At 40.6% G+C, this 72,089-nt stretch overlaps 1 long non-coding RNA gene across 1 annotated transcript; it reads right to left on the reverse strand.

Moving 5' to 3' along the window:
* Window positions 1-15,113: 15,113 nt before the first annotated feature.
* Window positions 15,114-36,307, reverse strand: LOC118148497 (uncharacterized). Its single transcript, XR_004735321.3, has 4 exons — window positions 36,107-36,307; window positions 32,046-32,123; window positions 22,539-22,646; window positions 15,114-15,396 (listed from the first exon to the last, which is right to left on the reverse strand). It is a non-coding gene; the product is annotated as an uncharacterized LOC118148497 (long non-coding RNA).
* Between the last annotated feature and the right edge of the window lie 35,782 nt (window positions 36,308-72,089).

A 72,089-nucleotide genomic window follows, 5' to 3' on the forward strand; every position in this document is an offset into this window, starting at 1 on the left:
AGCCATCTACCCTTGAGAATGAACAAAGTGTGATTTAGCCCCACACTAGTTCGTGGAATTACAGATAATAAGTTGAGACATTAAGGATGGGAAGAAAATCTCTAAGGAGTATTACTTTGCAGGCCATTTTCTTTCCCTCTCCTCCTCAAGAGCCAGCGTGTTTGGTCCTCCTTCTCATCTCAAGCCAACAGAGAGAGGTTTCAATACACCATTGAAAAGCCTAAAATATGTGCCCTCTAGTTGTTGGGATGGGGTGAACTACTCTGTGACCCTTGCCTGGAAACTATTAAGGAAAAGAGCAGGCTGGCTGGCTATACCGATGAAGGTGCACAGGACAGCAGCTGCTGTACTGGGATTCAGTTTCACTCTAGGAATTTGCTCAGGCAAAGACACTGCAGGCCACCAAAGCAAGAGAAGCAACATGGGGGTTTCTTAGATGCCCCTACCCAATAAGGTTAAGAAGAAAGCTCAGCAGAGGAGGAGCCGGAGTTTAAGCCCAAGGTTTTTAGAGGTTGAAGAGGAGGTACTCAATCACTATCAAAATGGAATATATTTGTCCCAGATCAAATTGAGAGACCATCAGCTATGGGTTTAGTGAGAATAATTCCATAGAGCCCACAATGGCACATAATGAGAGAAGGAATCAGTGTTAAATAGCTGCCAGGCCTGGAGAAGGAAAACCAGCATATGATGGCACCATTTGAACAAGAAGTGTCCTGCTCTCCTTAGTCCCTTTCCCAAAGCTTCCCTTCCTTGCCTTTGTGCTAACTTAGGAAGAGGCATAAAAATGACAGGAGAAAGTGAGCAAGTGAGAAAGACAATTCCAGCTGGACCCACACATCCTAGAGACCTGGCAGCTTCTCTGACACAGGTCCTCACCAAGGGGGAGACCAAGACCCTGCTTGTGTAATTACCCAGCTACACTTGTAAAAACTTTTTTTTTGGGATTTAAAAACACTCAAAACGATCCCTGTTTCCTGAAACCAAATGGTTTTGACTAATGTATTTCCCATGCATGCCCTCCTAAAGCACTTATAACTTTACTAATAATGCTTGATTTTTTAAAAATATTATAATTTATAGGTAATTATAATACTTTTATAGGTAGTGACTTAGCCTAGATATTAGAATTCTTCAAAAATCTACTCACAGGATCAGTCTTAGAGCGAGTGGTGGGTAGAGCTGATGAAATATTCACATTATTTAGGAGACGAGGGGAGGTGGTCATTGTACCATAGGTGTTTTTAGGCTATGTATGTGAGGAGAGATTAAGGGATACTGTTTAATATTCATCTATGCTGATGATGTCTAACTCCCCCGAAATTCTTGCTACCTACCAGAAAAACGGTATGGTAAACACTTTACAAGATTTATCTACACACAGAAACAGCATAAAAGGTGGGTCCTAGTATTCTTATTTGCCATTCAAATGAGTAAGCCTAAGTAATTGACTTATATGGGTTAATAGGGCCTGGCACAGAGCAGGTGCTACACAATTTGTTTCTATTTCAGATATTATTTTTAATTAGTCTAAGTTGGCACCACTGGCAAGCAGGAAAAATTAATTCAAATCCAGGCATTTTGATTCTAGAACCCACTAAAAAATTCCTGATTCTCTACTGTCTACTTATATTATGTCAACAAATTTTCAAAACAACTCTGAAAAAAAAAAGCAGACATTTTATATTTTTTTGTATTTTTAGTAGAGACGGGGTTTTGCCATGTTGGGCAGGCTTGTCTGGAATACCTGGGTCTCAAGTGATCCCCCTACCTCAGCCTCTCAAAGTGCTAGAACTACAGGAGTAAGCCACCATACCTGGCCCTCACAGACAAGGTTGTAAACTTGTACTCCAAGTCACATTGTCAGGTAGAAGTTGGTGACCCAAGGATTCGTCCTCAGATATGACTGACTCCAAGGTCTACACTCTTTCCACTGTTCAATGGAAAGACACCTGCACCCAAGAGATGTTGGGTGCCAAAGAGAGGAGAGGAACTTGGAGACTAATTTGACCACTTCTTGTCTGTTCTTTAGATGATGCTAATAATGGATGAAACTAAAAGAGCAGAACTTTTATCTTTCTTTGCCTACAGCCAACCGCCAATCAATTACTTGATCAATTTTGCCTTCTTACATGAATAATCATTTAGCTTTGTCATTTTCTCTGGAGTAATTATTATGATTTCTCATCTCAAAAAAAAAGCTATTAATGTCAGCCCGTAGCAAAAAAAAAAAAAATAATTAAATAGAAACATTTCAAAAAATGTCACAACTGATTATAGTTCTAATTGTGCCTGTTTCCAAATTTAGTACGACACTGCACATTACTGGGTAGAAACAACCCATAAATTACTGTATTTACGACATGCATTGCAGTGCAGAATTGCATGCCAAATTCTTATGACAAGCATAAAAGAATTATTCAGAAACACTGCTCTGTTTGGTGCCAAATTTAGTGATAATTTATAGCTGTCTGAATTTCCACACCTGCTGCAAATTCCCCTAGGCCCTCAAATTTTACTGATTCCCCGTGGTGGAATTTCAAGAGCATCAGTTACCTGTGGGGAAGCTATGACTCCTTCACTGTGCCCTTCATTACAAGATTATAAAAATCTAGAAATTCAATCCTTGCCAAGATTTGACAATGGCATGTGAAAACACATCTCATTGTCCTATGTCCTGGAAGGCTGCTGAACTCTCCACTGTCATGGCCAGCTTCCCCATTTATTATGGTAAAAAGAAGTTTAAAGAAAACATTAAGAATTTGTGCAATGAACAAATGGGGACCCTATCAATGTCTGGGTTGCCTTATAACCCACTTTTTTTTGTGGCTATATATTGAGTTAAAAAGAAAAAGCCCTTCTTCCATGAGCACAGTTATTTGGATCTTTTTTCTCCAGTGATAATGTGGAAATAATTAGGATGACGATAGTGTATGTTTCTATAATTTACTCAATACCTACTTTGTTCCCAACTGTTGTTTTTTCCTCGCACATCTAATGTTCTACTTAAAATGTTGCAGAGCCGACAGCATTGACTACATTTGAAAGAGATGAGGGGAGAAAAGCTGAGGCTCACTAAGATTATGTATCTTTCTCAGGGTCCTATGGTTAATGAGAAAAACGAACACTAATTGAGTTCCTACAATGTGTAAGTCCTGCTCTATGCATTCATTTTTAAAGGATCCTATGCTAGCTCTCTATGGTGGCTACTATTTTTTGTTCATTTCATAAACAAGAAGCTAGAGCACAAGGAAGTAACAGGATTTATCACAAATCTCACAGCTGTGTGATTCTTTTTTTTTTTTTTGAGACGGAGTTTCGCTCTTGTTACCCAGGCTGGAGTGCAATGGCGCTATCTCGGCTCACCGCAACCTCCGTCTCCTGGGTTCAGGCAATTCTCCTGCCTCAGCCTCCTGAGTAGCTGGGATTACAGGCACGCGCTACCATGCCCAGCTAAATTTTTGTATCTTTAGTAGAGACGGGGTTTCACCATGTTGACCAGGATGGTCTCGATCTGTTGACCTCGTGATCCACCCGCCTCGGCCTCCCAAAGTGCTGGGATTACAGGCTTGAGCCACTGCACCCGGCCTGTGTGATTCTTTATCTTTGGGAGTGGCCATTTAAATATCGATCCACAATATGATTGTATGATTTATACGACAGAAAAAACATGGAGAGTAGCCCTTTGGGCTGCCCAGGCTTCAGGTCCACTGTGTTCCATGTTAGCAGTGTTCTGCTGAGGAGCTGCCTCTGTTGCCTTGACAAGTAGGACACTCAGTCAAGGTGCCCCATCTTACCATGACCAGGGGGTGGGATTACGAACAAAGCTGAGACAGCTGCTCTGTGCATCCCTGCAACAATGGGTGCATAGAGAAGGCCTCACACACAGCAGGCAATCAGTGTTAGCTTCTTTTTTTCATTAGCCGTGGGACTCTGGGAACATTTCATAATCTTACTGAGTCTCTGTTTTTAAAAATGTGGTGAGATAAAAAGAAGTTGATTCAACCTGTGCTATGCCAAGCCCAAGAGCTGCTGGGACATCAGTCCTTTATTTTATTCATTTCTATTCATTTGTCCATATGTCTATAATCCTTGCCAATTCTTTTTAAAAGTCTTATATATACCAATTCATTTCATTCTTACATTATATGTTCCTTTGTGAGACCTGCCTTCAACTTTTGAACTAACCCTTCTCCCTTCAATAATCTCCATGTAGAATTTTTCCTTTATATTTGTCAGAGCTGGTGTCGTCTACTGCTGGCAACTAAAGAATCCTGTTTAGGCCAGGTGCAGTGACACATGCTTGTAATCCCTGCACTTTGGGAGGCTGAGGCAGGTGGATCACAAGATCGGGAGTTCGAGAGCAGCCTGGCCAATATGGTGAAATCCTGTCTCTACTAAAAATACAAAAAAATTAGCAAGGCCTAGTGGCTCACCCCTGTAGCCCCAGCTGCTTGGGAGGCTGAGGCAAAAGAATCTCTTGAACCAAGGAGGCAGAAGTTGCAGTGAGCCAAGATTGCGCTACTGCACTCCAGCCTGGGTGATGGAGCAAGACTCTGTCTCTCTCTCTCTTTCACAGATCACACACACACAAGTCCTGATTAAAAGCTGGCATGTAGAAATTGATTAATAAATGTTACTTTCCCTTTCTTTACTTCTGCAATGTAAACAATCACCAAACTTAGCTACTAAGAATAGAAAATAAATGAGGTACCAGTACAGGAGAACTGTAGATTTGGAGAACTAGCTGAGAGCTTAAAGACCTGAGCAAACCCCATATTTTAAATTGGCGACCCAAGTAAGGAAATTGAGCTCACCTGGCACCATCCTGTTGTAGTGAGCACAGTGGGTCTGAAGAGGGTGTGGAGTGCAGAAGAAAATCATTCGTGCTCCATTAACTGTTGTAAATTTTAACTAGTTTGGTTAATTCTGGTCCAATAAAGTTGGGAGATGGAACACAGCTTAATGAAATAAATTAATAAAATAAAATTTTCCTTTGAAGCTCCCTGTTATAGTGGAAAGAGAATTGAACTAAAGCTGGGTTCTGGTTCTTTGCGTTGGTTTTAGGCAACTCACTTCATCTTCCTGCACTTCAATTCCTTCATCTGCAAAATGAAGGTATTTGATACTTTCATCCCTGAGGTCTCAACTTATAGTCACTAATATTATAATTTTATGACTTTCATGTTATAAAACAGCAAGTACATTTGAGAAGTAGGGATCAATGTGTTTACTATGGATCTGGCCATTTATATAGCATTTTGTGTTTTATAAATTCCTCCTACATGAACCTCATTATTAGATCTTTGTCAGTCTTGTGAGTATCATCCTTTCTGCCATAAAGGGACATAAAATGACTTTGATGAAGCCCATCGTGTGCTGAGATCCATGTATTCAATCAGCGAGAGTTTGCTCATACCTACTTAGGTTCCCTGCTCAGCCCTGCCGATTGACAGCTTTGCCATTACTTTCCCTTTGAGAGATGCAATAAACTGGGGCTAATCATATATACGTCAAGAGCTGGTGAGCAGATATGTAAGATGAATGAGTCCTTGCAGCACAGAACCTGGCTCACTTATTCACTCTATCAATAAATATTTATTATCCTAGTTTGTAAGCAATCGAACAAAGTGATTGTTGGCTATGGAATAATAGATTTCTGTGAGGGTTTGCTTGTTTATTTCTTTGTAACACAAAGCATCTAAGACAAAAGAGATAAAGCGGTCTGGGGAACAAAAGTGTAGAAGGGTGCTTTGGAATGGGCACAGAGCATGTTGGTTTTTGTGTTTTGCATTGATGCCAACCAGAATGCATGTGCCACAGACAAGGAACTGAAACACCTGTAGGACAGGTGCACGTCCCACTGAATGTTGACCCCCTTTGTCCTTGGCAACCCCTATTGTTACGTAGGGGCCTGTGAACAGAGTAGCCATGGTGTCAGGAATAGATGCTGTGCATGAGACTAGAAGCATGGGATTCCTCTTGTTATGGCTAATCTAGCTATGCCTGCTGCTAAATTCTTGATCTGCCAGCATGAGACACAGTGCTGATCTCAAGATATGGTGCAGTTATGAGGGGATGCCAATGAGCTACTCTCTTCCAATCTGATTATATTGGCCTTATAGGTAACTGTGAAGAGTTTTACAGTGAGTACGGTAGAAAGCCTTTGGAGAGTTTGAGTAGAGAAGTGTAATAATCTGACTTGCTTTGCAAGGATGAATCTTGCTGATTTGTTGAGTGTAGATTATAGACAATAAGTTTGAATAAAGGAAAACATAAAAGAGACTACTGAAATAATTTTGATAAAGATTTGGAGCTGGCTCACGCCTGTAATCCCAGCACTTTGGGAGGCCAAGGCGGGTGGATCACGAGGTCAAGAGATCGAGATCATCCTGGTCAACATGGTGAAACCCCGTGTCTACTAAAACTATAAAAAAATTAGCTGGGCATGGTGGTGCGCACCTGTAGTCCCAGCTACTCAGGAGGCTGAGGCAGGAGAATTGCCTGAACCCAGAAGGCGGAGGTTGCAGTGAGCCGAGATTATGCCATTGCACTCCAGTTTGGGTAACAAGAGCAAAACTCTGTCTTAAAAAAAAAAAAAATTTGGACCAACCAGGATATTAGTAGTGGAAATCATAAGACATGTTCATATTCTGGATGCATTTTGAAGATTGAATAGAGAGGATTTGTCAATGGATTAAATTAAGGGGTTGAGTGTAAGAGATAAATTCAGAATTGTCTGGGTTTTTCTTGTTGTTGTTGTTTAATCTAATAGAATAACGGAATTTCCACAAAATGAGATAGAAATCTAAAGAAGAGGTGTCTTCAGGGGATATTAAAAGTGTTCAGTGTTGAGCATATTATGTCTGTTAGACATGATTGGATGTGTTGAGTGGCCAATTGGATATATAGCCTGGAATCCAGGGCAGGGTCTGAGGATGTAATTTTAAAAGACATAAGCACATATAATGTATTCAAATCTATGATATTTGATGATATTACTAAAAGTGAAAATATACTTTTTAAATATAAAGGGACAGGATGAAGTACTGAGACTTCTGGTTTCCAGTACTTCAAATTATGAAATTAAGGAAAGCCAAGAATGCAAAAGTAGAAAGAGTGACCAAAGAGACTGAAGGTAAATCATGTGAGAATGATATTGGGGGAAGTGAAATAAAGTGTTTTAGAAGGTAAGGGTCAACCCTTTCAGAAGTTACATATAGGTCCAATAACATGAGGACTGAATCATTCACCATCGTGTTTAACAAAGTGGAAATGACAGATGATGCTGCCAATAGCAGTTTGATAAATAGGGAAGAAGAGCCTCATCAGAGTAGATCTGAGAAAGAATGAAAAGAAATAGTTCGATGTAAAGAGAAGAAGATAGAGTGTTAGTTGAAGGCTAATATAGAGTCAAAAGTTTTTACTTTAAGATAGAAGAGATTATTGCATGCTTTTAGGTGATGGAAATATTGCATTAGATGGGAAAATACTGATGATATCTTTAATTGCTGAGAACTTGCTTTGAGTAACAGGGTGAAAGATGAACAGTTTTCTGTTTCTTAATGTATAAAATAATAGAGCAGTGCCTCTATGGCATGTTATATATTCCAAAGTTGACCGCAATAATCTCTCTTATTCCACAAGCATTTCTGCAATGTGATTATGTAATGAAGCCCATCACTGTGGATTCTACACTTGCTTTGACCAACAACATGCAGCAGAAGTTACACTTCTGTTGTGTACATTGTAGGCATAGTCATTAATTGGACTGGCAGTGACCATTCTCTGTCTCTTAGAAAACTTGTTCTTGGGGAGTTCCAGCTCAGAACCAAGTCCCCATGTTTTGAGAAGCTCAGGGTTTAGACACATCATACAATAGTGTCAGCTCATCTGCAAGCCACCAGCTATCATCGACTCCCAGCATGTAATACATCAAGTTAAAGTTCAGCCACCTGAGCCTTCAGAAGGCTCTGGCCACTGTCTGAGGGAAATAGCATGACAGGCCTCAAGTGAACAAAATTCACCAGAGCCCAGACAAGCTTCATACTCATGGGAAAACAAAAGTAAATAATGATTTTAAGTCTCAGGTTTGGGGGTGTTCTGTTACACAATAAGTAATTAGAACGGAACTTAGTACCAGAAATGAAGACAAACCCTGCTTAAAACAGTTGGCACTGAATTTTAGGGGGCATTGAAGGTTCTAAATAAACGCCTGGTGGAATTTGGGAAAACAGTGATAAAACTATTATAGGAACTTTGAAAAACACAACATATGCTAATAAAATCTGAAAGACAATATTGCTAATAATAACATGAAACATACTGTATACAAATAATAAACTGATGTGTTTAGTTAAAAAGTTTAGCAAACAAAATGGTGGAAACCCCAAATTATCTCTTTGAGCCACATATAAGGTACAGACCGAGAAAGAGAAGATGAAAAAGTCACTCTTCAATTTTCAAGCAGAACTTAGACAAAATATAAAAGATCTAGGACATATGGGGTTCAAAACTAAAATTGGTTCTCATAACTAGTCTTTCCAGACAGCAAAACACTACAAAGAAAGAAATGGCCACGGGGTAGAGATCATCCCAAGTGTGTAGCCATAAAACTCTGGTTAAGATTTCAGATTTAAAAAGGATACTATTCATAGTTCACTTCAACCATACAACAGAGCCTTCTAAGAAAGGTGAGGGTACTTTTCTTTAGAAGCCTCATTCTAACACCAAGCCAGGGAAAGAACTATCTCAAAAAGAGTTTTTCCGTGTGTCTTCTTTCTAGTAGAATCAACTTCAATAAAATTTATTACAAACACATAATGTTTATAAGATATCTGTTTATTATTTTTACCATTCCATCATAAACACTGTCTCCTTAGACTAACATTGACAGAAATAGTCCAAAATGGAAAGAAGTTTCTGGACGTCAGGCATGATATGGACAGAGGAGCAGAATGAAGAAGACAGACACCCAGCTGCACATGCAGGCTGCTTCTCGTGGAAAGTGAGTGGATGACTCACAGGATGGAGTCAAAAGCCACTGAGAATGACATGGGAAGCAAGACTGGTCTCTAATCATAAGACTGGCAACAATTTTCCAACTAAATTTCAGAATTGCTATGGACCAGTAATTACAATGCACCTTCTGATTTTTTTTTTTTTTTTTTTTTTGAGACGGAGTTTCGCTCTTGTTACCCAGGCTGGAGTGCAATGGGCCATCTCGGCTCACCGCAACCTCTGCCTCCTGGGTTCAGGCAATTCTCCTGCCTCAGCCTCCTGAGTAGCTGGGATTACAGGCATGCACCACCATGTCCAGCTAATTTTTTGTATTTTTAGAGACGGGGTTTCACCATGTTGACCAGGATGGTCTCGATCTCTTGACCTCGTGATCCACCCGCCTCGGCCTCCCAAAGTGCTGGGATTACAGGCTTAAGCCACCGCGCCCGGCCTGCACCTTCTGATTTTTAGCCTCTTAATAGAAATGTCTATTAAAGGCATTCTCTCCCCAGTTGTAGGTTTGACATGTGTACAGTGAATGACTTGTATCCTTAGTTCACAGTCCCTCAAATTGTTAGAAATTCTACTTGGAATTCTCCCACTCCCCGGCCGGGATGATCAACCACATATGGATCTGGTCTGGCTAGTGAGACCCTTTGCTGTGAACTGATGTTGTAATGGGATGAGTTGAGACTGTTGAGAAAGTTAAGGGTATTTTTCCATAGAACCCTCATTCTAAAGCCAAGCCACAGAGAGGACTATCTCAAAAAGAGTTATTTGTGTGTCTTCTTTCTAACAGAATCAACTTCAATAAGATTTATAATGTTTATAAATATGCATTTATTATTTTTGCTATTTCATTATAAACACTCCTTGGGGAAATAGTCCAAGTGTGGGGTCCCCATAAGTCCATGTGGGATACATGTGAACTGTAGATTGTATTTTCTAAATAGAACTCCAGAAATAACTCCCATCCCATATACTCCTCTGCTACATGAGCTTACCTGTCCTCTGTCAAAAAATGAAGTTTATTCTCCATTCCATTGAATCTGCACTAGCTCTTTGACTACTTTGGCCAATATATTCAGTGAAAACCATCTTCCCAGTTCTAGCCATGTCCCTTAATTGGCCCAGGACCATCACCTTTCTTCCTCATGGAATGTTCACTCTTGAGACACTCTCTTTCTAAACCCAGACACCTTGCTGTAAGAAGTCCAAGCCACAAGGAAAGGCCATGCACAGGCACTCTGCTTGATGGCTCCCTCTGAGATCCATGGTAACCAACATCCAATGCCAGTCATGTGAATGAGCTGTCTTGGATATTAGCCCATTTTAAGCCTTCAGAGGACTCTTTGTGCAACCCCTGACTTGCTGCAACCATTAAAAAAAAATCCAAGTGAAGACTGTCCACCTGAGCCCAGTGAGATTATTAAATCATGAGGAAAATAGTTGTTGTTAAAGCCAGCATACTTGGGAATAATCCGTCAAAAAGCAATAGATAACCAAACACTCTTTTCCTTTGCATTGCAGTAGTGTTTATTGAGTTATTGGATGCAAAATGCCTCGCTCAATAGTGTACTTGATGCAGAGAAAACAATTAATAAATGTTCTTTCTTTTCTATTCAGTTCTAAGTTGAAATACAACAGTGTGGCATTGGAAGAACCCAAAATTATTTCAATTTCTCTTTTAGGACCTACCTTCTGCTTGTGGTCAAGTGGCAATAAAAACACTGGAATAGAGTTCTCTGACTTATTTTCAACATGTAATGACACATGATTCTGATTCAGCTGTGTGGTCAACATCACCTTTGATAGGTACCTTAATAAAGTTTTCTAATATGCTCTCCAAGGCACATTTAGGCTTATGGAAAATGTCATATTCAAGGACAAATAAACATTGAAACAAAAAAAAATTAACTTTATAAAACAAAATAAATTTATAGTTGTGTGATATATTGAAGATTGGGGTGTTTTTTTGTTTTTTGTTTTTTTTTTTTGAGACGGAGTTTCGCTCTTGTTACCCAGGCTGGAGTGCAATGGCGCGATCTCGGCTCACCGCAACCTCCGTCTCCTGGGTTCAGGCAATTCTCCTGCCTCAGCCTCCTGAGTAGCTGGGATTACAGGCACGCGCCACCAGGCCCAGCTAATTTTTTATATTTTTAGTAGAGATGGGGTTTCACCATGTTGACCAGGATGGTCTCAATCTCTTGACCTCGTGATCCACCAGCCTCGGCCTCCCAAAGTGCTGGGATTACAGGCGTGAGCCACCACGCCCAGCCCTGGGGTGTTTTTAATAGTGTTTATGTATGGTAAGAAATGTTTCACTGAATCCTGTATGACAATTCAGGACTGTTGTTCTTTTGTCTCTATGTGGACAGTTCCATCTGCTCATCATGCAGCAGCCCTACATTTTCAAGTGCTAATCACCGTAAGATCTGAACACTTCATTCCTAAGCAGTTTACTATCTATAAAATTTTTAGCATTGCAAAATTCAGGTTCTGAAAAACAGTAGAACAAAGGTTAAAGGAATCCTTTCAGTTGGTAGTTTTTCCTCGATCAAGCTCAGACAAAGTGACTCTCATTATGTGTACACATACAAGCTAAAGAACCTGTATGAGTTTGTTTGAATCAAGTTCTGTGTGTGAGGGGCTGCTATGCTGGAGCCCCATTGCCTTCAGTTGGGATAGCACCATGTTCCAGACACTGATGAAATCAGAGACCCAGAGCCAGTGAATGGGACACAGAATTTATTGAGACAACTTACATACTTCCCCTAAGAACCTCTACCTAGAAATCCTCATTTAACCAGATACAAAGAGCCCCCATCCCCTGCATGGCCCGAATTCCATGGGAAGGGCCAGGGGCTCAGATGTTCCTTATAGACACGGAATGAATCTACGAGTTGGCCACTCCAGATTCCTTAGCTCAGAACTCTGAGCACACATTCTTCCCAGACCATAGGGTCATTCTCAGGGCCAGTCTCTTAAGATATTAGTGTCAGGTGCATCTGCAATACAGAGGCTTTTCAACACTCCCCCAGGCTAAATTAGTGTCTCCTCATCTTACAAGCAATGGTGTCTGAAGTCTCTACTTACTACTTCCACCTGCGGGTGAAAAGACAGAGGGTTCTTATTTACCTTCAACAAGCACACCTGGGGATTGCACGATGTAGGACTCGGTGTCTGGACAACCTGAGCCACAGGGTGGCAGCAGCGCGCCATGCTCCTGAACCCAGCAGCCTGGCAGGGCAGGTCCTAGAATCTTCACCATCATGCTCAGCACTAGTCACTGAATCTTCATCCCCAACCATCTGAGGTCCTCTGGGCATCTGGACAGCATCAGGCTGAAGGAATTACTTGTTTGATCCCATCTGCAACTCCAGGATTCTTTGTTTCTACATCCTTTCAGTCCGTTCACCAAGGGGCTTATCCAGTTTTATTTGTTCATCGGCTCATTCATTCATTCATCATGCACTTTCTTGTAGGTTCTGTAACTGTTCAGTTCATTGGAACAAACAAAACATATTTGACTTTTTTTTTTTCTTGAGTTCTATGTGTCTAGTGGCAGAGGCAGGGTGACTTAGGGGAGAGGGCACATGCGGAGGCCCAAGACCCAGCTGTGACCAGCCTGCACTCTCACCTTTCACTTAGCTGCATGACCTTTAAATTATTGAAGCTCCTGCACAGCCCTGGCTCCTCACACCTCCTGCCATCTCTGCATTCACTCTGATCAAAGGCAATAACAATGTCTGCCATAAAGTTTCTGAAGGCTTCATGCCGTAAGGGTGTTGGGGGCCTTATCACATTCTTCAACTCAGGGTGGGAGCTCAGTGTCTGCCTTTAACCTGCAGCCATTTATTATGTTCTGGACACAGGCTATGATAATACAGCAGAGACAAAACCAGCCAGAGGCCCTTCCCAGAGGGTAATTGTGTTCTAGAGTGAAGGGAGGCCAGTAAGTGAGTGCAAGTAAGTGTGTAAATTGTTGCATGGTGATATGTGCTATGGACAGAGAGTAAAGCCAAGCCAGGCAGAAGATGGGGAAGATCACTATTGTTTTATCACTGCAATTAAAATTATAGAACATTATTCACATAATCAATTGTAATCAACAGAATGGGTATAGCAATACATGTGGACTTCCCTGTTACCCTAAAATCACAAAGTTGTTGTAGAATTGCTTCCAAACAGGAGAGTATGCAGGTAGATGAGTGATAAAGACAGAGAATTTGAGCTCAACCTTGAAACAAAGGGGAGGAATTAGCTGTCTAGAAAATGAAGTAGGGTTGGAGGTGAGGGGTCTGAGCGGGGAGCATCTCAGGTAGGTGTCAGGGTGCTGTGTGGAAGCTGTGTGTGTCTGTGGGTCTGTGAGCAGAGGCTGCAATCTGATGAGGAGTGGCTGGAACCCTGCTATGGCTCTGAGAGAACCAGCAGTTGGCCTTACAGTGACTGGGCTGACATGGCTTCAGGCCCCATGCTGGGTGCACTATGCACATTAGCTCATTGAAGGTGCTTCCAAACTTTATCAGGTGGGTACTGTTATCATTTTCAGGCAAGTTTGATCTTTAATCTAAACATACTAAACATAAAAGCATCAATAGAAAATTCATCCTTAATAGGAAAACATTTTTGTGCTTCAGCGTGTTTCCGGGTACACCCGGTCTGTCCCGTAATAACCCCCTAAGTGGCTGGACTGATATTCCCAGGCGTTTTGTTAAGGGCTCCTTGCTCTCCCACAATGTCTGCCTTAGATAGGCCAGGGCACATTTTTCATAATACCCTCAGGCCCCTTTGGTGCCACTTCAGACTTGCCTGTGATGTCCCCTGATTCACTTCCACCTTGCACCTGCTCTTCAAAGCAGCCTCTGATGCACTGACTGCAAAGAGAATTTTAAGCAGGAAGCACAGTTGGTCTGCTGTGCCGGGCATGGGGAGGACACGTTCTTGGGAGAAAGAAAAAGAAAGGTGAGTGGAGAAGGGCACCCTGCAGCTAGATTGAAAACAGGAGGTGGCACGAGAGAAATTGCATTGGTATATTGATTTCTTAATTCATGTATTTTCTTACTCATTTGAGTGTTCATGTGTTGAGTGTTCTTTGCTGTAGCCCCCATGGACACTGAGACGAAGGGATGCAGTGTCTTTAATAGTTCAAAGTCTACCAGAAAAACAGATGAGTAAATAGAAAATTATGAAGTCTGCTTGACATTTCTGCAAAATTTAACATTTATGCAAAATTTAATTAAGATTTGGAAATTTAGCATTTTCATGTGTCAGTTTGCTTAATGAAGAATTAGAAAAATAATAGTGGACATCTGTATAAGTTCATTTTCATGCTGCTGATAAAGACATACTCAAGACCTGGAAGAAAAAGAGGTTTAATTGGAGTTACAGTTCCACATGGCCGGGGAGTCCTCAGAATCGTGCTGGGAGGCAAAAGCACTTCTTACATGACGGTGGTAAGAGAAAACTGAGAAGAAGTGAAAGCTCAAACCCCGATAAACCCATCAGATCTCATGAGAGATCTCACTATTGTGAGAATAGCATGGGAAAGACTGGCCCCCATGACCCAATTACCCCCCACCCTGTGTGGGTCCCTCCCACAACATGGGGGAATTCTGTGAGATACAATTCAAGTTGACTTTTGGATGGGACACAGCCAAACCATGAAAGTATCTCAAAGATTTGTTATGAATAGTAATCAGGATAGAATCAATGAAGCATTGGTCTGACTTCGAAGGAGCAAGTGCTAGAGGAATATTAGTTACACTAATTGTTTTAACATTGCTTTATTGTTTTTTGACACACACATATAGAGCAGAATTATAGAAAAAATGAAACAGAGCAATTTTATAGTGACTATTTCCACTGAGGTTAAAGGAAGGGAAATAGGCCGGGCGCTGTGGCTCAAGCCTGTAATCCCAGCTACTCAGGAGGCTGAGGCAGGAGAATTGCCTGAACCCAGGAAGCGGAGGTTGTGGTGAGCCGAGATGGCGCCATTGCACTCCAGCCTGGGTAACAAGAGCGAAACTCCGTCTCAAAAAAAAAAAAAAAAAAAAAGGGAAATTGGTGTAAGAAGGGTACAAAAAAAAGGACACCTGTAATATTTATTTTTTAATAAAAATTTCTGAAGCACATGAGATAGCATTTTAATATTCATTCATCTGATATGAGGGCTGCAAGTGTACTGATTACAGTATAATATATTTACTCTCTTGTGTGTTTAACTGTTTCCCAAGATTAGTTTTCAGAAAAGAACTCAGCAAACAATGAAAATAGAACGTTGTAAGTGAAGTGATGCTTGAATCAAAGTAGGGTCTGAAGTTGTGGAACTGGGGTCAGGCGGAGAAGTGTCGCAGAAGTCCTCCTAGTTATGTCCGGGAATAGAAAATACTGGATCTGGAAGAGGAATGAAAAATAATTCACAGCTTTAATACCCACTCCGTAGCAAGTACTACACTAGATTCTTTTTTGTTTGAACTTACTTTAATGAGAAATACAGCAAACAGGCAGAAATGTGCATAGCATAAATGTATGCATCACCAATTCTGATTGTGTAAACTTTGTAGCTAACCAGTGGTTATCAACTCGCAGGGGAATTTGCACCCTAAGCAACATTTGGCAGTCTAGATACGTTTTTTTTGTCTTCATAACTGCAGGAGAGCGTATTTCTGGTATCCAGTTAGAGGCGTCCACGAAAGCTGTTCACCATCCTAGCCGCTTAAGACAGCTCTCACAACAAAGAATTATCCAGCCCAAAGAGTCAACAACAGTGCTAATGTGAGCACCAGCCATCAAGAAATAGGATTTTCTGAACTTTGTAACAGACCACGTTCCTCTTTCCAACCAAAACCTTTTCTTACCACCCTCCTCAACCCTGTCCTACCCTAACTTTTGTGATAATCACATTCCTACTTTAATATTTTTCAGCTTGAGGATGTACCCCTAGATGCCTGAATTTAACCCAGGCCCTTCCATTAACATGCTGTATCATCTTGGAAAAATCCCTTCATCTCTCTGTGCCTCATTGACTTCATCTGACAGTGCGGCGCCAGCAGTGCTCACTTTGCAGCATGCCAGATCTCATGAGTTGGCACGTGTAAAAAGCAGCTAGAACAGAGCCAGGCACATAGGAGGCGCCCCGTGCATTCAACATGAGGGTCATATCAGGACTATTTCTATCAACAACAGAGGACTTTGAATGCTCTCTGGGCAGCTGGTCAAGGTGTATAATTTCAGCACTGAGAGAACTGAATTTCTACACTTTCAGCAATCTGAGTTGGCAACTTCACACAGCATTAGGAGACCCTGTCTCTATAGTTCTCACTGCACAGTGCCGGCTACGGCTTTTATTCCCAGGCCTGGCACCTCTTTCCTGCTTGTCCTCCAATATGTAACTCAGCCTCTCTGATCAGCATTGTTTCTCTCTCCTATTGCATAACAAATAGGGGCATTTTGATTCATGAGGATTTGGGGCAGGTAGAGAGCAGATAGCAAGTTGCGTTCAACTGAAAAAGACTCCTCATTGCGCAAAAGATATTGACCCCTTGACACTTCCTCTGTTGCATTATCTAACTTCCTCTTGGCCTGCGGCAGCATGGATTTTTTAATTTATCTCTCTCAGTGGCTGCAAAGGTACTGGAGCATAGCAGGTCCTCAACACTAGGATTCCTTTTCCCTTTTCTGATGTTACTACTCCTGCCTTTTCCTGCCACTGGCAAGACTGAAAGGGATTTTTCTCAGCCCTTCTAGGCCATCAACTTCACACAGATGAGAAACTTTGTTAAAAGGGAATGAGGGTGACTGGTGTTATGTTATACGACATGATACCTCATAGCGAAGTACAATGTGAATCCATTGTGTGTCCAGCCTTTTCTCACCCTGGAGTGCAGTTATCCTCTGCCCCCACCTCCCACACCTCTCATCCAACTAATGCCCATTTGCTGTTCAGATATAGAATCTACTGTAACCTCTTGATGAGTAAAACACACAGATTGTAAGGTATACCACCACAGCACTCATTCTCCCAGCTTCAGAACGGGTCATATACCCACAGCACACAGTTGAGTCCTCTTGGCATAGGAGAACTGCCTCTACCAATATTCTATTCCTTTTCCAGAGGCAACACATGACTAAGGAGAGGTTGTGTGTGTGTACAAAAGCGCTTCGTCTTCAATTTCAAACAACTCTAAAGGATCACTCCCGCTCTGGAATGCCAACTGGCATCCCCCTTGGTTTTTGTAGCCACCACATCACGGGTCCATTTCTGCTCTTCTTCTTCCAAGTCTGTATTCTGGAGAACATTTCCAAGTACATTTTCCTCATGAAAACATAGCTACTCAGGGAATTTGCAGAAGTGGTCCAAGAAAGCAGACTAGAAAATGGAACTTTGGAGGGAGTTGAATCATCTTATGGGGTTAGCAATGCAGATCCCATCATGGGTCACAGAGGAAGTGTGGGATCCCCAGGGATTCGGTACTTCTGATGGCATCCATCCATAGTGAACTGAGGAAGGGAAATACAGTACTGAACAGGAATGTACTAGCAGGTGCAATACCTCAGACTTCGGAGAGATTTAGGAGATGTGGTGATTATAAGAATGATGGAATTGAATAATTAAATGTGTATGGCTCAAGGCAAAAGACAATAAAAGGCTGAGAGTGATTAACCACTAATTGAAAGCTAAGTTTAAAAGTCAGAGTCCTCTTTGGAAACATATATAGATAATTTCATATATAGGTTGGATATCCCTTACCCAAAATGGGACCAGGAGTATTTCAGGTTTGGGATTTTTTTCTTTTTCAGATTTTGGAATATTTGCATATACATGATGAGATCTCTTAGGGGAAAGGAACAAAGTCTAAACACAAAATTTATTAATATTTCATAGCTATCTGATACACATTGCCTGAAGGTAATTTATACAGGATTTTTAATAACTGTGCGTAAAACAATGTTTGTGTGTATTGTACCATCCAAAAGCAAAAGTGTCACTATCTCAGCAACCTATGTTGTATCATGTCAATGCTCTAAAATTTTCGTGTGTAGAGCATTTTAGATTTAGAATTTTCTGACTGGGGGTAATAAACTGGACTCCAAGGCAAAGAGAAAAATAGTGAAGAGGCCTAGGACATTATTTTAGGGTAATTGGCCTTCAAAGGCAGTTGAAATCTCAATTTCAGCAAGCCCACTAGGTCAAAGTCAGCATCCTAATTGAGAAGAAGGACGCTGAAATTGAGGGTCCTTCCACGTAGATAAACACATTAAAAGATTTAACACATAGATTTCAATGAACACTCTTGTCTTGCAGACATGCCCCCCTCCCTTTCCTTTCTGTGCAACAGCTAGTTCTCCCTTCTTGCTTGAGAGCAATGCAGAAGCCTTGTCTCAATGAGAATAGGAGCCTCCCGCAGGCTGTAGCTGAACCTCTCTTCCTGGAGGTCAGGCCAAGAGCAACGGTGGAGTCCTAGCATAGCTCAACTGAGAAATTGCTGGGCCTCCTGAGGGAAAAGGAGATTAAACCCCAGAGGCATTGCAAGACAGAGCCAACGTGCGCTGACAGGAATTGGGAGAGTACATATGAGGCTTCACCCTGAGGCTGCTGGATTGAGGTGGGGAAGAAGGTAAGGTTTGATATGGGAGGATCTGGCTGTACAAAGACATTCTCTGTGGTACAGAATTCTCACTGACTGCAAGGATCCTGCGAAAGAGTATGAACAGATGTCGAAACTGCCACAGGAGAGATGACTGCTGAAACTCCAGCCTGGTACCATCCTCTGAGTACACCGAGCAGCGCTTGGTCATAAATTGATGGCACTGACGTTCTTTCACTTTGCAGGGGTGTGCTGGTTGCGGTCTCTGGGAAGCAAATGCTCAGACAGATTTGAGAGTGCCACAGGATGTGTGTGTGTGTGTGTGTGAGAGAGAGAGAGAGAGAGAGAGAGAGAGAGAGAGAGAGAGAGAGAGAGAGACGTGAAGTAACAGGAGAAAGAGTAGGGTTGGGCAGAAAGAGTCATCAGATTGGGATGAAGGACCAGGTGCTGAGAATGCTGGCTGTTGACACAGCTGAATCTTTCCCTGGGGATTGCCATCAGCTCAACTTGCTGTCTTACTCAGCTGGGTAGTCCTAGAGACTGCTTATATAATATCAAATGCAATAAAGTAAACCCAGGACTTCCTTTTCTTCTTGGGACAACTGTGAAGTTTGATCCCATCTCCACAGCTTCTTGAAGGTATGTGCTGAGGTCTGTTTGTGACCAGATTTCAGTTCACCCTTGCTTTTTGCTGGATTCTGCTTTCTTCACTCCTTTGCAGTGTTGATCCTGAAAACACTTGCCGGTTTCGCACAGGCACACTACTCTCCATCTCAGAGAATCTGACTGTGTTAGTCCGTTTTCAAGCTGCTGATGAAGATGTATCCCAGACTGGGAAGAAAAAGAGGTTTAATGGACTTATAGCTCCACGTGGCTGGGGAGGTCTCACAATCATGGCAGAAGGCAAGGAAGAGCAAGTCACATCTTGCACGGATGGTGGCAGGAAAAAAAAAGAGAGAGAGAGCTTGTACAGGGCAACTACCGTTTTTAAAACCATCAGGTCTTGTGAGACCCATTCACTATCACCAGGACAGCATGGGAAAGACCTGCCCCCATAATTCAATTATCTTCAATGGGGTCCCTCCCACAACAAGTGGGAATTATGGGAGTTACAAGATGGGATGTGGGTGTGGACAGAAAGCCAAACCATATCATTCCACCTCTGGCCTCTGCCAAATCTCACGTCTTCTCATTTCAAAAACAATCATGCCTTCCCAACTGTCCCCAAAAGTCTCAAATTATTTTGCCACTAACTCAAAAGTCCACAGTCTAAAGTCTCATCCAAGACAGGGCAAGTCCCTTCCACATATGAGCCCATAAAATCAAAAGCAAATTAGTTACTTCCTATATACAATGGGGGGGGCGGGTACAGGTATTGGGTAAATATACCCGTCCCAAATGGGAGAAATTGGCCAAAACAAAGGGGCTACAGGCCCCTTGCAAGTCCAAAATCAGTGGGACAGTCAAATCTTAATATTCCAGAAAGATCTCCTTGGACGCCATGTCTCACATCCAGGTCATGCTGATGCAAGAGGTGGGTTCCCATAATCTGGGGCAGCTTTGACCCGGTGGCTTTGCGGTGTATAGCCTTCCTTCCAGCTGCCTTCACAGTCGCATTGAGTGTCTGAGACATTTCCAGTTTCACAGTGCAAGCTGTCGATGGATCTATCATTCTGGGATCTGGAGGATGGTGGCCTTCTTCTCACAGCTCCACTAGGCAGTGCCCCAGTAGGGACTGTCAGGGCAGCTCCCACCCCACATTTCCCTTCTGCATTGCCCTAGCAGAGGTTCTCCATGAGGACCTCACCCCTACAGCAAATGTGTATCTGGGAATCCAGGCATTTCCATGCATCTTCTGAAATCTAGGCAGAGGTTCCCAAACCTCAGTTCTTGACTTCTTTGCACTCACAGGCTCAATACTATGTGGAAACTGCTAAGGCTTGAGGCTTGTACCCTCTGAAGCCATGGCTCAAGCTATATGTTGGCCCCTTTCAGCCACAGCTGGAGTGGGTGGGATGCAGGGCACAAAGTCCCTAGGCTGCACATAGCATGGGCACCTTGGGTCCGGCCCATAAAACTACTTTTCCCCCTAGGCCTCTGGGCCTGTGATAGGAGGGGCTGTCAATAAGGTCTCTGAAATGCCCTGGAGTCACTTTCCTCATTGTCTTGGTGATTAATATTCATCTCCTCATTACTTATACAAATTTCTCCAGCCAGCTTGGATTTCACCACAGAAAATGGGATTTTCTTTTCCGTAGCATTGTCAGGCCACAGACTTTCCACACTTTTGTGGTCTGCTTCCTTTATGAAGCTGAATGCCTTTAACAGCATCCAAGTCACATCGTGAAGGCTTTCCTGCTTGGAAAGTTCCTCCACCAGATACCCTAAATCATCTCTCTCCAGTTCAAACTTCTTCCACAAATCTCAAGGGCAGGTGCAAAATGCCACCAGTCTGTTTGCTGAAATGTAAAAAGAGTCACCTTTGCTCCAGTTTCCAACAAGTTCCTCATTTCTATCTGAGGACATGAGGACTGGACTTTATTGTTTATATTGCTATCAGCACTTTAGGCAAAGCCACTCAACAAATCTCTAGGAAGTTCCAAACTTTCCTACATTTTCCTTTCTTCTTCTGAGCCCTCCAAGCTATCCCAAACCCTGCCTATTACCGAGTTCCAAAGTCAATTCCATATTTTTAGGTATATACAGCAGCTCCCACTCCTGGTACCAATTTGCTATATTAGTGTATTTTCATGCTGCTGATAAAGACATAACCTAGACTAGGAAGAAAAAGAGGTTTAATGGACCTCTTTCAGTTCCGCATGGCTGGAGAAGCCTCACAATCATGGCAAAAGGCAAGAGGAAGCAAGTCACATCTTACATGCCTGGATGGCGACAGTGACACAAAGAGAGTCTGTGCAGGGCAACTCCCATTTTTAAAGCATCAGGTCTTGTGAGACCCATTCACTGTCACGAGAACATCATGGGAAAGACCCGCCCCCATCATTTAATCGTTTTCCACTGGGTCCTCCCACAACGCATGGAAATTATGGGAGCTACAAGATGAGATTTGGGTGTGGACACAGAGCTGAACCATATCACTGACCTAGAATTTTGGTTAAGTTTACAGAATATAGCCCCAGCCTGCGTGAGTCCACATTCGGCTCTGCCATCTACTATCTACATGACTTTGAGCAAGCTATGTAACTCTGGATGTCTGATTTTCTTCATCTACTAAATGTAGATGATAACACTGACTTCACCAGATTATTAGGAAAATTAAGTGAGATATAAGTTGGAAGATGGAACAGTGTTTGCCACACACTAAGCAAGATACAATGGTCTTCTGTTGTTCTTGTTCTTCTTCTTATTATTATGACTGCAATGTATATTTGTTAAGAATGAAACTATGTAGTCAGACTGGTTTTGACTACAAGTTCTGCTACTTATGAGCTTCAAGGCCTTGACTTCACCTAGACACATTGTGTCATAATTTCCTCCAACATAAACTGGTAATGATTACAGTGCTTACAGGGTAGAGGTGTTATGGTGACAATTCATTGAGGAGGATTTTTTGTTTTAGTGAAATAAATAACTTGACTAATTACATAACTCATACTAAGTTCTCAATGAATGATGGCTATGACTAGAAAAACAGTAGAAATAACATACGTTGAGCAGTTACTAAATGTCAGACAGTATATATCTCATTTAATTTTTATAACATCCTTATTTGAAATAACTTTGCATCCCAAAGCCTCTCAGGTGCATACATGGGACTGAAGCCCAGGCAGCTTTAAACCGCAGTTACATTATTGATGCAATATCCTGCTTCAAGGAAGTCTTCTTAGAAAGATACCCACTTTCCCTTTTACCAACTCCCACTTCACATACTGGGTTAGTTTTTTCCTATCTTCCTGCTGCTTCCATAAACCCTTACATAGCACATACCATGAAGCGTCTCTCTCTTCATTTCCATGAGCACTTCATCCTGTTGTCTCTTCAAAGGCAGGTGTTCTTTCATATTTACCCTTGGATCCCCAGTTCTGGGCCTAGCACCTGGTATAAAGTAAACATTCAATAATTTGTGTTGATTCACGATGAAGTCAATGGAACTGCATTTTTGCACCCAGATGTAAACCTAATTTTTGCTTTGTGCAGTTTTGGGTTCACTTTAGAGCATTGTGTTGAGCTGTCCCCCTTGTGAGAGGGTCATTCATCGTGGCACCCTTCCATTATTAAGATTTGCCACATGGGGGCCGGGCATGGTGGCTCTTGCCTGTAATCTCAGCACTTCGGGAGGCCAAAGCCGGTGAATCACTTGACGTCAGGAGTCTGAGACCAGCCTCGCCAAAATGGTAAAACCTCATTTCTATGAAAAATATAAAAATTAGTCAGGTATGGTGGCGGGTGCCTGTAATCCCAACTCCTCAGGAGGTTGAGGCAGAAGAATCACTTGAACCCAGGAGGCAGAGATTGCAGTGAGCTGAGATTCTGCCACTGCACTCCAGCCTGGGTGATACAGTGAGACTCATTCTCAAGAAGAAAAAAAAAAGATTTGCCACATGGGTTTTGAGAGACTGTGTCACTGTCAAGGCCCTCCTGGAATACACCCCATCACAAAAACTTATCCTTTGAACTCTCTGAAGATAGACTTTCCTCAATACAACATCCAGAGGGTTTCCATAGTGATTGCTGACACTTAAAAGGTGCCAGAATGTCCCCCTTCTACATCTGACTTTCTCCCTCTCTGCATGTCATTCAGGTGACATGAAGCAGGTGGAATGAGCCTCAGGTCATCTTACCAAATGTTTCACAGCTGACAGAAGCAGGTGTATCTATTAAATAAATTACTCAAGCTGCATAGAGGCTGGCACTTAATCTCTCTGAAACCCCAGAGACAGGCTTGTTTTCATCAGCTCTACAATCCCTGTGGAATCCCTGAGCTCAATAAATGGGCTCATGTCCAGGGGAGTGGCACACAGGTGGTATTTCATAAATATTTATAAATATCCAGTGTACATACAGATAGCCAATGGGTGTCCAAATATATGATTTCATTCAGCCAGAATCAGCAAAGATGCTTACTGAACACACACAAAGCACGGACATATGAGTAACACCAGAAACACCATTGGATGAACTTCTAAGGCTATTCATAGACACATAAGTGATACTATCTTAGACAATTAAAATTTTTGTTTTCTATTTACTACTTTTTTAGCTCCTTTAGGATACATTCTACATACAATTAAATAATTTTACTTTAAATGCAAAGTATAACAACATGAAATATAACATTGCTTTCTTGTATTCACAAGATTGAGATTTTAAGTTACGTGTTTCTCTGATAACCAGTTGGAGATGTAAAGTGATTGATAATACCTATTTTTGAAAAATTTTAATGTTTTGTTCTACAATTTTACATCAAGAATATAAGATACCCACATTATTTATAATATCAAACACTAAGGACCCTCCAAGCCAAATGCTTTGTTATAACAACTTATTATTGCTTATGTGTCTATGGATAGTCTAAGCAGTTTGTCCAATGTTGTCTGGTCTCACTCATGGGTTCGCTCTGTTAGGTTACATGTGCATCTTTATTAATTCTGTCTGGGTGGAGTCATCTATTTGTACACCGGCTAGTTACAAGCTGGTCTGTGATAACCTTGATTATTCTTGTCACCTTCCACAGGTCCCTAGGCTTGTTCTCAATCAGTGGTTTGGGTCCACAAGAGAGGAAGCATGAGAGGAAGTAGACATGCACAAGCACGTTTTCAGGTTTGCTATAAGTCATGAGACCAAGTCCAAATTCAGTGAGGTAGATGCTATCAAAGGACATGAGCACAAAAAGAGGTTCGCGCACTTAACCGTGGTTCTGAAACAATATGGTTTTTCATACAAATGCATCATGTCCCAAAATCTTTGTATGCTACCGAGTACTTGAAGTTTGTTGAAACTTGCTTTGTTTAGAATGCGGTAAGATTTTTTTTTTTTTTTGTTTTAAATTTCATGTGTACTTGAGAATACTTTGTTTTTAATCTCAGATGGTTAAGTGAGGGTTCTATGGTCAGCCTCTGTTAGTATGTGATTCCAATTTTATTAATCTTCATTATCTTTTTTGTTTGCTTGAGACAGTAATAATTGAGAGATACCATCTCACACCAGTTAGAAAGGCAATTATTAAAAAGTCAAGAAACAGCAGATGCTGGCAAGGTTGTAGAGAAATAGGAATACTTTTACACTGTTGGTGGGAGTGTAAATGAATTCAACCATTGTGAAAGACAGCGTGATGAATCCTCACACATCTAGAACCAGAAATACCATTTGACCCAGCAATCTCATTACTGGGTATAAACCCAAAGGAATGGAAATCATTACATTACAAGATATATCCATGTGTATGTTCACTGCAGCACGACTCACCATAGCAAAGAAATGGAATCAACCCAAAGGCCTATCAAGAATAGACTGGATAAAGAAAATGTGGGACACATACACCATGAAATTCTATGTAGGACATGATCTCTATTTTACATGACATTTAAAAACTAAGCCTGCCACATTTTAGTTATTATCTTTCTGACAAACCTTTTTCCATATTTCTATTTTTTTAATTTTTATTTTTGAGACTGACTCTGGCTCTGTCACCCAGGCTAAAGTGCAGTGGTGCAATCACAGCTCACTACAACCTCCGCCTTCTGGGTTCAAGGGATTCTCCTGCCTCAGCTTCCCGAGTAGCTGGGACTACAGGTGTGTGCCACTGCGCGTCTGGCTAATTTTTGTATTTTTCAGTAGAGATAGAGTTTTGTCATGTTGACCAGACTGGTCTCAAACTCCTGAACTCAGGTGATCAGCCCATGTTGGCCTCCCAAAGTGCTGGGTTACAGGCCTGAGCCACCACACCTGGTCATCTTTTTTCATATTTTTAAGTTTAATATGTCTGGGTTGGATCTCTTACAAACAGAACATAGATGTGGTTGTTTAAAAATCTAATTTTAATGTATATTTTTTAATTTAATTTTATTTATTTTTATTTTTAATTTTTTTACTTTAGATACATACTATATCTGGCATTTCTCCCCGTGTTTTCCCTCCCCACCATCCCCACACCCTCCTCTCTCTCCCTAATAAATGGTTTGGTCAGTTTATATTATTTAGAATATTGAACTTATATTGGAAATTTTTAATTTATTATCATCTTCCACTTTTTGTTAAGTTTCATCTGCCCCCTCACCTTCACTTTCCTTTTCTCGAATGAATTACTTTAACTCTATTGTTTTTCAGTTTTGTTTATCTCACTTTATTCTACTGGACTTCATGTCATGTTGGATTTTTACACTGGGTAATTTACCTTGCTTACTCACTCTGCCTAACAAGATAGGATTTTATTACTCTTATGATTTACAAATGATATTTCTTCAACGGTTTTGTTTTGACTTATTTTATAAACCACAGAGTTAACAACATTATGATTATGATTATTTTGTTCAGGCACTTTCTGTTTGCATTTACTCATGTTTATATATCTTTTGTGATTGTTTATCATCACTTTTTAGATCTTCCTTCTGTAGTGGTTTCATTTTTCCAAAATAAACAGCTATTATAAAAAATAAATAAATAAATAAATCTGAACTAAATACTCCACTATTTTCTGAAATAAATAAATAACTCTATTCTGATTTTTGTTTGTGTATTTGAAAGTGTGTTTATCCTTGAGATTGAGTTTTGTGAATACCCAATCCTTCGTTGGTAGTTATTTTATCTTAGTTATTTGAAGATATTATATTTCATATTTTTTTCTTTTTTTTTTGCTTTTGGAACATTACTATTGTCTAACAATCATTCTTTAATAAATGGTACGACTTTTCTCTCTGGCTACTTGTAAGGGTGTCATTCTGTTTTTGGTATTCAGCTAACTGAAGACAATGTGTCCAGGGTTGGATTTCTTTTTATTTAGCTTACTTTTCATGCCTTGTGTTTCTTATATTTGTGACTCATGTTTCTCACAGGTTTTAACAATGATCAGAAACCATAACTTTAAATAATTCATACTTTCTGTTCTTCCTGCTTCTAGGATGCAAATAGATATAAACTTAGATATTCATATTCTCCTCTCAATGTCCTTTAATCTGTTTATATTTCCCATCTCCTCAAATCAGTAAGCATCCTGAGTGCTTCTTTGGGTCTGTGTTGTGCATACTAGCTCTATCTTCTGTGTTTAACCCATTTCTAAGCCTCCCTCCACTGTGTATGCTGGGTTGACTCACTCATTTCACATTCAAGCTACTTTCTGGGTAGAAACCTTAAAGTAGGAAATAACTATATTTCAAAGATGCTATTAAAACTAGGGTCCTAGATGTTTTTGCATGAGATTTGAAATGTAGAATTGAGGTGGTTGCTGCTGCAGACTAGGAGGGTCTCAGGAATGTAAGGATCACCTGTGACATGGCATAATCCCCTCTCCAGTTCCCTGGGTGCTGACATGCAATGGCAATGGTGGTGACAGTGGATCTGTCTTCCTGATCTGCCACCCTCATCCTTAGGTCAGAGCTTTCTCCATTTCTGACTTCCTGAAAATGAGCAGCATGTATCATGGTGGCCCTGGAAATAATTTATTAATTCTGGCTTAGCACTAATGGTGGTCAGTCAGTGCTGGTGGTTTGAGAGCCATTTCAGGAAACAAAATGATTCAAAAATCAACCCATTTCCTTAAATTAAATCTTCCCTGCTTGCTTCTAAAATTGTTGGTTTCTATCTCGTGTACATAACCCTGGCTGATATACTATTTGCTGTCTGTTGAATTTGGACAATTATATTACTATTCCTCAAAGTTACAATTATTTATTTTAAAATGAATATCCTGGCTGCTTGGATAATGGATTCCTGTGGTCACAATGCTGTAACAGTGTCACCAATCAAATAGAAATTTATTGCCTCACAGTTTTTGAGATGAGGATGGCAAGTTCTAGGTGTTGTCAGAGTTGGTCTCTTCTGAGGCTATGAGGGAACACCTGATTTATGCCTCTCTTCCTACCTTCTAGTGGTTTTCTGGTCATCTTTGGGGCCTCTTCCCCTGCATATGCATCACCCCAGTCTCTGCCTTCATGTTCACACAGTGTTCTTGGTGTATGTGTATCTATTTCTAAATTCCTGCTTTTTGTAACAGCAGTCAACTTGGATTAATTGCTGTATATTAGTCTAGGTTTTCCAAAGACTCAGAACCAATAGAACGTGTGTGTGTGTGTGTGTGTGTACACATGCATGTGCATGTGCACATGTATTTATATGTGTGTATAATTGCCACAGATGGGTATGAGGCTGAGACTCCCCAAGACCTGCAGTTGGCAAGCCGGAGACCCCACAGAGCTAACAGTACAGTTTTAGCCTAGAACAAAGGCCTTAGGACCAGGAGATCTAATAGTGTAAGTTTCTACTCTGAGTCCTAAGGCAGAAGACCAGTGTCCCAGCTCAAAGACAGCCATGCAAAGGGAACATATTCTTCCTGATTCTACTCAGATCTTCAACAACAGATTGGATGAGGCCCACCCTCACTGAAGAGGACAATCTGCTTTGCTTAGTCTACTAATTCAAATGTTAATCTCACCAGGAAACACCCAGGATAATGTTTAATTAAATATCTGGGCACCCTGTAGCCCAGTCAAATTGACACATCAAATTAACCGTCACAGCCTCACATTATTTCAGTATTATCTCATCTTAACTCATTACAATGACCCTATTTCCAAAGAGAGTCACATGCTAATGTACTGGGGGTTATGACTTCTGGATATGAAATTTTCTGAGGAGGAATACAGTCAGCTCATGAGACATATTGACTTATTCCTTGCCAGTTTTTAATAATCGTTTATTTCTTCAAAGATCTCGTAAGATATTTTGCATACTGTGTCTGTTATTTCCAGTATCTGAAATAATTGGGTGGGTACAGCGAGTAGAGTGTTTTTACGTTGCTTTTATTTCTGCTGACAGTTTTCTTGCATATTTTATATTTTTTGGTTATAAAATTGTACTTTTAAGAATTTAATCTGTAGAAGTTCCAAGGGGCTGCATCTGGGACCTTTTGCTCCAGATAGGATTTACATTTGCTTTTATTGGGACCTATTTTCTGGAAGCTTCTAAGGACCACTTTAATCTCATCCATGAGTCTGCATGAAATGCCACAGTCAGCCTCAATGCTCTCTTCCATTGCAGGTTACAGGCACAATTCCACTCAAGCATCTGTTTTTTCCAGATTCTCAGAGGTCCAGCCTTTCTTATGTGATGATAGGTTGGAGTAATGGGTGAATTATTGTATGATTTTTCTCCTGACTGTGGCCTTCTGTTTGAAGCTTCAAAAATAACTCTTAGCAAACATTTTCTTGTTCTCCCATCGTACACATTTTCCTTTGGATATTCTATATCCTTTGTTGGAAGTGAAATTAGAGGTCAGGCACCAATAATAGCTTCTGAGACATCTCCATCATTTTTTTTTCTTTTTTCTTTTTTCCCATTTTTAGAAAACCATCTGTATCTTCAGACCTCATTCTTCAAATACAGAACATTTGAGATGTGCTCTCAAGGCTCTCTCAAACAGTGGAGTGTAACATACTTTAGTAAGGTGGTTTTACACCTACTTATTTATTCCTTAATTGAATAATTATTGGTTGAGTTACATATCACCCTGAACTCCTCTTTCAAATTGAAGCAAATTGGATTTTTATTCAAGCCTGTAATCCCAGCACTTTGGGAGGCCGAGGTGGGTGGATCATGAGGTCAAGAGATTGAGACCATCCTGGTCAACATGGTGAAACCCCATCTCTACTAAAAATATAAAAAATTAGCTGGACATGGTGGCACATGCCTGTAATTCCAGCTACTCAAGAGGCTGAGGCAGGAGAATTGCCTGAACCCAGGAGGCAGAGGTTGTGGTGAGCTGAGATCATGCCATTGCACTCCAGCCTGGGTAACAAGAGCAAAACTCCTTCTCAAAAAAAAAATAAATAAATAAATAAAATAAAATCATTCCTGACTTTTGAAGCTTATATTGTGGTATTTGTATTATAATACAGATGCTTTCTTGCATAATTTTATTTCCTTTTTATTTCAACAAGTTGGTTGGAAACATGATTGTGCCTAAGAAAAGGCTGACGGCTATTGAAATTACCCCAAAGAGAAACTTATATTGTAATGAAAGCAATACCAGGGAGAGAGAATGGAGGAGGAAATCAGAAGGTGATGAGAAATGTTTGCTGATCCTTGTACAAAAATAACTCCAAAAAGTTATCTCTTTTACAAAATTTATTTGGACGAATTCTAGAAAACAAATGTGTATAAAGTGCACACATCTTGTTGCTTCTCAGAGTACTAGATGCAGAACATCATCGGTTACGCCAATATGTGTAGAGCTAATGAAAATAATAATGTTTACACCTTCTTGGAAGTCCACCATTTCCAGGAAAGAACTAATCATTTGATATTGACTCCTAATACGGTTCTATGAATCAAGTAATTGCCACCAGTAATGTGAAGGCCGTGATCACTGGGTTTAGGGAGTCAGGAGTTCTGTAGGGGTCATTGCCTAGGCGAAAGACGACATCAATGTCATACGCTCGCTGATGGATGCCTTAAATTCCAGCATTTTTAAAGATAATCATGAATTTCATTTGTTACAAATTGTCATTCCAACCCAGATAGACAACATACAGAATTTGGAGAAAGAATAAGGACTATAAATACCTAGACTCCACTCTCACTAAAAATTCTAAGTGATCACTTAACCAAGCTCTAAGTTTCTATAAGTTAATTCTATCCTGAATCTCTTAACCTGAATGTAGAGTATCCTAGCTCCTACAGCCGTATAAATCAGAGGCTTAAGAAATTAAAGGTGCTTTTACTTACCTCCTTACTATATAGTAAGGACAAGGCTAGAATTAGGACATAAAGCTATGTTTCTCTAAAATCAACTGAATAACAAGGTGCTCCTTGCAGTAAATGTGTTTTGCTCCTTCTAGTGGAAACACAGAAGAAAGATAAGTAAATTGGGTCCTGAGAGCATGACTGTAAAAATACCTGTTTCATTTTACAGCCTCCCAAAACCTCTGCCTTAAACCTAGGTCACTCCACTTCTCTTTCCATCTGTGATAGCTCATTATATTTGGTCTATTCATATAATTTTCATTTGTTAGAACAAGGTACAGCTGGGTCAGAAAAGAAATATTTTGAGAAAATAGCTTGGCTATAAATCCATTGGCTTCACAGTAATTAATTTGAACAAACTCCAAAAATATGCTTTAATAACTTTTCAGATCCCAATTAAGGCCAAATAAATGGCTTCCATTTATGGCAGAACCAATCTGATTAGGTTTCTTGTTTGGTATGCTACAAGCATGCAGAATATCCATCCTAAGGGCACCAAGCAAAACTCAAAACTTCGGATTTATTTAATCACACACAAATGCATATTTATAAAATGCAACAGACTTTTCTAATTAATTTTTCATCATGCTAATGATTTTGCTTTGTAACAACTGGTTATATTAGGAGGAGTCACAGCCAGATCTAGAGGCATTTGCAGTCACTGTTAGTTTGGAAAGAAATGAAAGAAAATAATTTTTTTAAAAGCAACTTTCCAGGATATGGCTCTTGAGAGGTAATTACTGATTCTACCAAATCCCTATGGAAAAATCCAATTTTAACCATTATTTAGTAAGACCCACTATATTTCCCTTTTTGCAGCCAGATTTATATGTAACAACATGTTTTCTACTAAAGAAAATGATTTTCCCCCAGTCTCTGTCAATGTAGTACACGGAAGACTATCAAATAGCTTCAGATTTTGAGAAGGAAAAGCAATGATGATAGATGATCGGGAAAGTATATGGTCCCATGAAACACGAGACAAAATCACTGGACTGTCAGGGAAAATACTGGAGTCCTTGGACACTCTGTTTCTTACCAGGAGTAATTTTGAGTTGGCCAAAGGAATGTCTATAAGTTAAAAATAAATAAATAAATAAATAAATAAATAAATAAATAAATAAATAAATGAATGGTGCAGTTTGAATGAGAGAAGAGAAAGAAAATAAATTTTGGAAAAAGGAAATGAAAAAGAAAAATTGGAAGAGGTGATGAATGGCTGTTAAGAAGAGTTAGGCAGAATACAATAGTGTTAGACTGAATCTCTGCTGGAGAAGAGACAGTAGAGACGTGAAGGGGGTAGGTAGCGCCAATTCTGGGTGTCCCAGTAGAATCTGCTAGAATGGAGTCATAATTTTGTATAAGAATGGGAGCTTCCAGAAGCTCCTGAAAGGCCCTACATTTATATTTTGTTGAGTTACAGAGGTAAGTAAATGGTAGCCAAACTACTTCTAATTCAAAATCTCCACATCTTCATGTATCAATAGCTCAGACAAAGCAAGGTCAGGAGCTCACAGAAGGGATATTAAATTCTCTTACCATGATTTCTGAGACTTGATGTTGGGTTTTCTACTAAAATCACTTGTAGTCTCTGCTGTCCTAGAAGATAGGGAAATACTGTCCAACAGGGGAAAAAAAAAATAAAAAAAAAATCAGCCTAGTTGATGAAAGTCAAAAATTTTAGGTTGAAGTTGTATTTTCAAAAGTTTTTTTTTTTTTTAACCAAATGCTAGCCCCTGGGAAGAATCTTGACAATCAGAAAGTTCAAAACTGTTTCTCGAGAGGGTGTTGCAGAGGATAATTTGAAAATTTAAATTCAATAAATCACACTTAAAAATGGATACAAATGATTCACAAAACTATTTGTTTATTTGGACCCAGTCTGATCAATGGAATTTTAAATTAAGGTTTGCTGTAACCAAAAAAGCATCATTTTATTTATAGAGAAGAGAACTTCATTGGTGCTAAACGTGGAGCAGCAGTTGCCAAATGCCATTTACCTTGACTTGTCATGAAGCCTACAATTGCCCTACTGAAGAAGCAGGGAAACGCTGGATTCCCAAATCAGCACCCAACCTGATGCCAGTTATAAAAGTTTAATTGTTATGTGTCAAATTAAAAGACCCATCTGGGGAAAAGGTTCATTTCCCTTCCCAAGATGCATCTCACCATTAAATTTCACTGTTTAAATGTATTTTCTCTGAGTTCCATTTTGCTTGGTCAGATCAATGCATTTTACCTCACATCCATTGTCCGCAGTTACAATCTGGTGATTACTAGGATGGCTGAGGGTAAGCTGCCTGCTCGTTTATTTATTTATTTATTTATTTTTCAAATTTATTTTTACTGCTTTGGGTTTTACCCTACTCAGCATTCCTGGATCGTGCAATCTTAAAAGGATTATAAGTTATTCCGAGCCAACTGAATGTAAAACACACCCACCAGATATCAAGGAGGTGTGGGATTAGGAAAGGAAGACCCGGGCAGGGTAACTGACGATCAGTTCCCTGAGACCCCATCCTGTCCACTCAGACCTACTCTTTGATTCACAGTTGAGAAGACATGTCTCTTACAAGCTGTTTTAAATTTTAGTCTAAATTTTTAAGCATTTAATATGTGTCCTCTTGGAGCCCCTAGTAGATAGCAGACACCATTGATTATCAAGTGCTATTCACCACGGTTTTTGGGGTGGGTTGTAAATATCATCTTCCCTTAGTAGATGAGCAAGTGAAAACTCAGAGTTAAGCAACGTATTCAAGGTCATTCATCTGATGTATGAAATGCTGTTGAAAACGATAATTTTGGAAAATAATTCTATTTAATTCTATCAGCATATTCTGGACTGGTTCTCTACGTGTACACACCATCTACCAGGTGATTCCCAGAACTAGTCTTCTTCTAGAAGCTTCACTTTGCTGATCAGCCTCTGTACCTTCTTGATCCCACTGTAACCTGCCTCTCAGCGTTGGATTCTCTGCCACAAAATTTCAAGGGAACTCTGTTTGCTTCTTTTGCACATTACAGGGCTTACAGGGAGCAGGTCTCCTCCCCCACTCCCATCGCTGCTCCCTAATGACTTTAATTTCTTCCTCTTTCAAACAATCAAACAAAAACAAACAAACAAACAACCAAAAAAGACACTCTTTAGAAGAGATAGTAATGATATCCACCTCATGAATTAAATTACTTGGTGTGAGTTAAGTACATACCAGGGATTACCACATCATTAGCTATTATGAGTAGTCTTGCAGTTATTATTATCAAATATATCTCACAATTAATGCAACCTGTTAGTCTGGTCACATCAAAAGTGCCACAGTGCTTTTTGGAAAATGAACAAAACAATTGCTTAAATGTGCATCATACATTCAGAGTAATTCTTACTCAAGCAAGCTGGTTTTATATTCATGACAAGCATTTTCAATTTTAATATGTTTGCTTACATGAGACGCAGATTGTAATTTAATGGCAGCCTGTTTAATTATGCCTTCATTTGTTTAAACTGTAATGTTGCTGCTGAATAAATGAAATAAAAATCTCTTTAATTTCCTTCTCAATATTTAATTTAAATCAATGATAAACAGCGGCTGTCTCTTTGAAACAATGTTAATTAATATTCCGAAGGCTAAATTCATTTTTGGATGTATGGTATGTTTGGCATGTTGGTTTCATAATTAAACTGAAAATAAGATTGATAGAGTTAAATAACCTCTAAAGAGAGGGGAAAGAACACTATACAATTCTACTCAATATATTTCTGGCAATGGAAAAATGTACAATATGGGCTTTATATTTTTAAACTGCTCATATAATTGCTATTCAATCTATAACTCGGGGTTTAGGTTTAGAAATTTTTAGAGTTATACCACCTAATTATTTAAATTCTTGAAGCGTTCATTTTTCTTTCACATTGATCCGGCCCATTTGCACATCCTATTAAAGAATTACTAAGGTGAAGAGAGGAGTGAGGACAATAATTTTGCTAAAGCTCTCTACCAGGTACTATACCTAATGCCAGGAATGTAAGGATAAATAAAACAAGACTGTGGCCCTCGGGGAATTCTAAATGTGCAGGTCCAGAAGAAATAGACAGTTTTAATACTTACAAGACAGTAAGTGCCTTCCTAGAGGATAATGCAAAGTTACAGGCATGAGGGAAACATGGGCAGGATTGACATTGTCAGGGTTAGTGTCATCAGTGCCATCAAAGTCATCCTCTTCCTTGCCAACATTCCTATGTGCCACTATGTGGCAGACAATGTTATAGATCATTAAACTTACATTATCGGCCGGGCACGGTGGCTCAAGCCTGTAATCCCAGCACTTTGGGAGGCCGAGGCGGGTGGATCATGAGGTCAAGAGATGGAGACCATCCTGGTCACCATTGTGAAACCCTGTCTCTACTAAAAATACAAAAAATTAGCTGGGCATGGTGGCGCTTGCCTGTAATCCCAGCTACTCAGGAGGCTGAGGCAGGAGAATTGCCTGAACCCAGGAGGCGGAGGTTGCGGTGAGCCGAAATGGCGCCATTGCACTTTAGCCTGGGTAACAAGAGCGAAACTCCGTCTCAAAAAAACAAAACTTACATTATCCCGGTATTTAAACCATGGCCCAGCCATTCAATAATTTATATTAGAAGACAGAGCTAGTGGGCAGCAAACACAGAAGACAAATCTGGACACTGTGGCCTCAAGTTCATCTGATCAGTTCGTTATACCACATGGGAATGATGAGATGGACAGGACAGCTAAGCCTCTGGATTTGAAGTGGCCTTAGATTATAGGAGCTTGTCTCCAAGCTTCAGACTGGTAAAGACAACTGGACAGGCTAACACAGGAACCAAAGGCAGTAAGTACCAGCATGGTTCAGACGTTACCAGTACCATGGTGTTTTAATCCATGGGCAGCCAGGGAAATGAGGGAGATGAGGAATCACTCTGATATGAAGCCGTGCAATTTGAAGACACCAAAGGCCATCAGGCACCGGAAGAATCTGACCAATATGAGAGTAAACCTCACTGAGCGGGAAGGCATCAAAGCCTCATTTAACAGGAGATGGGAGAGATCAGAGCCCCACTTGGGGGATGGAGATAAAAGGGAGCAGAGCTCTAGCTTGGGAGGGGAGAGGGAAGGGATCAGAGCCCCACCGGTGCAGGGATCAGAGGCCCACCTGAAAGGGAGAGGGAAGGGATCAGCACCACCTGGGGTGGAAGAAGAACAGGATCAGAGCCCCACCTGCAGCGGGGAGAGGGAAGGGATGGGGAGAGGTAAAAAATAAGAGCCCCAGGCCAGGCGCGGTGGCTCAAGCCTGTAATCCCAGCACTTTGGGAGGCCGAGGCGGGTGGATCACAAGGTCAAGAGATCGAGACCATCCTGGTCAACATGGTGAAACCCTGTCTCTACTAAAAAATATACAAAAAATTAGCTGGGCATAGTGGTGCGTGCCTGTAATCCCAGCTACTCAGGAGGCTGAGGCAGGAGAATTGCCTGAACCCAGGAGGCGGAGGTTTCGGTGAGCTGAGATTGCGCCATTGCACTCCAGCCTGGGTAACAAGCGTGAAACTCCGTCTCAAAAAAAAAAAAAAAAAATCAGAGCCCTACCTGGTCGGGGTCTGGGGGTTGGAGCTGGTACCTCCCCAGTCACTGTGGGGGTGGTTGAGTCCTCAAAGAAGTCCTCAGCAGGGGATTGGTTCAAGCAATATTGATGGTGATTAAAGCAAACCTAGCCCACAGGTAGGTGTTCAGTTATCACCCAGTGCATTAAATCAGGTTCTTGTCAGCTGAAGAGACTTAAGTGGGTGTATGTGACCCAGCACCTGTGGTTCAAGCATTCTCAGCATCAGAGACTGTGATTGTGACTTTAAGTCAGAGAATTCCAAGGCCATCTCAGAAGTGAGGTGAGGCTCTTCTATAACTAAGTACCAGGCCATGCCTCTTGCAGTGATTTCAGCTCCAGAGCAGGTTATACCCCCAGGAGAATGGCTCTGCCACAGGGCCTTGGAAACCTTGCACAAACTCTCATGGGCAACAGCTTGAATTGCAATGAATCTAATACTGAGGAACACCATGTGGTCCCCCAGGATAGGAGGAGGAAGGAGGCTTGTAAGGAGGTCACGAGGCCATCTCCACTCCCCTTCCTCTCTCCCCAAGAGGCTACCATGAACCTCTCTCATCTTCTCCCAGGTCTTTGCAAAGTATAGGGTAGAACAGAGTTGTAGCCACAGCTCAGAATTGTCCCCTTAGAAATGGGGTGCACATCTTCCTAGTGCTGCTGAACAAATTACTATAAATTTGGTGAGACAAGATAAATTTATTCTTCTAACATTGTGGAGGCCAATATTCCTAAAGTAAATGGATAGAATTTAATGTAGCGCATTTCATTCCATTCATAAGCTATACCTTGCCCTAACATTGCCTAGCCTATGGCTCAGCATAGTGAGTATGTAGTCCTGGTTTTGTTCTCAGCATTGTTTCTTAGAATATTACTCACTCTCATAGCTTATTTTTATTTTAGCTGCAGCTTTTTACAGTTGAGCTAAAGCTTAGCTTTATTGAAGTAAGAATCTTAAACACACTTTACTCCAGGTTTTATTAATTTGGGTTAATTGCATGACATTGGTAGCTGGTATGAAATTTACCAGCCCTAAGGAAAATTAGCATAATTTGCCTAGAATTAGTTGTCATGGCTACCATCACTCTGAAGGCTCTTAAGGAGTTTCTCTCTTGCCTCTTCCAGCTTCTGTTGGGTCTGGTATTTTTTGGCTGGTGCAAGCATCACTCCAGTATCTGTCTCTCTCTTCACGTGGCCTCTCTGTCTGTCTTTATTTCCTTTTTTTCTTTTGAGATGAAGTCTTGCTCTGTCACCCAGGCTTGAATGCAGTGGTGTGACCTTGGCTCACTGTCACCTCTGCCTCCTGGGTTCAAGGGATTCTCCTCTCTCAGCCTCCCAGTAGCTGGGACTACAGGTGTGAGCCACTACTCCTGGCTAATTTTTGTATTTTTAGTAGAGGTGGTATTTGACCATGTTGGCCATGTTGGTCTCAGACTCCTGACCTCAAGTGATCTGCCTGCCTTGGCCTCTGAAAGTTCTAGAATTATAGGCATGAGCCACGTCGCCCAGGCTTTCTCTTTTCACAAGGACACTGATCATGGGAATTAGGGTCTGCCTGAAATCTGTAATGATACAACTTCAAGGTCCTCTTTGCTAATTACATCAACAAAAATCCAACTTCCAAGTAAGGTCACATTTTCAGATTCTGGATAGACATGACTTTTGAAAGATACTATTCTGCTGACTACGCTGGGTATCCCGTAACCTGGACTGCAGTCAGGTTTTCCCAGTCGTTTTGGTGTCCTTTACGATGTAAAGCATGGATGATGTGGGGCTGGCACCTTTGCTCGGATTTTCTCTCACCATGTAGGTGATAAGTCATCCAGTCTATGAGTGCCTAGATGCCTGTTCACCGCCCATTCCAGGTGCGTCCTGCCCTCGCCCTTACCTTGCCTTGTGTGTGCGCTTGACAGTCCTCCATTCTGAAGCAAAAACTCGAAGCCAATCAACTCCCCTCCCTTCCTCCAGCACCTTGTCTCCAATTATCACTTTATCCTGCTGGTTCTGTCACTTTTCCCGCTCTTGAATGGTGCCCCTGCTCTTCATCTCCTCTGCTCTCTCATCTTCTTCCATCATTTCCTGCTAAGATTCCTGCTGCTGTTTCCTAGCTGCTTTTTTCTGCCTCCTATCTTACACCATTCTAACGCATCCTGTAAGCTGCTGCTAGACTGATCCTCCAGTGTTTTTAAAAAGTACAGCTGCATTCCTGGTTTTAAAACTTGTAACGACATTTCATTGCTTTCAGATTAAGACTGGATTACTTAGGGCACAAGTAGTCACAGACCCCTGTGGGAGCCAGTGCCTGCCATGGACCATGGCAGCATCCCCTCCACACCCACAACAGACCCTTTGCCTGAGGTCCAGCTGGCCCATAGAAGTGTTTATTTGATGTATGCAGTCAGCCAGCATAGCAGTTGATTTTTTTGTGTGACTCATATCCATTTTGCATGTTTTTACATCTCCACAGAGTGCTGACAGTCACATCTCCCTGACAAGATTTTGTGAGCATTCAATTGTAATAATGTGTTGGGCAGATAGAAGGCACTCAAACAATGTTGCTTTCTTTCTTGTCACTATATCAGACCTGGCCATATATCTTGACCATAACTGATGTTTATTATGTTTATAGATCAGTCATTGAAGCAGTCGATACTTCCCTATCTTTCTGGAAGCAATCACCATAAATTAGCTTCGTAATTCTCAAAATAGCTAAATGTCAAAAATAAGTTTATTCTCTTTCTTTCTCCTATAATTAACCCTTAACTTCTTCTTCTTTTTGAGACAGAGTCTTGCTCTACCTCTCAGACTGGAGTGCAATGGCATGATCTCGGCTCGCTGCAACCTTTGCCTTCCAGGTTCAAGCAATTCTTCTGCTTCAGCCTCCAGAGTAGCTGGGACTATAGGTGCCTGCCACCATGCCTGGCTAATTTTTGCATTTTTTTTTTAGTAGAAACGGGGTTTCACCATACTGGCCAGGCTGGTCTCGAACTTCTGACCTCATGATCCGCCCATCTACGCCTTCTAAAGTGCTGGGATTATAGGTGTGAGCCACCATGCCTGGCCCCCTTAACTTCCTTCTATTGGAGAGCACCTTTCTCCATTTTTTCTCCTCCTTGGAGTATGAGATACACTGCTGCATTTCCCAGAGTGGCCTCCTTATGTGTGGCCTTGGAATAGGAGGTGATTCTTTACATACCTCCAGATCCTTTTTCTTCCCAACAATCCCAGAGCCCTCCATTTCCAGGCTGTGGCCCAGGAACAGCATCTACACCCAGAAACCCAACCTGTTCCCTAAATCTCCTCCCTTTCTGAAAGCCAAGGTGGAAGAGAGAAGCCTGGTAGGAGACGACTGGATCACGGGGATGGATCTTTTGTGAACGGTTTAGCACCATCCCCTTGTTTCTGTCCCTGCAACAGTGACTTACGGCAAGATCTGATTGTTCAAAAGTGTGGGCACCTCTTCCCTCTCTCTCTCTTGCTTCTGCTTTTATCATATGATGTGCCTGGTTCCAAGTTGCCCTCAGCCGTGACTGTAAGCTCCCTGAATCCTGCCCAGAAGCAGATGCTTCTGTGCTTCCCGTACAGCCTGCAGAACTGTGAAATGATTAAACCTCTTTTCTTATAAATCACCCAGTCTTCGGTATTTTTTACAGCAATGCAAGAACGATCTCATACGGAATTTCTGGAAGTATGTCACAGAGCCGATTGAAACAACAGCAAGAATTAGGTTTGTATGAAGAGCCAGAACCCTTTCAGTGTTTAGGAAACTGAGAACATAGCCAAGGTTCAAAGCCAGTAGTGGTCTAGTCAGAACATTGCTGCCAAGGAACTTTGCCACTGTGTCATGGGTTATCACTTACTCTCTCTTCTATTTGTCTCATCCTTTCCAAATTAAAGTTAGAGAAGGAACCTAGGTCATATATCTGGACCATAGCTTCTGGCAGACAGAGAAGAAACATCTGGTGTTTCATGGTGGAATCCCTGCCACCCACTAGGACTCAGACCCTGATAAAGAATTTCCATGCTGGGCATAAAATATTCCACAGGGAACAATAAAATAGCTTCCATTCTACTTGGTACAGTTATATCCCCTTTATTTTTCCAGTCCAATCTCAGAGGACAAAGCAGACAGCTGTGTGGATTGGTACATACTCTTACTTACCTTAGACAAGGGAGGGGTTGACACTATCAGGGAGATTAGGCTTATTCTGTGTGGCCATAAGTAGTAGAATTGCATAAGTGATATTCAAGTTATTGAAAGGCATTTATCAGTAAAACATGTCTCAATGAAAACATTTCTCCATGAAGACTTTCAAATAGCAAGAGCTGCCCCGAGATGTAATAGAATGCTGGGGAGGGCTTGAGTTTCTTAGCACTGAATCATTCCAGCTGAGACTAGGAAATGGCTCAGCAGGAAACTTCTTGAACTTTACTGTCCAATGTGGGGGCTCAAATTTATATTTTATTTATTTTATTTTATTTTATTTTAGACAGGGTCTTGGTCTGTCACCAGGCTGGAGTGGAGTGGAGTGAGAGCAAAGCTCACTGCAGCTTCAAACTCCTGGGCCCAAGCGATCCTCCTGTGAGCTACCGTGCCTGGATAGGAGCTCAAATGTAAATTTAAATTAGCATAAATTCCAAAACTGAATTTCTCAATCACACTAGCAACATGTCAGTGGCTCAGTAGCCACCTATGGTCATGGGTACCATATTTGGCAACACCGCTGTAGGATACTTACATCATCCAGTGCAAAGTTCTACTAGTTAGGGCTGTTCTAAAGGGTTTCAAGCATCAAGCACAATTGCAAGAAATGGAATTAAAGCCTTTCAGTTTTAGCAGTAGAAATAAAATGGTATGCAATAGCTTAGTGAAGGTACTATACTATTCATATTCAGAGGAGGAAAAAGAAGCAAAGCAAGAAATATGAAGCGAGGCTTTATGCAGCAGGTAGCAACCGGGCTGCACCCCGAAACAAGAGACAAACTAAAGGGACAGAAAATAAATATTTTAGAGCTTTGTGATCCACATGGCCTCTGTTGCCACTGCTCAGTTCTTCTGTGCTTCAACTGTAGCACAGGTCTTCCCATGTGGCTACAGACAACTTTCAATAACTTGAATATCACTTAACAAATGTGTCGCTGTGTTCCAGTAAAACGTCGTTTAGGCATACCGACAAAGGAATTTCATACAGTCTTCACACATCATAAAATATTCTTCTCTTTTCACCACTGAAAACGTTGACAATCATGATTTGCCAACCCTTTTCCTGAAGGATCTCTTATGGTTAGAATGGCTAAGAGACAGTAGTAATCTGACCAATCCTCTCCAATTCTTGAAATTGCTGGAGCATCCAGCTTGGAAGAGGCGGTTCCTGCAGAACCGCTAAGTATCGATGTGATGACCGCTCCTGCCCTGCTCCATGTTCCACTCTTGATTGGCCTGAAACTCAGCAGATCTTAGTAATTACCAGCACAGACTAAGGAACGAAATGGACCCACAAATGCCAACCAGCTTTACTGCTTAGTAATTATGCAAATGTGAACCATTTACTCATTCTAAACTTCTGCTTTGTTGCTGTTATTGCTATTTTTAATTGTAAATGTGCTACCATCAAGAAGAATAACTCCTGGGGTTATTTTGAGAATTAAATGTGATAATATGAGTAAAGGCTTTGGAAAGGAGAAGTTAACTCAGTATGCTAAATAAAAAGTGGAAGCCACTGCTCTCCACGTTCACAGGATGCAATAATCAGAAGGAAAATGGTTGAATTGACATCAAAGATTGCAAATATTATAAAGTAAGATTGGGAGATGCGGGGCAAAAAACAAGTAAGTTTTTATTAAAACTAAGCATGAGTTAGAATTGTATTCCTATCTCAATAATTCCTCCCAAAAAGGATAATTTTGAGGGTGAGGCCGACAGCTAAATGTCACATAACACCAGGAAACTTAACTCATAGGGGAAGAGGAATTACGCATTCGATTGGAGTAGCATTTCCTCCAGTTTGCAGCGAACTATGATTAGTTTCTGCAGATGCAGCTTTAATTGGATCCACTTTGAACTGATGAGCAGATAATGGAAATGTTTCTTATGTCTCACAGGTGGATTTGGTCACACTTGGGTAAAGAGCAGAGGTTAGTCTATGACCCAGCGGTACCCCGCTTTTTCCTAATGGCATACTATCTCAGGATGGAGAGTCTGGAGGGAAGGGTGTTTAATGTTTCCTGATATGAGGGTAAAAACTCCTCAAATTATGCCAATTATAAAAGACATGTCCTCAGTTGCCCTTTATTTTTCATCCCCTTATAGATGATATAAAGTGTCAGTGTCTGCTTTCAATAATTGATTTCCTTTTAGGCACACAATTTAACATATTTTTTAAAAGGCTAAACCATATTATAGAATTTATTAGAATGAATGACATAATAGTGACACAATATTAGTTGTGCTAATTAACATAATTAATAACATTAATGAGAAACATATGATTCTGAAGATAATTATTCACTTTAACAAGCAGTTATGGAGCTTAAAGACCAGACACTGTAATTCACATACATGATCCCTAAAATAAATAAGGCAAGTTTCTATTCTCAGAAAGTTCGTAGTCTAGTGGGAAAGAGACAAACAAAATGATTTCAAAAACTAGGGTAAGTGCAGCACCACGCTGCAAAGCCTCAGTGATGTCAAAGTAGTATTTGAATTACTCAGCCAGGTTGTTTCCTGGTTCAGAATCCCAGCCCGCGGGTGGCTGTGGGATGCAGTCCAGCCCCAGCAACGCAGGCCATCCCACGCATGGGTCTTCCCACCAGTTCACCTCCCACAAGGAAGGCTCATCTCTTTCTATTTTGTAAATGGCTCAGTGTATTTATCTAGGCTTGTGTTTATTGTGGAGAAAAGAAAAAAAAAAAGGAAGAAAGGAAAGGATAAAAAAACAGGGCAGGAGGGAGGAGGGGGGATTGTAAAGACAGAAACAAAACACAAAGAGGAGATAGAGAAGAATTCTCACCCACGTGAGAGCTGGCAAAGCCCTTAACAATCCACGGTTGGCAAACTTTTCCGTCAAAGACCAGTTAGTGAATATCTTTGGCTTGAAGACCCCTATCTAAAGGCACTGCACAACACTGTGGCTTTTGTAGACTATATGTAAGTGAATGGGCATAAGTCCGTTCCAATTACATTTTATTTTCAAAAACAGACAGCTGGTCTGCAGGCTATAGTTTGCTGACCTGTAAATTCTAACTCATTGCTATCAGCCATGCAGCTTGGCATCACAGCACTTTTTCAACCCCTAGCCAGTGTCTTGGTACTTTCATATACATCTTCTCATTTAATTCTCACGAATAGCCCTGTGAAAAAGGGCTTGTTTTTGTTCTTTCATTTTATCCATCAAGAGATTAAGATTTAGAGACATTAAGCTTGAACAAGGTTCTTCAGTAAAAGTGACGGGTCTTAGAGATGCTTCATTTCATCTTTAGGCAACATGTTTCTCAACTTTCTGAAACATATAATAGGCACTCAATGCAGCAAAGACAATGGGCGTATCAGCGAAACTGAAGCAACTTACTCAGGGTCTGTCAGTCAGCTGGTGCCAGAGGTGGGACTGCAACACAGGCTCCTGAATCCTACTCTCATTCCTTGCCCAAGACCCTTGATAGACCCACCGTGCTCTGACACGTGCCTCCGTGTGTCCTGGTAGAAACCTTTCCCAGACAGGTTGCCTTAGTGAATTTGGCTCATTCTGACATATGTCAAATATGAAGTTTTAATCTATCATTTTAAGCTACGTGGAACATGTTTTCCTTGAGCTGTTGAAATAAAATGACTGCTTTGAATATTGCAAGAATCTGGATGAATGCCAGAGAAAACAATGCAATTCAAATTTGGTGGCTTTTCAAGTTTTCTTATAGAGATCACTGGAGGAAAGATGCTGTATTTTTCTCCTTTTTTTTCCAAGCATGAACTGAATATTTGCCACCTGAGTTGACAGTTTCAGCAATTTGCGATGAATTCATTTCCAAATAAACCTAATTTTCGGTCTCATCCAACAGTCACAATTCATTCGCTCTGACCATTAAAACAAATGCCAAAGAACAATGAGCTTACAGCTCCGTAATAAAGGAAACTGTTGGCACCCTCGGGAGGGGCACAGCTCCCCGGGGACTGAGACTCCTGTCTTCACTTTGTGAGGGTTTTTAAGCATGGGTGGGAATCCAACCAAGTAAATAAGGACATGCACAAAGACTCCCAGATCCAATTGAGAAACAGACAAATTTGGCCTTCAGTATAGCCAGGTTTTTCATCCAATTCCGTGCGATTCACTTCAACTCACTCCCTTAAATTAAATTCAAATTTGTTCCAGAGTAGACCTGATGGGGGAAACAAAGAAGAAGGAAGCAGGAGATACTTACTGGCTTTGATGTCAGACGTGGATTTATTTTTAGCCACAAGTTAGTGGTACGACCGTAACTTATATAATCTCACTCAACTTCAATGTCTTCATCTGGATATTGGGAAAAATGATCCTTGAAGTCCTGAAGCAGAATTTCAGGCAGGCAATGTGTATAAACATGAGTGGTGAACAGTCAACACAGGAAATATCATTTTCAACCCCTTCCTCTCTCTCTTAAAAAGATAGACTGTAGACAGACACCTTCACAGCTTCAAAACAGAACGAAACACAGCTCAGTGTTCAATCAAGCAGAAGCTGTGAGAGCAGTGGAAAAGGGCTGAGATTTTTTTTCTGGGATGTTCAGGGAAAGTTTCATATAGAAAATAAATAGTATTATAAAATAAAATAAAATAATAATAGTAATAAAATTAATATTTATGACAATTTTATAATATGCATTATTACAATATATTATTTATATGATAAATATATGATATATTAAATATATAATAAATATATACATATATAAATATTTAACATATAAAATCTATAATTTATAAATTAATTAAAATAAAAATAAAATAACAAAATACATAGCATCTTAACTGGGCAAAGCAAGGCACAAGTAGGACAGAAATGATGATGTAGATGGAGGGGCTAGTTTGGGCTAAAGGAGCAGCTTAAGAAGCCTGCAGCTGTGTGGCTGGAACAAGTGTGAGCAGGAGGGAGTGAGGAAGGCTGCCTCAGAGGCAGGTGCAGGCAGGGATCTGGGGAATACTGGATTCTAGAGCAGGAGAGTTTTCTTCATTTTCTTTATTTTTGCAGTGCACTGAAGAACCTCGAATGGGGCAGTGCAGGGGGGATTTGAAAGCTAACAGATGGAGGCAGAAGACTGTATGGTTGTGACTGCAGTAGTTAAGAGAATTCACTTGAAAAAATGTATCCCATGTATATTCTTTGCAAACCTATGCTTTGTTCTGCCCACTAGTGTTGAAAAGGACACATAGGTGCCTTTTTTCATGGAGTTTAAATTTTGCCAGGGCTACAGACAACCAAGAGGTGAATAAGTAAGAAAGGCTTTCAGGTAACAAAAATGCCATGCATTTTATAACAGTAGGTGTTATAGGTGTGAGCAAAGTGCATGTGTGTCTCTTATTGAGATCCAGGGTCTTTTGAGCTGAGACCTGAATGCTAAGAAGGGAGCATTTCAAGGAGAGTTGAGGTTGGGGTGCGCCAGGCAGTGTCAGGGTGCTAGGGCTCAGATAGGCTAGCTGTGATGGAAGAGCCAGAGGAAGCTCTGTGTGCCTGCAAGGCTGGAGTGCTGCACCTGAGAGGAAGTGATAGGTAACAGCTGGGTCTCATTGGCCATTGAGGGCTAACACAAGGAGTTTGGATTTTCATTGTTAGCATAACAGGGAGCAGCGCTGATTTTCAAGCGATGAGTGCTGGGATCTAGGTTTTATAAGATCATGCTGGCCCCTGTGGTACATGGACTGTAGAAGGTGTATGCGACAGCAAGGTAGTGTGTTATCAAGGCTGATGCAGCCATCTGGTTATAAGTGATGGGGACTTGGATGAGGCTGTTAGCAGTGATCGTAGAAAAACGTGACACTTTGGGAGTTTATTACTAAATGGACCCCACATGACTTGCTGATGTGATGCGTGGTGGCTGGGTTGGGTGTAAAAAGAGGAATTGAGGGTGGCAATAAAGATGACTAAGGCACGGGAGGATCAGGAAATGATACCGCCTGATAATTCTGCCTTTGAGACAATTATAAATTTACTAGCACTGTGTGACTTATTCACTATTCCTTCCAAGATTTTTATAATAGACGTAACACTCTCGTATTTATTCTGTTATATGCCTGTCAATCTCTTGTGAATAAAAGAATCACATTGTCCATTTTACAGATAAGGAAATTGGGTTTCAAAGAGTACAAACAGCCTTGCCCAGGTACATTGTTAGGAAGAAGAAGGACCCAGGCCTCAAGGGAAGTCTTCTGACCCTGGACCCCTTGTTCATCTTATTACAACACAGCATATATTAACTAACTAGAAACTCTAGGAAACTGGAACCCATTACCTAAAATATACTGATTTTAAAGAGGAGCTAGCATAATGAAAACAATCAGGATTTAAAATTAGTGAAATGTGAGTTCAAGCCCAGAGCTGTTCATAACTATCGTAGACAAACGGCTAGCTTAAACAAAAATTTAGTTTCTTTTCCAATTTCATCTGAAAAGTATGGTTTGTAATACTCAAGTTGAAGGGTGATTATAAGAATTAAGTCAATGAATGAATATTAATATAAACTACCTAGAACAGTATTTGACATATTTGACACTTGTTATAACCCTACTTCTTTTTCTAGGAACCAATAAAACACAACTTGTAGCTTATTAGTATTAACTCTTTTATATGGCTGATGTCAGCACAAATTTCATTCCTCGGTTAGCAAGACCAATGACTTACCGTAATGATGATAATAGTGCTAATGATAAGGGTAATAAAATAACAAGATTTAATCAAAGGAGGCGTGCTTATGGAATTATTAATATTTCAATTACTGTAACTCAACATTCCTCTGAAAGTCTATAGGATGTACTACTCATATTTATGGCTAGGAGCTATTAGAATTGTTTACCTGTCTAATATTGTGCTAAACTTAACATGTATTTCATTTCTCCCTTACAATGAAACTCTATGAATTTGATTCCAATATTTTCCCCATTTTACAGTTGATAAAGGCACAGAGAAAGGAGATAGGTTGTTCATAATCTCAGAAATACTAAGTTTAGAGTCATGATTTGATGTGAGAGCCTCTGACTCCAGACCCTGTATTTTCAAGCCATCATGGTGTGCTCTAATGAGGAGGATGGATTAGAGCCTGTTCCAATATCCTATATATACTGTGTCTTATATGCAGCAAGTCTTCAATTAAATGTTCCAAGCTGTCTATCTGCCTACTATTATCTTAAAAAAGCAATTTCTTCCTGAATGTGGGTTTTGGCCCACATTGTCCAGATATTGAAGCATTAATTGAGAGAATGCATCTCACCAATATAGAATTCTGATTTATGATTCCCTCTGATTTATGATTCTGACTAAAACCAGGTACTTAAACTTTTCATATCACAATAGGTCATATATACATTGAATACAATTCTAGTCACTAATGCCTAATCACTGATGACACCTTACATCCTTACATTCTTTCCCCCGCCACCCCAAATGAAAGACATCTGTGGAGTAAAAACGGAAGAAACAATGAAATGCTTAGCTCTGTTATAGAAAGTGGACCATATGTGGCTACAGCTAATTTCCTTTGCTGCAATATAAATATTGTTTAATTTGTTCAACAAGTATTTGATAAGCAATCAGGAGATGCAGACATTAGAATCCAACTCGACAGCCAGTTTTGAGCACCTTCTATTTGCCAAGGTGACCTGGAGATTGTAGCTAACATTTCAGTGGTTTCTAAATGGGATAGAATACATTTCCCAAAGACCAAAATACTTCCCACTAGATTTTTTTTTTTTTTTTTTTTTTTTTCCGAGACAGAGTCTCACTCCGTTACCCAGGCTGGAGGGCTGTGGCATGATCTCTGCTCACTGCAACCTCTGCCTCTTAAATTCAGGTGATTCTCCTACCTCAGCCTCCCCAGTAGCTGAGACTGGAGGCTTGTACAACCACGCCCGGCTAATATTTGTATTTTAGTGGAGATGGGGTTTCACCATGTTGGCCATGCTGATCTCGAACTCCTAACCTCAAGTGATACTCGCACCCCACCTTGCCCCCGCCTCAGATTCCCAAAATGTTGGGACTATAGGCGTAAGCCACCCCTCTTGGCCCCAACATTCTTCTTTTTAACAGCAAGCCAGTATGTGCTGCTTATGGTAGAAATGATCTTAGGAAGTATATACTCAATATAGAGCAAATAAAAGTATGGTAGTCTTTAGAGATTTAAATTAAATATATTACCATAAATCAAACATCTGATTTTTCTAAAGATCAGGCAGTAGAGAGTTTATGAGTTTTGGAGTCAAAGGGACCTAATTCCAAATGCTCATTCTATTTTTTTTTTTTTTTGTAATTTTAGGCAAAATTCTTAGCTTTTCAGACTCAGTTTTTAATCTGTAAAACAAGGTAAGTGGTGCCTATCTTGGGAGATTTAAAGGAAAGCATATTAAGTCAGCTCATGTAAAGCTCTCAGCAGAGTGTCAGGGACAAAGGGATTCTCAATTTTCTGAACCTGGCTGATAAGGACCAATTCAAGTCCTCCTTGTTTCTCTACAAACAATTCCTTCAGTGTGGAAAAATTGTTGGTTCTTTTCCTCTTCCCTGACTTACCATGGGCCAGATGGTTTGTACTATACTTTTATAATACATCTTAAATTATTTTGTATTTAATTCTTCATGCAGAGAGGAAAAATCACCTGTAGGCCATAAGAACCAGCTGGCTGACATGCACTATCTTGAGCTAAATAAAATCACTGCTTTATAAAAATCCTGCTGTAGGGGAATAGTTTGTTACATGGCAAGGATACATGTCATTGCATCCTTGAGCGCTGGGTGTGAAGTTCAGAAAAGCTTTCAAAAGGAACCTATATCTGGAAGGATTTTTAAGTAGGACATCATTTTCTCTTTTAGCAAGATGGGCCTGTTTGAATAACAGACCACAGGGAGAGGAGTTGGTTATCAAGGAGACAAATTATTTCAGGGGTCTGGGCCAAAGACTCCCAGTACTTGAAGCAGTTCAATGTAGTAGGGAGAAGGAAGGGATGTATTTGAGAAATAACTGGAATGCAGAATTCTCTTGGACAAATCCCTGATTTTTTCCGCTTCAAGTTCAAACGGTTCCCTCCCTCTAATGCTTCCAGGGACCATTTCTCTTAAGGCATTGATTTCAGTTTTCTGTGCAGAAGGGAAGTCTGTGCAGGCCACTCTCCTCACCACATGGGGGAGCTAGAGGACAGAGAATACCCCTTTTGCAGGCCCTGCCTGCCCTCACGCAGCTATGTTCCTGGTAGTTTCTTAATTCCTTACAAATAAATCAAAATGAGTTTAAAGTGAGTTATGCTGTCTTCAGCTATATTTTGTCTTTTATCTGTTGTGGAAGAAAAAGGATCTTCTAGCAGAAGCCCAGAGTTTGGATGCTTCCCCCCATGGTCTTTGATTTTGGTGCTTAAACATCTCACTATTCGATTCCGTGAAATAAGTGCCCACAGCTGTGTCTCCTTTTTTTGATCCTTCTTATCTTCAAAATGTGGTTCCAGCGTCTGTCATGTTGGAAGTCATGCAATTCTGCATCTGAAGGCAGACGACGATTCTAACATACTTGGTTAGGGAGACACAGGTATTTCTCTCAGTCCTGAGACTACAGAAAATTAGACATGAACTCAAAACACAGAAATAACTGCAAGGCAAAAGGTTTCGTGACTATACCTCTCAACAGAGCCTGGCCTCCAGCTCACGTGGAGACATGTATATATTATATAGACAGATCGAATCATTGCCAAGACAGCCTCTGGCTCTCAAAAACTGTCATTTCAAGAGCAGGAGCTATCCATGAGATTAAGAAATGCTAAAGAGGGCGAAATCTGGCTGGGGAGCTATTCCAGAATTTAAACTGTTGAGATGAGCCCTCTTGAAGTTAATAATATATTATGTAATATATATATATAATATATAATGATATATTTAAGATAATATATCTAATAATAGACAATATATCCAATATACATATTAGAGTAATTGCCTTGAAAATGTGTGAGTCATTTCTCATTTATGCCTTTTGAGATGTGTCTGTGTGTTGCATGTGTGTGGGAGGAGGAAAAAGAAAAAAAATAGAAGAAGGAGGAAGCAAAGAGGAAGAAGATGGAAGGAGGGTACAGAAGGGGAGAAAAAGGTGGCAGAAAGGAGAGGGGAGGAAAATATAGAAAGGGATGGTGGGAGGGATTTTTCTCTCCTAGGTAAAGGAGATTTGCCTTCCATTCTGAAGCCTTCCACCTCATAACATTTCCCAGCACCGTAACCTTTTGCCAGTTTAACCTCTTTGGTTCTCGGTTAAATTTTTTTTGTAAAGTGAGACGATATACGCAAGTTTCCTCTGCCCTACTGAGTGATTGCAAGTGTCAAGTAATGGAGTGAGTGTAAGGATGTCCTAGCAACTCACTCCGTATTGCACAGGCACAAAATACCATGGTTATTTGTTGTTAGTTACTCCTCTTGTCAGATGGACAACTCTGACTTCCCACACAGGGGAACATCAGTCTCGACCTTAGGCCAAGGTTCTTCAACCTGCATCTAAGTCCTTCAATTTAATGAATAAGATCAGACTCAGGGAGCAGAACATCTGAGACTTATTCATGCCCCCATCACTTCCCAAGTGGTCTTGGGACAATGTCACAGTTTTCTGATCTATATTGTGGGTTATATGTTAACACCTATCTCACTGGGCTACTGTAAAATTCAGATAAGACGGAATGTGCGAATGGAGATGCTCTATGTAGATGTTTACTGTTGCTGTTGCTAGGAAGAAGAAAGCAACTAAATTTCAAACACCTTTTCTACCCTTTTGCATGACCTCTTTCCCTCATCCCTAAGTAGAAGGAAGCGCTTCTATCATTGCTGAAGTATCTATTGGGAGTCTTCCTTCCACTTGACTGTCTTTTTACAATAAAGATGTGGGAGAGGTAGTTAATGTCATATGTGAATGTAGAAAGTTATGGGACATGTGTGAGTGTGCATGTTAGAATGGAGACTGACACACACGGTTCTTCCACGAACCCTCAAGACTCTTGTTGTCTTTGGGTACCTGTCATATTGCGAAGTCTGGGAAACACAATATAATTTGTCATTTAGATTCTATTCTAGATGCTTTGTATCTTGGAGACAGACCTGTGCCTGTCATACTTAATCAGAAAACAGTTATGCTAGGCTGAGTATGGTGGCTCACACCTGTAATCCTAGCACTTTGGGAGGCCGAGGCTGTTGGATCACGAGGTCAGGAGTTCAAGACCAGCCTGACCAACAGGGTGAAACCCCATCTCTACTAAAAATACAAAAATTAGCCAGGTGTGGTGGCATGCGCCTGTAATCCCAGCTACTCAGGAGGCTGAGGCAAAAGAATCGCTTGAACCTGGGAGGCAGAGGTTGCAGTGAGCCAAGATCGTGCCATTGTACTCCAGCCTGGGCTAATAGTGAGACTCCATCTCAAAAAAAAAAGAAAAAAAGAAAAAAAAGAAGGAAACAAGAAAGAAACAGTTATGCTTCCAGTGGTTAGATTTGCTAATGCAAGGGTTGATTTTACGAGAAACCCTGCTGCCGCAAGTAGAATGACTTGCATTCTGTTTATGGGGATAGTCCGAGTTCTTGATACATGTTTGTTGAATGAATGATTGAATAAAAGTAAAACCTAAAGGAATTGAGCACGTACATTAAGATCGTTGACTTTGTCAAAATCACTTTAGAAAAATACCTTCCTTTGAGCTTTTGAAGATTTTTCACATCTTTCTTTAAGGGGGTTGTCTGCGACTTTCCTATTATCTCAGAAAGATAAACACTCTGTTAATAGGCCCTGGCAACACAGACAGCACCTTTCAGATCATATCTAGATGACAGAGGACTGCCCTGCACCATCTGTATAAAGTTCTGCTGAAAAAGCCAATGACAAGCAGCAGTTATTCAAACATTTTGTACTGATTATATGAAAAGTTATTTTGTTCATTAATTAACGTAACTGAACATTTTTGTCCTTCAGTTACTCTGGACACAGCATTCATTGTATTTTGTGGTCTAAACAAAGAATTCTCCAAGTTATATATGATAGAATCCCTGTATCGGGAGAATTCGTTTAGGAAAAGCAAGTTCGGGCTTGTTGTGTTCCACTGTGTGATGCTGGTTGTACCAAGACTGCAGGGCTCTGAAAGCCCTATCTCAGTGTTCTTTGCACAGCTACTGGTCTTGCTTCTCCTAGACAAATAGGCCACTTTACTGTTTGCTATAAAACTAGTAGATTCTCCAGACCCAGAGTTCTTCAGCTGTGACGCAAACCCACCGATGCGTGGCATCCGTCTGGGCCATATTATGCTTCCCTCTTCCTTGGGATTGGGAGCAACGGAAACCCAGGCTAATATGCTGATAACAGGGCTGCCTGCTTCAACATGAGCAATGAAGTCCTCCGACTTCCACCCAGACGTCTCATGTCTTAGGTCAACCTTCAGGAAATGGGAACAGGTGAGCTCTTCGTATGTAGGGTAAAATAAAATTTCAAAAATACAGTATTCTGTTGGCATGAAATGATACAGGGTAACTTCCTGCCTCTTATTTCTAAAGGGTGTGTTCTACCTTCTCACGGGCTTAGGCATGGACTGGGGTAAAATTAGGATCTAAATTGGAGGGCATGGCTCTGCTAAGGGGTCCTGCTTCATCATTGTAAAAAGCTGATGAGAGAACTGTAGACTGATTGAAGAAAAGTGCCTGGTTGATTTGCGTTCTAAATAGACCACAATCTTTAAGTATTTTTACTTTAAATACTACTAAGATATTCTATCATCAGTTATGGTACTATATTAGTATACTGTAAACCAAAGATAGCAACTATAAAACCTTTGTAAGGTTTGTAACTTCCTCATGCTTTTTAGTTTTTGTTGATTGCTTTTTTATTTTTTTTTTAAAAAAGCAGTAAAGTCTTGAAAATGCAGACCTGCATATTTTGGAAGGAGGCCCAAGGAAGTTTCAGGGTAGTGCCCAGCTGGAGGCAGAGGTCGAGGAGGGGGTACAGGGCCAGTGCTTTCCTTCATGTTCTGGCTTGCAGGAATGGCTATGACCTGGGGGACGGGCTCCAGATTAGCCACCCATGCCTCACTAGGACAGAGCCACTGGCCTCAGCTTTGTCTCTAAAATGGCTTCATGTTTTTCTTCTCATGACCTTGCTGCAGATAATCTTCAGCATCACACCTTCTTATAGAGCTAAAGGTTAAGGGATCTAGTGACAGAAACTTTTATTTTGACGTAATCCTGTCACGTGATAGCTGTTGACTCTGGAAAAGTCATCTCATCCCTCTACGACAACGTTCTCATCTGTAAATGAGAAAAACATACTTGCTCAAAGGATGCTTCAGAAGCCTAGAGGTTATGCACGACAAATCTTATCAAGAATATGCTCCAAGCAGATGATGGGTCGACGATGGTGGTGCTGTTTTACTAGATTATTTTATTGCCCAGGTTGTGCTTGTTCTGCCCTTATTCCTCAGATTTTATCACTTCAGTAGACGCTTATTGACTGACTTCCTACTACCAGCAACATAATTGCTTTGACAGGGGTTTCTACAGAGTGCAGGACCCCTAGCCACGCTCAAGCAAGGGATGGTATGAATTGTTGTATGAAGATGTATTTCTTGAAAAATGCTAAGAGAGGGATGTTAAATGTTCTCACCACAAAAATGATGGCTATGGAAGTTAATGCATGTGTTAATTAGCTAGATTTAACCAGTCCACAACATAATATACAATTCAAAACATCATGTTGTACATGATACTTAAAATTTTACCGGTCAAATTAAAAAAATAGATACATTTGGAGGGACAAAAGAAAAAAAATGAATTTAGAGTTGCTTGGCCCTCAGATAAAATAGTTTCCCATGGGATTAAGCGCCAGTCGGTCAGAGCGCCTTGCTGACTCATCCTTAATTGTCTCCTCCTGGTCCCACTGCCCTGACCTGGCTCTCTACAGCTTCCAATAACAACTTGCATTTGCATTCTTGATTTGAGGTCTACCCCTGGGAGAATCCAAACCCTCACTCTTCTTTAGAATGCACATCTGTTATAAACCCCTGGTCAATTCAAAAGAAGAACCAGCTGTTAAAAATGGAAAGTAAGATGTTAAAGAGAAATGTATGGACTCGGATTCAATTCTATTCATTCACTCTCCATGTGTCTTAATTTGGTTCCTCGAGGTAAGGAGGGAAACTTGACAAGAAGTCTCCACGCATTGCTTCTGCTGTTCCTGCCCCTTCCCTTTCTTTAAGGCTTTGGCATCAGAAAATAGGGTGTTTTAAATAAAATACAGAGTCTCCTTATGCAGAGGCTGAGGATCCTAATGATTTAAGAGCATATTAGATTTGCATACTGGGAGCCAAAGCAAAAGCTATTGATGGGGTTCAATAGGGAAAGGTATCGATATCAGCATTAGAAGTCTGGACTAATTTAGAAAATAGTGATCTTTTGTTGATCTATGTGGTGGCTCATGTTTGTAATTCCAACACTTTGGAAGGCCAAGGTGGGAGGATTCCTTGAGTGCAGGATTTCAAGACCAGCCTGGGAAAGATGGTAGGACTCTGAATTGTATTTAAAACCTTTGGGAGGCTGAGGCAGGTGGATCACAAGGTCAAGAGATCGAGGCCATCCTGGTAAACAAGGTGAAACCCCGTCTCTACTAAAAATAGAAAAATTAGCTGGGCATGGTGGTGCTCGCCTGTAGTCCCAGCTACTCGGGAGGCTGAGGCAGGAGAATTGCTTGAACCTAGAAGGCGGAGGTTGCGGTGAGCCGAGATCGTGCCATTGCACTCCAGTCTGGGTAACAACAGTGAAACTCCATCTCAAAAAACAAAACAAAACAAAACAAACAAACAAAAACCACATAGTTGTGTGGGCTGGTGGCATGTGCCTATAGTCCTAGCTATCTGGGAGACTGAGGCAGGAGGATCCCTGGAGCCAAGGAGTTTGAGACCGCAGTGAGCTATGATCATGTCACTGTACTCCAGCCTGGGCAACAAAGCAGGACTTTGTTTCTTAAAAGAGAGAGAGAGAGAGAAAGAAAAGAAAAGAATGATCATTTAATGTGAAGAATCTTAAATGTTTTATTAATCTCTTATCTACTGTGACTATGTTTTGGGAATCAATATTTGAAATCAAGAATTAACCAGAGAGACTCATTTCATAAAGATGTTGTATACTCTTCAATTATTTTTAACTTCAATAGCATCACATATAGATTGAAAACAGTATGATGTGTTTGATGTTCATCTTCTCAAGTGACATTCTCTCTCTCTCTCTCTCTCTCTCCCTCTCTCTCTCTCTTTCTGTCTTTTATTTTCTTTTAGAAACATGTTCTTGCTATGTTGCCTAGACTGGTCTAGAACTGTGACTCCTGGGCTCTAGCCATCTTTCCACCTCAGCCTCCCAAGTAGCTGAGATGACAGGTGGGAGCAACAGCACATGGCTCATTTTCTTTTTTGATAGATGGTTCGTTATTTAAAAAGCACCATTACCGGATTCCCATGCCATGCTTGAAACCTCCTAAAACAACTAGATATTATTTACCTCTGCTCTTCTAGATTTCCCCTTCCATATATCCTTGCTTATAATGGGCTGTAACTGACCCTTAGCAAAGATGACCCTGGACCTTAGCAGAGTGTTCTAAAGCAACCAAAATCAGCAGAAACTCAATCCTGCAAGTATGAGGACCTCATAGTTTTATATATCCACTCATTCACATTTCACTCCTGTGCCAGAATTTTTCATTTTTTCTTTTATTTTCTAGTTTTTACTTAATCACGATTTTCTTTACTGTCTGTATTATTTTCACCTTCTATTTTGCTTTTGGTGTTTCGTTTACTTACTTTCTTAGGTTTCTTTTATATTTTACTTTTGTGTGCATTTTTATTTTCTAATTTATTTTCCTTAATACTTATTTTTTCTTTTGGTTTTATGATTTCCTTTCCCCTTCTCCTTAATCTTCACTTCTCTGTTCATTCTCTCACTCTCTTTTTGTTGCCTTCATTCATCCACACCTCCTCTAATTTTTTTTTAAATGTTCTGAATATTTTTTCTGTTTGTTTACATTTTCTATTCTTGACTTTCTTTTCCCATTATTATTATTATTATTACTTTCTCTTTTGGGTTATTTTCTGTTGACTGTTTCCTTTTGGTTTTCATGGATTAGCTTATAATTTTTAATTTATTTAAGATTTATGTACTTCCATTTTTCCTTTAATTTGTTGATTCTTTTCTTACCTTTTCTACATTTATACATTCTTTTACTTTATTTTTTCCAATAAAAATATTCCCTTACTTTTTTTTAACATTCTTATATTTTTTCACACAGCATAATTTTGTTATTTGCCTTCTATTATCTTGTATTTAATTTTTAATTCTTATTCTTTATATTTTATCTCACTTGCATTTTTTATAGATGTATTACAATGGCATGCTGGGCATCTTAAAGAACAAGGAATTGTCCTCTGCAGACATCCAGGCTGCAGACTTCAAGGACTGGAAGAAGAGCTTTGCTGCTTCTCTCTTCTCTTTGCAAACACAGTGTGTAGCAGTAAATGTGTCACAGATGAAGGGCAGAACCTGGGGTAAGCTGGCAGTCATCCTCCCTCCCTTCTTATCAAGGTGAGAGCCACAGCAGTCCCTCACTCCCTAGGCCTGGTTTCCTCCCATTCATTGGGCTTTTTTCCAAGTTGAGACTTGTAGGGAAGTATGGACTTCTGCCTTATTTTAAATAAACCTCTCCAAACTGGTTCTGCTGTTGCTTTAACATAGAAAAATAATAAAATCTTTTATCAGAAGACAGAGCATTTTATTTCACACTAAACTTGAGGTGTATAATGCATTTATCTCTGTGAGAGGCAGGTCCCTCACTGACATAAACGCACACCAAGGGGTGAATAAGTGATTATCATATTAATTTCTCAGAGCTGGCTATTTCCAGGGACAAGCAGAAAGCTTAAAAGCTTGAGATTCATAACACAGAGAAAGCCGTGGGAAGAGAATAAGACAGAACACGGAACCTGGAGAGAAATGACTTTCCTGTCTGGAGATTATAAGATAGAAGCTTGATTCATTTCTGGCAATGACCACTTTCACATACAAAGGGCTTTAGAGCTTACATGGCACGGCGGCGCACACTGCACTTAATTTAGTGAGATTGCTTACAACCTAAACCTCTTTTATCAAATGCTTTCCAAGGACATAGTGTGAAGAATACAGGGCTGATAAAAATACAGGAAAGGCGAGCCCATGTCTTCATAGTAACATTCTAGTTGAGGGATGAGAGAATATGGACAAATAATTGCACTCTGTGTAGTCACAGGGTAAAAACACATTGACAGAGAAGTGGAGCAGAAGAGGCAGAGTGTCCTGCAGAAAAGAAGGCCCGTGTGTACCCCTTTGAGAGGGCAGCTACAGAAGCTTTCTGATAAGGTGACATCTGAGCAGACTGAATGAACAGAGAGAATGATCCATGTGTGAGTGTCTGTGTTGGGAGAAGCGGAGGGATTGCAGGGCTATGGAGTAAGGTGGGGGGTCTTATGACAGAAGCAAGAAACAGCAAGTGGGGGTCAGTGTTGCTGCGGTGGAGTGAGGACAGGAGACAGTTGTAAGACAAGACGTGGGGAGGGTGACCTAGAGCTGACCATAATGATGGCTTCAGTTTTTACTCTGAGGTGAGACCACTCATTAGTGATCCTGAGTATAGGCATGCTATGATATGGCCTTAAATAAAGAAGGCATGTTCCAGATGCTGTTCGAAATAGAACAAAGCAGAATGAAAGAGGAAGCAGGTAGCCCAGTGAGGAAGCTTTTTAAATTTCTCAGGTGATAGATAGTGGTTGAAACTAGGGTGATAGTCATGAAGACAAGATTCTGAGTACAATTTGAAGACAGCGTGAGCAGAATTTCCTAGTGGATGGGATAATGCATCAGATGTGGGACAAATAAAGAAATACTGAGTTATTTCAAGGTTTTTGGTTGAGCATCTAGGAGGATGGAGTTATCACTAATTGGGATGGTGAATGGATTTGGGGAGGAGAAAACAAGCAATCGTGGGTCCAGATCCTGTGGGATGTAAAGTGCAGCATTTGGCAGCTTTCAAAACAAACAAACAAACAAACAAACAAAAAAACAGCAAAACAAAACAAACAAAAAAAGAAAAACTCTCAATCAGCTACTGGCTACTGGAAATCAGCAAGAACCAACGCAAGTGAAGGTCCTGAAGCATCAGCTGCATTAGCTCCACGCTAGATCTCCTGAAACCACCATTTCAGATTTGGGTATTTTGATCTTGAGTTACCATGAAATATCAAAATAGAGCTGTTCCCTGATAGCTCTTTACTGGAGTCAAGGTTAATAGATATCAATGAGAAAGTCCTCATCTTCCAGAGAGCACTAACATTCTGGAAGCAGACTGAGCAAAAAGCCAGAGCTATGAACTCCGGGCACTCCAAGGTTTAGACAGCAAGACAGTGAGGAAGAGGCCACATTGGAGTAAAAAGAGAATCAGCACTCCCCATTTTTGACAAATGCAAAGATCAACTCCTGCATTCTGAGTAGAATATGGCATCTCTCACAATCACTAATGGCCAGTGAGTAAATGCTCATAAATGGTAGGTGCCTTTTTCCCCATGACTTGTTGCTATCATGCTCTCCTTGCTGAAGTACTTTGTTTCTGTGACTTCTATTTCATTGGCCCTCTATTTTCCTTTCACTCATTGCTTCTGTTTCCTCTGAACTTCTGTTTTGAAGTGCTCAGAGCTCAGTTCTCATTATCTTTTCTCTATTCCATTCTCTCCCATCCAGTCTTATACCTGAAAGAATTGTATCTGCTCAAGACTCCAGATTTCTCTCTTCAGTGCTGACCAGTCTCTTGAGGTCCAGACTCATTTAGAAAATCTCCTGTATAACAGTTGAACATTGTGTATGAACGTATGTTAAACTGTAAAGGCCCAAAATAGAATTACTGGTTAAACTGCTTTTCCATTTTTTCCTCAGCGAACTGCTCACCACCCACCCATATAACAAACACAAAACACAAGAGGTTTTCTTGAGGATTCTCTCTGCTTCACTCCAAAATACAAATCTGCCAAGAAGTCCTATGTGACAATCTATTTGCACTGCCATTGTTAACCCCCTGGCTCAACATCATCTCTTGTCTGGACAACTGTACCATTACAGAAAGCCCTGCTTCCCTTGGGCTACCTGTAACCCACATTTCACAGAAACCAGGGGGACTATTCAGAACATGAGGAGCTTCCAATTTTACTTAAAATAACTCCAATCCTGGACATGGCCAAGAAGTCCATTGCCCACTCAATGATCCATCTCACTCTCCTTGGTCCTTCCAAGCATGGAAGCTGTCTGGAAGTGAAGCTTCCTGTGCTCCACCACTCCAGCTTAATTTCAGTTCTTTGAAACAGTTGACTCATGAAGTTTCAGCCCAAGGGCCCTTGTTTGTCCACCTCCTGGCCTTGAGGGACACTTCTCCCAGATTGCTATACGGGATATGCTAGGTTTTCATGTAGCCTGCACGGAACGTCCTGTCTGATGTGGCTTTTCCTGCCTCACTTCACCAGTCTGTCATGCTATTCTGTTTTATAAAATTAATATAACTCATCCTTTTCTTAATTTGTCTCCATGAGTTGTTTTTTGCTTGCTTGTTTCTTGTCTGTTTCATGTCCCCCTCCTTCTGCAATAGAAGCTCCAAGAGCGGATTCTCATCTGCTTTTCTCTGTGCTTATTCCCCAGGAAGGAACCTCTGCCTGGTACAAAATAAGCATGAAAATATTTATTTAATAAATGCTCAGCTATCCAATTGAAGACCTTGGAATGAATTCAAACTGTGTCATTTGGCTATTTCATATTTATTAGTGTCATGGATACTTTGAGAGGTGCTAGAAATACCATGAAAAAAAAAAAAAGTTACCTCAAGTACTTTAGGGTTAAATTTGGAGACACCACATGTAAATGGGCTGGCATAATCCAGTGTATTAATTACAGCCAAAGGAGAGAAAACAATGGTATGTATGGAAACACAGATAGATGACTCAGCTTTAGGAAGACTGGGAATGCTTCAGGGAGAAAGTTCCATTGAAGCTGAGACTGTAGAATGAGGGTGAGTTTCAGGAGGTGGCAATGTGTGGATTTGGGAGCACATCTTATTCCACATGCACAGTCCTAGATATGATGATGGAGAGATTTATTCACATGGAGAGCTGCAAACTTCTCACTGTGTCTGAAACAGTTGTGACAAAAGGATCCTTATCAGAGGTCAGTTCCAGTGAGGTGAGTCTAAGATCACCAGGCTAAACAAAAGGTGAAGATGATGAGGTGCTGGCAGGATGGTGCATGCTACAGAGGACAGTACATGGTACAGGACCCCCGGGCATGCATGAAGGAAACTGTAGGAGGGAATGAGAAACCTTTGTCTAAAGGTGAGATGCTTGTGGAGCAGAGTTTATTGACAAAGCTTTTGAAGCCCACCAAAATATTCCTTCCACCCATAGGCATGTCTCCATGGGGTCAGGGATGGATATGTGGCTTCAGTCACCTCCCTAGGGATTTTCAGAAATGGGGAAGGTAAGACAACTTCTATTGTAATGAGCTCAACAAAACCAAACTGGAACTAATAGTGTTACAAGGAGCAGGACAAGTAATGTCTGGAGATTCAGTCCTAGTCCTGCCTTTTTGAGGCAACTTCAAAATTTCAGTCATATTTCTGGTAGCCTTGTGACATTGTTGTTGTCTGACTTGAATAGTAAGTTTGGAGACAGCTATGTCCCCGCGATTTGAAGTAGAATTTACATAATTTATTTTAGACTTACATCAGGTAGAAAGAGTCGAAATAATATTTTGCTCTCTTAGTTATTTTATGTTTTTCTTGTTTGTTTTTAAGTAAGACAGGGTGAAACCAACATGAATCAGAAGTGAAAGTTTAAAACTGTAACTGTTTCCCTGTGAACCCTGAGGGTAAGGACTCCTCATCCTCAGTCTGGCTCTGACTTGTGATCCTGGACATGTTCCCCAGGCGTCCTCCCTGGATCCCCATTGCCTGAGCATGAAATGGGCTCTGGAACACATGCTCTCCAAGTTCCTTCCTGACTCTGCTATTCCAGTTTCAGCATAGAAATGCCCAGATGCTCCTGAAAAAATGTGAACATATGGATATATTTCTGACCTGCTGGAATATGTGCTGCCTCCTTAGTTACCAGGCAGAATGAGCTCATTACCCAGGATTTCACAGATGTCTCAGGTCTTCATTAGGAAAACTATTTGGATCACAACTTCTTAAAAGCCTTTCAAAATATTTTGCTTTGCCTCTCATTTGATTTTTGTGCCTTTCAGTCTTTGGTGTGGACAGGGTAAAAATTGTGGGGGAAAAAAAGAATATTACCCCCTGACCCAAGCATCTGTTACAGAGAGAATACTGACATGTAGTATTATGTGAAAAGTCTTTCAAATGTATCACGTTCAGATTAAAAAACATTTAGGTTTGCCTGCTTGCTGACCATCCCCAGGATAGGATGCTGGGGTGGCAAATGGTAGTAAATCACGGGTTCTATTGTCTAGCAGGGGTTCTTACTGTCTGCTATGGAAGGATCACTGACAGATTAGAATCTGCTAAGTGTTGAGAGAAACGTAAACATGGTTCTATGGGAATTCCAAATGGCCTTGAACCTAGTTTGAGGGTTATAATGCTTGCCCCAAGAATCTCTCATGGATTCCATATGAATTAGACAAGGCCTTGTGTATGAAACTGCTTTATAAAAATGTGATAAGAGACATATCTTTATCAATTGTTACACTATCAATTTTGCAAATTTTCTCAGCACAAACGAACCCTTTGATCATGTTGCTAAGGCCCTTCCAAGGCCCTGGAATGTGTACTTGCCAACAAGACGACTTAGAGTTTAAGTTTTGTTATCTTTCCAAAAGTTTGCAGGGTTCAGTTCAAAATAAAAATGTGGGGCCCTTTATTCGTGAAGCATCAAAATTATCAAGGAATACATCCACACTATGAGTGTCAGAAAAAAAAAAAAAAAAAACAACCCTGAAGACATTGAGCCTGTGTCCATGGGTAATGACAGACAAGTGTGACCTGAACTTCAGAGTGAATAGATCCTCATCTTCTTTAGCTGGTTTCAATCACAAATTTTCTAGGGCAGATCCCAGGAAAGTATCTGCTAGCTCTAAAGCAAACTCTTCTACAGGGTTGGGAAAGCATATAGCATTTGGTAACCATTGAATGAACTACCTTAGCTTTCTCTACTACCTGGATTCATGGATTTGTCTCCATTTCCAGCCCCTTCCCTTTTTGCCCACAGCTATGAGGGATCTAGAGTGCATCAGGAATGGATCCATGTTAGGAAATTGTCCCAAGGATAACCAGGACCTGCTGGAGCAAGGTATGTGGGACCTCAGTGACAAGGGCAGGGGACTGCAGCAGTCCACCAGGCAGTCAGCCACTGGTACTCAGTGGAAAATCTAGGAAGAACCTCAGGTCAACAAAATGGAGGGTAGGACATGCAGCAGTCAAAGGATCATATTCCTTATAAATGAATCATTTGGAGTGTTGAGCACCAGAAGCGAATTCTTAGAAACTTCTGAAACACCTCTTGAATACTGCTGATTGCATTAGAAACCTTGCTCAGGTAAATCAGTGTGAGTCCAGTTCTGGGAAGCTGGTGAGAGCGAAGCTAGGCGACAATGCCAGAGCTCCAAGGATTGGATCAGAGACCGTGAACCACATGATCTCTGGCTGTGGATGAGCAGTGGGTCCTGACATGAGCTCTTCCTCCCATGAGGCACCGTGGTAAAGGTGACCTTGATCTAAATCCTGGCTTAACAAATGGTGTGTGGTGAAATATTTGCTAGATGATCTCTATATTAAGCTTTACATAGTTTCTTGGTGAATTGAGGGCAACTGAATGGGCTTATCCTGAGTTTCTGAGAAAGCAGACCTGGAAAAAGGGCTCAATTATAACACTATCTATCTTTTGAAATCAGGGGTCAGTACAGGGGCAAAAGTTGTGGGGGGGAAAAAGCCATTGCCAAGATACACGTGGAGTCAAGTGACTGGTTCCTTGAGCATCTCAGGAACTCCAATTCGAGAAAATAAATGGGGAAACGTCTATGCATTGATTAATCTATGATTCTGCTCAAGCTGTGCTATGATGCTATGATCTGAATATTTGTATTTCCCCAGTCATTTATGGAGATCTTAACCCCTAAGGTGATGATATTAAGAGGTGGGACCTTCGGAATGCAGTTAGGTTATAAGGATTCCACCTTCCCGAATGAGATCAGTGCTCTTACAACAGAGGCTTGAAGGAAACTGCTCTTTCTGCTATTGGAGTACACACAGAAGGGCCCATCTGTGAGGAACAGGCCGTTGCCAGACATCAAACCTGCTGATGCCTTGTTCTTGCATGTCCTGTTCTCTAGAACTGTGAGCAATATCTTTTTGTTGTATAAAAATTGCCCAGTCTGAGGTATTTTGCTGTAGCAGCAAGAATGGAGTAAGACATGTTGTGATGGAACAATATCCAGACAGAGTGGATTAAATAACAAATGTTTATTTCCCACAGTTCTGGAGGCTGAGAAGTTCAAGATCAAAGTGCTGGTCAACTAGATTTCTGGTTAGGGCCCTTCTCCTGTCTTGCAGGTGGTAGTCTTTTTGTTGTGTCCTCACATGGCAGAAAGAGAATGAGAGAAAGAGGGCTGATGAGTGAGTGTCCTGCCCTCATGGCTTCGTCTAAGCCTAATTGTCTCCAAGGACCCTGCCTTCACATTGGAGGTTAGGGCTTCAACATATAAATTTGGGAGGATACAAATATTCAGTTCATTAGCTCCCATTCATTGTTTTTTGTTTTGTTTTTTGAGACAGACTCTTGCTCTGTCATCCAGGCTCTCAAGCTGAAGTGCCAGGACGCAATCTTGGCTCACTGCAACCTCCTCCTCCCAGGTTCAAGCAATTCTCCTTGCCTCCAAGTAGCTGAGATTATAGGTGTGCGCCATGATGCCTGGCTAATTTTTTATTTTTTATTGTTTTGGTAGAGATGAGGTTTCCCCATGTTGGCCAGGCTGGTCTCAAACTACTGACTTCAAATGATCAGCCCTCCTTGGCCTTCAAAGCCGTTTACTCCTGGTGCTCCTAACTCCCCTGCATTTCTAGGTTGCATGTAGAGGTGAGTCCCCCGTTGATTCCTGTGATGTCCTTTGTAGTAGACTCAACAGAGAACTCCCAGATAGATAACTGGACTGGCAAGGATCTGAGGTGGGGCACTAGCAGGATGCAATGCATGTTCAAATAGAGACTATTGCAACTGTGGCTAAAATAAGGGACAGGAAAGGCTGAGAGGATCTGAAATATTATGCAAGACGTATTCCAGGCAGACAGCTATATGTAGACTTATTCTGAGTATTTTCAAAAACAAAGACACAAAAGAATAATCCAATGCTGAGCGAATAGTTGCTTCCTTCTCTACTGTGCCTTTCTCCTCAGATGCATTGCATTCCTCATTCTCTACAATTAAGATCAAAACTATTAGAAGAGCAGCCCTTACACCCAATCCTCAACTAGTTATAGATGATGGAGCCAAGGAGTTAATGTAATTACAAGACCTCTGCAGTTAGTCTTTCTTTAAAAAACGTGTGCTTAATAATTGACACATGCTGAGTTTTAATAATTTTCCAATAACTATCACCCCAGGAGCCCATATTAAAGCCGTATCACAGTGGGTTCATCCCCGTGAATGCTCTCCACCTCAGTGAAAATGCCTTCAATCCAATTAGTCTGGGCAATTTAATTTGTTCAATGCAAATCACTGAGGTTAAATTGAATTCCATTAGACACAAACCAATAGAAATCAATTGCAAGAGATTATCCTCAACATTCATCAATAGAATTAAATTAAAATTAAAGAAGATTTACCTAAATGGCTGATACGTTTCTAAAATGTATTGCAGATTACTATGGTATCAGGTAGTTAGTGGTCACTTTGTAGGTTATGTATAGACTACTAGTAACTTGCTGTCACTATTGAAGCTGGGGAATAACTTACAAAAAAAATAGATACTATGTACTTTTAAAGAACTTCACAAACATGGTTTATCTTCCTAACACCAAGAGAAAGTAGGCCACAGTAAGTTTATCTTACAAGGCGAGACTGAGACTGAGTTATGTTTGGTGACTTGAGTATAGGTCTTAAGAATGCTACCATGTGGATATCTGTCCAATGACATTTAATGTCTCCATTTTCTCCAAACCCTCATCTCTCACCTGCACCATGAAAAGTATTTGCCGCCATCTCTCTGCTTTTGCTTTTGTCCTTCGGCTATCTGTTCCTGGTAGAACAACCAGGGTGATCCTTTTAAAAACATAATCCTAATAGCTAATTTTGTAGATTCTTTACAATGTGCTAAGCACTGTCTTAAGTGTTTTTATGTATTAACTTTTTTTTGAGACAGAGTCTTGCTCTGTAGCCCAAGCTGGAGTGCAATGGCACAATCTCAGCTCACTGCAGCCTCTGCCTCCTGGGTCCAAGCAATTCTCCTGTCTCAGCCTCCAGAGTAGCTGGGGCTACAGGTGCACTCCACTGCGCCCAGCTAATTTTTGTATTTTTAGTAGAGACGGGTTTTCACCATGTTGGCCAGGATGGTCTGGATTTCTTGACCTCATGATCCACCCACCTCGGCCTCCCAAAGTGCTGGGATTACAGGCATGAGCCACCGCGCCCGGCCTTATGTATTAACTCTTATTGTTACATCTACTTGAAGTGCAGGGGCTGTTACTGTCTCCTATTCACATATACAGAAGGTGAGGCACAGAAGGCTTGCATTAGTGAAGGTTCTCCTGAGAAGCAAAACCAACAGCATATACATAATGAAGAAAGATGATGAGACTCACATGACTATGGAGGCTGAGAAGTTCCACAATTTGTCATTTGTAAGCCAGAGATCCAGGAAAACCAGTGGCATTTGAAAGGAAATTAAATCTTGGTACCTCAAACTTATTAAGCCAAAGGGAAAAGTCAGGCTGATAACTAGGTCACACTGACCTGCCTCCTCCTTTCAGTTTTCAATAGATCGTTACAAAATGAAACGCTACATGCCTATTGCCATATTTTGACCATAAGGAAATTCCAAGTGAGCTGCAAGGTCTTTTAAGCTGTTGCTGTTAAAATTTTACCATGGCAATGTAAATTGATAGCTTATTTTAATAGGTGTGCTCACGCGCCCCCCCAACCCACTAGACACAAATGCATATCTGATTGCCCCCCTGTTCCATTTTGTCTGTGTTATCTCATATAAAATGAATATTCCCTGCATTTTTTATCTCCTTTACTTGTCTATGTCACCTTATGTAAAAAATGCAGATTCGCTGAGCCAGACAAAAGCGTGAATGTACTTTTCTCTACCAACCTCTTACATGAAAATTGTGTACTTCTCAATATCCTGCCCTTTCCCCTTTAAATTTGGAGCCCTCAAAATCATATTTGGAGAAAGGCATAGTCCTAACTCCCAAGAGCACATCCTTAACTTTAGCAAGTAAACCTCCTAAAATGATTGAGACTTGGGTAGTCATTTTTCTTGATTGACAGGTGTAACCTCAATTTTTCTCTGAAGTCCTAAAAAACAGAGAGTCTATGGTGTAAACCCCAGTCAAAGTGTGGGAGAAGACCAAGATACCAGCCAAAATAGGCAGGCAGGGAGGGAGCAAATCCGCCCTCTGGTACTTTTTGTTTTATTCAGGCCTTCAGTGGGTTGGATGAAGCCCACCCACACTGGGAGAGCCATCTTCTTACACTGAGTCCACTGATCCACATGCTAATCTCATCCAATACACCTTACTAGACATATCCAGAAATAATGTTTATTCCCAGCACCCCAAGGCCCAGTCAATTTGACACATAAAAGTAAGCATTGGAGGGTTTAAGTAACGTGACCAAGGTTACTAAGCAAATAATTGTCAGAGCCAGGATTTAAACTCAGGCAGTATGATTCTAGGGCCTGTTTACTTACCCTGAATATGACGATATCACTACAAAAAGTCCAACGTTGACTCCTCATTAAAACTTAAAATCTGCACTCCTTAAGAAAGCAGCATAATTGTCTGCTGCCTTCTCTCTGATCGCCTTTAATCACTCCGAAACTCCCTTCCAGCCACGTGAGCCAGCCTAAAGTTTCCCAGAGCTACCAAATGTATTCTTTATTGAGAAAAACCTTGGGAGGGCTTCTTAATTCAGGTAATTCTCAAAAAGGATAACTGAAAAAAGATTAACGAATAGGATATTTACAAAGATATGGCTTCATTAAGGAAACTAAGAAAGGTCAGTGAATATACCTGGGAGTGGCAAGTAGGAAAGCTCATTACCATCCTTAACTCTGAAATAGAATTACTACATGTAGTAATTCTATATATATAATAATTTAAATATATATATCTATATTATATGTATATTTATTAAAATGGAGTCCGCACTGGGTTTTACTCCCATTACATGATGCATAAAAAAAGTAAACAAAACTAAAACAGTTAAATTAATGAGCTTGCTTTTAAAAATGTGTTAAACTTAACAGATTGATTCTAATAATATAGGGATTTCTGATATCAAGAATCAGTTAATGTGGTTAATATTTTGTACTAGAAGGAAAAAGAAGATGTGCTGGAAAAAAGAGGAAAATATGGATTTTTTTTTTTTTTTGAGATGGAGTCTTGTTCTGTTGCCCAGGCTGGAGTGCAGTGGCTTAATCTTAGCTCACTGCAACCTCGGCCTCCTGGGTTCAAGCGATTCTCCTGCCTCAGCCTCCCAAGTAGCTGCGACTGCAGGTGTGAGCCACCACACCCAACGATTTTTTTTGTATTTTTAGTAGAGATGGGGTTTCATGGTATTAGCCAGGATATGATGACTTTTCTTAAAGAAACAGAAATCTGAGCTAATATTGATAAGGGCAATGAAGTGAACAGTGCTAACATCATCTGGAACATTCCAGAATTTATCTGCAGGGCTCAGATATGGGGGCAACACATCAATAGTGTATATATGCAAGGCCAAGCCCTTCCTCTCCATTCCCAAAAACCTGACAGTGGGGCACTGTATCTGCAGGTCATGTGTTGAATAAATGTGCTCTGCTGGATGCTATGGTTGCAGAGCATGGTTGGAGAAGAATTGCTAAGCCAACAAAGCAAGGGTTGAACAGGGTTTATGAGATATATGAAGTATGCGTGGGAGCTGAGATTTTGGATTCTAGACATCCTGTGTCCCACACTGTAACTCCTCCACCCCCATCAGTCATGTCAGGTAGAGGCAACTATAGCAGACATAGTATGCCTATATTAAGGGAAGGAGGCAGTTCTAATGAAAACACACTTTCCAAGTTGACACTTCTTAATCCTCTGCTGGAAAAAAAAGAAACAGTGTACTGTGATGTCCAAGGGCATGGCTTTAACCTCTGGTGCCAATATTCATCAGATGCTCATTGCATTGGAAAAATTAATTCATTACTCTAGACTTCACTTTCCTCATTGGTCAAATTGAAATGTGGTTTAAATGAGATTATATAATGTTTAGATCATTGCTCAGCACATGATAAGCACTCCAAGATTTTATCTAAATAAAAACAACACTAATACCAGTACTACTAAAACTAAGCACTAATCACCTGAGTTCTATTTAAACAAAAACATAATTTTCTTCCATCTTTCTCTAAAATTGTTCTACAACAAAATATTAGCATTCGTAGATGGTTACAGAGTTTATAGGAACTTTTGTACACAGCTCACTTATCAGAGCAATTCAGTTGGATTTTGTTCTTAATTTCCTCACTTTAGAAATGAAGGGACTGATGTCAAGAAAAGGAAATGATTTGCCTAAGGATACATACGTAACAGGTAACCATGCCAAGAATTCTTATTTGATGTGCGATTTCCCCTAATCAGTGACTACAGATACATAGAGATAACTAGATGTAGCTGCAGAGGCAGATACAGATACTGTATCTATGTATACCGTATCTATGTATGTATCTACGCTACTTGTATGTTCCACTTTGGATATCTTCTCACACGCAGATATCTAGTGTCCCCATGTTTTTTCCCTGGATTCCTCTCTAAACACAATCATATGGCAAAGTGAATTCTTCAATGAACTTTAAGATTTAATATTGTACATTTTCAGGGAGGGTATGGGCAGAAAGATTGAGTGACTTCAAGTTTTCTCAGCAAATAAGTGACTTCCCTTTTAAGATGCAGCTAACTTTTTTTTCATTTTTTGGTAACTCTTTTATATTTTATTAAACTGCTCTGTCCTGATTTTAATTGTGTCATATGGCAGCTCTCAGAGGGTAGCCACAATTTGGAAACAAAATATTGTTTTACTAATTCCCATTTGTTTTGAGATTTCTCACTTGCTTATTCATGACCACATTTAACTTTATATCCTTAAAAAATGTTTCTTATCAGGATTTTTAACTTCTTGCTTCATCATTTCAAAATCTGGGACATTTGGGGAGGTTTTTATCGACTATACCCAGATTATATTAATAGTTTCAACATGAAGGGGAAAAACAATAAGACAATTGCTAATGATAAGACCTGGTAATTTATAAAGTATAAATGGGAGAAATTTGACATAATAAGAATGTACTGCAAATGAAGGATATATAAATTCAAGCAACAGTTAGATTCAATTTTTAATCTATGAGATGAGGGGTTTTAAAATAAATTCAAAAAATTAAAATGATCACATTTTGGCGGGAAAAGATGTTCACTAATACACGAAGATAGGCATGCAAATTTCAGAAGTACTTATAAAAAGCAATGTTTCATCATTTTAAAATCCAAAATATGTTCACTTTAAATGCATAAATTCATTTTCATAATAGATACATTTGACAATCAATTAGATGTTTCTCTCCTACCTTCCACTTCCATTCTCTGTAGTCTCACTGGGAGGGGAGACAAGCTAAGAAAAGAAGATTGAAAATTGCTTCTAATTTTATTTGAAGGGGGGAAAAGCCCTATGAAAACAATTGTTATGATGCACAAATTGTAATCCATACTGGAAACTAAAGGCTCAAGCTCTGCCAGACCTGTTTGTTTATTTCCATGTGTCTTAGGTGTGCAAAACAACTGCCAATAGATGATGTCGGCCTGACGCGGTGGCTCACACCTGTAATCCCAGCACTTTGGGAGGCTGAGGCAGGCAGATCATTTCAGGTCAGGAGTTCAAGACCAGCCTGGCCAATTCTGTTCTTTATTGTGTAACATGATTTCTAATCCTTCCACGACTCTGACTGGGTCTGCATGTTTGTGAGTGTGTATGGTTTCTTAAGTCTGATGTCTAAAATGGAAGTCAGTTGTCTTGGCACAATTCTATCAATAGAGAGAGGGCCTATTGTACTATGTCCACAAGCAATATGGTGAAACCCCATCTCTACTAAAAATACAAAAATTAGCCAGGTGTGGTGGCGGATGCCTGTAATCCCACCTGCTCAGGAGGCTGAGGCAGGATAATTGCTTGAACATGGGAAGCCGAGGTTGCAGTGAGCCGAGATTGTGCCACTGCAGTCCAGGCGAGACTCCATCTTAAACAAAAAAATAGATCGTGTCAGTTGTTCCTCCGAGAATTTTATATGGCCCACTGCCTTTCTCTGATCTGTTGCTGGCATACATAATGCTACCTATTAAAACTAATTAGTTGTACTCCTTTAGTATAATTAATAAGCAATAACCACACTGTTGTTTGTGGATGCTAACATTGTAATGTCCTCTTGTTATCTCCCTCACTTGGATACGGAGGAGTGTAATGGTTCCACAGAGTCATAAAGTAGCCAGTACCCTTTATAGCTTTATTGTTATTACCAACTCTAGCCTATTTTTGACTGTGGTGTTGAACCATTTCAGATAATTGAGATAGTTACAGGCTCTGGGTAAGAAATAGTTATGACATGAATGTGAATACGAGGTGATTACATTTATTGCCTGTGTCTTCACAATTAGAATGAGAAATTTAAGATAAGAAATTTAGCTCAAATGATTCTGGCTCTTGAAGCTAATTAAATACCCCAAAGTCTTCTAAAGCCTTGTTTTGATATTCATTAGTGGACAGAGAAGTTTAGGGTACCCCCAGATGTGTTAGTTCCCTGTAGTCTAGAACAAAATAGAAGTCTAATCCACCCATTCAACTCACTAAGTATATGACACTATGTGCTGAGCCCTTTCCTAAGAATTGAAAATATAGTCTCCACTTTCACGTAGCTTTCAGAAAACATCATAGACTCCCAAAATTAGAGATACAATTAAAAGGTAACTAGTTCAAGTCTCATTGAATTCTTGAGTAGCAAACCCGAAGACCTTATCCAATAGCTTTCCAGCCTGGAATTCAGTATCTCGTTCTGTTTAACCTTACAATTTTCTCTGGGGCATTACAAGAAGACAAAATGTTTTCCTGCCTGAACATTTCACAGGGAACTGTTAAGTTATTCTGCAAATCAAACCAGGCTTTTCACATGCCTGTGCATTCTGTTCCTTATTGTGTAACATGATTTCGAATCCTTCCACGACTCTGACTGGGTCTGCATGTTTGTGAGTGCATATGGTTTCTTAAGTCTGATGTCTAAAATGGAATTCAGTTGTCTTGGCACAATTCTGTCAATGGAGAGAGGGCCTATTGTACTATGTCCACAAGCTATATTCAAGATAGTGTCCATTTAATGTAAGCCAAGTTCACCTTGGAATCAAGGAAAAAGAAAACAACATATCAACAGAGACATAGAAATTAGCCTGTCAGGGTAA

The sequence above is a fragment of the Callithrix jacchus genome, chromosome 16 (genome assembly GCF_049354715.1).
Source record: "Callithrix jacchus isolate 240 chromosome 16, calJac240_pri, whole genome shotgun sequence".
NCBI classification, from domain to species: Eukaryota; Metazoa; Chordata; class Mammalia; order Primates; family Cebidae; genus Callithrix; species Callithrix jacchus.